The sequence below is a fragment of the Bos javanicus genome, chromosome 18 (assembly GCF_032452875.1).
Source record: "Bos javanicus breed banteng chromosome 18, ARS-OSU_banteng_1.0, whole genome shotgun sequence".
Classification (NCBI taxonomy): Eukaryota; Metazoa; Chordata; class Mammalia; order Artiodactyla; family Bovidae; genus Bos; species Bos javanicus.
This window is the reverse complement of record NC_083885.1, coordinates 57,549,002-57,609,949: the sequence shown is the minus strand read 5'-3', so window position 1 is coordinate 57,609,949 and position 60,948 is coordinate 57,549,002. Positions and strand designations below refer to the sequence as shown.

General features: G+C 45.6%; 2 protein-coding genes, 1 long non-coding RNA gene and 1 pseudogene across 7 annotated transcripts; 2 read left to right on the top strand and 2 right to left on the bottom strand.

The window, feature by feature from the left end:
• Window positions 1–278: 278 nt before the first annotated feature.
• On the bottom strand, window positions 279–18,374 carry LOC133230976 (SIGLEC family-like protein 1). Of its 3 annotated transcripts, XR_009731004.1 has the most exons (10): window positions 17,788–18,374; window positions 17,070–17,152; window positions 11,896–12,013; window positions 8,896–9,309; window positions 7,665–7,970; window positions 7,032–7,316; window positions 6,596–6,698; window positions 3,499–3,638; window positions 809–2,636; window positions 279–603 (listed from the first exon to the last, which is right to left on the bottom strand). XR_009731004.1 is itself a non-coding variant. In XM_061389119.1 (9 exons), the coding sequence occupies exons 5-9, from the start codon at window positions 7,684–7,686 to the stop codon at window positions 2,632–2,634; spliced, it is 555 nt and encodes a 184-aa protein (XP_061245103.1). In that variant the 5' UTR covers window positions 7,687–7,970; window positions 8,896–9,309; window positions 11,896–12,013; window positions 17,070–17,152; window positions 17,788–18,358; the 3' UTR covers window positions 1,563–2,631. The 3 variants fall into 3 exon arrangements, 1 of the variants encoding a protein (XP_061245103.1); XM_061389119.1 differs by lacking the exon at window positions 279–603 and having other exon boundaries at window positions 1,563–2,636; window positions 17,788–18,358; XR_009731003.1 differs by lacking the exons at window positions 279–603; window positions 17,070–17,152 and having other exon boundaries at window positions 1,563–2,636; window positions 18,270–18,362.
• A 39-nt stretch (window positions 18,375–18,413) lies between these two features.
• Window positions 18,414–51,361, top strand: LOC133230977 (uncharacterized). The gene is made up of 5 exons (XR_009731005.1): window positions 18,414–18,886; window positions 20,941–21,112; window positions 44,435–44,561; window positions 45,036–45,130; window positions 50,905–51,361. It is a non-coding gene; the product is annotated as an uncharacterized LOC133230977 (long non-coding RNA).
• LOC133230975 (SIGLEC family-like protein 1) lies at window positions 22,964–39,307 on the bottom strand. 3 transcript variants are annotated; one of them, XM_061389116.1, is made up of 8 exons: window positions 38,396–39,307; window positions 38,032–38,182; window positions 31,091–31,265; window positions 28,816–28,954; window positions 26,720–26,995; window positions 26,500–26,605; window positions 24,393–24,546; window positions 22,964–23,330 (listed from the first exon to the last, which is right to left on the bottom strand). In XM_061389116.1, exons 4-8 carry the CDS (start codon window positions 28,838–28,840, stop codon window positions 23,289–23,291), a joined length of 603 nt encoding a protein of 200 aa, XP_061245100.1. In that variant the 5' UTR covers window positions 28,841–28,954; window positions 31,091–31,265; window positions 38,032–38,182; window positions 38,396–39,307; the 3' UTR covers window positions 22,964–23,288. The 3 variants fall into 3 exon arrangements, with proteins under 3 accessions (XP_061245100.1, XP_061245102.1, XP_061245101.1); XM_061389118.1 differs by lacking the exon at window positions 31,091–31,265 and having other exon boundaries at window positions 28,816–29,075; XM_061389117.1 differs by lacking the exon at window positions 31,091–31,265.
• LOC133230974 (zinc finger protein 728-like) lies at window positions 46,809–49,712 on the top strand (annotated as a pseudogene).
• Window positions 51,362–60,948: the final 9,587 nt, after the last annotated feature.

Here is a 60,948-nt window from a genome sequence, read left to right as displayed (position 1 = left end):
TAGTTGCACCATATGGGATCTAGTTTCCTGACCGGGGACTGAACCTGGTCCCCCTGCATTGGGAGCGTGGAGTCCTAGCCACTGGACCACCAGAGCAGTCCAAGCACTTGATTCTCATCCTGGTTCAGAGAGGCTGTGCCTGGCCCCATGGCACGCAGCATGGGATTGGAGCCCTATCTGTCTGACTCCTTAGCATCCTCTCGTGTCTCTCCCTTGACTCTGGAGGAAGAGGTCCACCTTGTAACCTCTTCTTGGAAGATGATCCACTTTCTAACCTTGTCTTGATTCATGGAACTGCTACGGCCCTCCTCACCATGCCACCCACCCATGGGAACATCCCACTTTTCCTGAACTTATCTCCATGTCTCCACAATGCCCTACTGGTGGGGTATGGGGTCTGTGAAGTCCAACTCAAGGGTGTTGCCACGTGTGTTCTTACGATGAGAAAAACAACTTTTGAAGAAAACAATTTTATTTTCCCCAGCTGCCGCTTGGCCATTTTACAGTATGATAACCCTGCTCACATCCGGAGTCTGAACATTAGATAAGGACTTGAGTGTAGGCTGCTCACTGTAAGTTCACGCTTTGTTTTTCCCTGGACACCTTTTAAAATAACCACATAGAGTCGGGCCAGAACCAGTTAGTAACCTAGTGACCTGGCCCCAATCGCCTTGGGAGTAATAGGCGCTCCTACCTTGCCATCTGGGGCTTGCAGGTGCCCTGGGACAGGGACTGCCCCTCCCAGCTCAACTGCACCGCCTCAAGTTTTGGATCTGTAAGTTACCATAAATCCCGAGTCGCTACTCACTGTGTGCCGGTGATACTGAAACCGCCCCTTCCCCAAAGTGGGAGCTGGATGCTGAGCGAGCCGCCTGCCAGCCCCACGCGCTTCTGTGGCTCCTGCCTCCTCATTCAGCAGGTTAGAAGCTGTATATGCTCAGCGCAATACCCCAGCTCTGGCTTCTGCACCCTGTTGTTCCTGGAGGGTGGGCGGAGTCAGCCAGGCCTCAGCCCCTCTTGATTCTCCCAAGAGTGGGTTGGGGGAAGGTGGAGGTCTGTGTGCAGGGAGCCTCACCCAGGCCCAGGTGGTGGCACTTTGCCTGGCTCATTTCTCCCTGTCAACTGCCCCCTGCCAAGACACATTGCTTGCCTTGCCCTGGCTGGAGTGCACCAGCCCCCAGCGCCTCCCATTTACGATGATCCTATGGCTTCCCATGCCTGGAGAGCCATCACCTCTTTCAGGTCCAGTGGCAGGACCTGGATCTGACCCATCTCTGTGTCCCCACTCCAAGGCCTGGCACATGGGAGGCCTCCGGGGACGTTTGCGGAAGAATGAGTGAATGACCTCCTGGATCTCCACCGGAAGCCCGTCCTCATCCCACCAGCCCTGAGCTTCTTCCTGGCGCCTGGGGCTTCTGTTTGCGCTTGGCAGGCATTGGCATTCTGGGGGCAGGCGGTGGGTTTAGAGAAAGGAGTCCCACCCCTCCACGTCTGTGCTTCTGATCAAATTGACAAATGAGAGTCCCACGTATGGCTTCTCTTGGGCCTGCATTGTTTGTTTGTTTTTTAATCTATTTATTTATATTTAATTTTATTAATGATTATTATTTGGTCGAGTAGCATGTGAGATCTTAGTTCCCTGAGGAGGGATCAAACCAGTGCCCCTGGCAGTGGAAGCCCAGAATCTTAACCATTGAACAGCCAGGGAAGTCCCCACGCTGGTTTTTTGACTACTAACATGTTTGAATCCAGAATCCAGAAATGTCTCTCTGAAACCTGGATCTCTGGATTCCTCTGGGGGGAAAAAATCAGGAGATCTGGCGATAGAGATGTCATTCCTGCTCTGTGTGGGAGGATGGGGGGAGGCATGGGGGAGAGACGTCTGCTGCAAGGCGCCCTTTTTGGCGGAGGGCACCGGCTTGCCTGCCCGCCGCGTGCCCCCTCCTCCCCACCCCCCTGCAGGGCCCCAGGCACTGGTTTTGTTGGTTTTGTCTGGTTCTTGCAGCCTTGAGTTTGCCACCTCTGCACTGGAGCCTCGTTAGCTCAGGAGAAAGTGACCAGGGGCTTGGACAGCTGCTCCGGAGCCCCAGGGCCCTGGGACCCAGGCGTCCTGATCAGGGCACGGTCTTGCTGTGTGGCCTGGGGAGCTGTGAGTCTCAGTTTCCTCGTTTGCCATGTAGGGGGTGGGGAGGATCCCCAGTGTCCCTGCAGACAGAGACCTTTAGGGTCTCACTTCTGCGGGTCTGTGTCTCTGCAGAATGCTGGGGCTGGACTTGGTTGCAGTGGTCACTGTCAGTCCGGTTCATGGGGCGGCATGTGGTCACTGCCACAGTAACGGTCCAGGGCTCCAGTGTTTCACCTGTGCTCCTGGGTGCCCCCTGGGTGACAGAGGCTGGCCCAGACCTCGCTCCTCCAGGGCAATGAGAAGGCTTGTCCCCAGGGCCTGACAGGAGGCCTCGGGTATGTCTGTCCAGTGAACGCGAATACGGAGCGTGACCTCTGCTCACAGGACCTGAGATGCAGCCGCTGTTCCTGCCCTGTGGCTGCTGGGTCTTGGCAGCAGTGACCCATGGTCTTCATCTGCCCTGGAGTTTGTGTATCCTCGGTCTTCTTCTTTCTCTCTCACGAGCCCTAGACTGTGTGAGACCCAGATCCTGGGGTCCTTCTGCTGTGGGCAAGCCCCTTTCCCTCTCAAGGTCTCCCACAAACAGAGGGACCCAACTGGCTCCTTGAAGCCTCCTTCACTGGCTGAACTGTGTCCCTTCTCCCCACCCCGATCGGTATGTTGAAGCACTAACCCTCAGCGCCTCAGAGTTGCTTTTGGAGACAGGGCCTTTAAAGAGATAATTAAGGTAAAATGAGGCCACATGGGTGGGCCCTCGTCCAGTAGGACTGGTGTCCTCATTAAGAGGAGATTAGGACACAGACATACACAGAGAGATGGCCACGTGAGGACGCAGCGGGGAGGATGGCTGTCTGCAAGCCAGAAGAGAGACCTCAGGAGGACTCAGCTCTGCCCACGCCTTGATCTTGGACTCGTAGTTTCACGGATGGTGTAAAAAATATTTCTATTGTTTAAGCTCACCAGGCTGTGGTGCTTTGTTCTGGCCGTGCAAGCAGGCTCACACCCCCCTTCTAGATTTTACTGTCCTTTCCTGGCAGGGCGGTGGCTGCTAGTGGGTGAGCCTGCTTCCTCCACGGGTCTGGGGCTGGGCTGGCACCCTCCAGGGTCATCACCATCTGTGGCACAGGGGGCTCAGCTGCTGGAAGGGGACCTCGGCTTGAAGAAGCAGACAGATGCTCAGACAAGGCTGAGCCCTGGTTCTCCCTGCTGGTGCCCACACGTCAAAATGAGCTGGCCTGTTCTTCCTGAGTGTAGACCCTCTGGGCTCCAGTGCTAGCGATGTGGTTTCCAACTCCAGGGGTCCTGGAAGTCCTCCTTTCTAACCATCGCCCTCCGGGGGCCTCCAAGTGCAGCGGCCCAGCCCAGGGACTTACCTGCTACAGAAGCAGGTGAGGGCTCAGCTGCAGACTCCTGGGGTGTTTTTGGCTCCTCCAGCAGCTCTGGTTTCTCAGGGATCAGGGCCTCGCTGGCCTTAGGAATGTGACTCTCCTCCCACCACTTAAGCATCTTCATTCTAAGGCAGTGAGCCCCACGGTTAATGCTGTGCTGAGTACCCACTGGTTCCCAGAAGGAGGCCTGGGCTGGGGTTAGAGGACCATGTTTCCCTCTGTTTGCTGGTTCTGTGACCGGCACTCTCCTCCCCTCGTCAAATGGGGATACAAGTTCCTATTCGCTTAGCCTGGACCCTCTTACCAGCCTTCTTGATGGGCTCTTTCCCTCCAGCCCCCTTGCCTCCCCTGCCTCTCCCCTCCATCACCCTTCCACAGCACCCTGCCTGCAAAGACCAAAACCTAGATCAATGCCACCATCTGCTTTTTCTTTCCTATGACCACTGCTGGGAGGAAATATCACAGGGCAATGGCGCCTGGTGCCAATAACAGTGAAGAGTCTCCAGTCATCGCTGGGCCTTTGCGGCTGCTTACCAAGTGTCTTCCTTGTCCTTGTACAGACCCCAGTATTCTTCTCAACGGCTCTTCTAACCACACCTAACACCATCACTCCTCTCAATTCTCTACCCCCCCGTTCCTGCTTCCACCCACATCATTTCCAGCAGATGGCTTTGCGGTATTCCTTCTCTCTAACAAGGAGCCAGTGGGTAGAAGGCAATCACAAATGGCTACCCAATCAAAATGTCACCTCAAGATGAACAAGAAAAAGAAGGGCTGCTCTTGGGTCTCAAGAGTAAGGATAACTGGTTGGCTTAGACAGTGTCATTTCAGTGGCGTGGCGCTGGAGAGCAGATTGAAGTGGACTGAAGAATGTAGGAGTGATGTGAATCAGGAAGTGGGCGTAAGCTAGTCTCTCTCTCTCAAAAAAAGAAAAACACTGGATGGTCCATAGAAGGAGTTTGTGGGGCTGAGGTGGGAGGGATTTGGACATGCTTATATAATTCAGAGAAAGAGCCAACGAAGGAAGAGTGATTGAGCGTTTGAGAGACAGAAGGCATGATCAATGGAGTGTGCAGGAGATGGATTCCCAAGGCGGAGGAGGCAGGGCTAACCCTGGACAAGAAGAGAGATGCCTTTCTCTGAAAAAGGCGAGGAGTAAATCATCGGTGCCGATGGTAATAACGCCGCAGGTTTGGGGAGTTGCTTTTTTCCTCTGAAGTTAGGGAAAGCCTTATTGCTAAGAGTGAGAAGGGAGGAGATAGGAAACTTAGGAGGGGGAAGGAAATCCTTTGTAGTACTGACAAAGAAAGGGCTGACTCAGGTAGGCTGAGGGATTTCTGGGCCGTACTGATGCTCCCTCCCGAGGGATAAGGAGATACTGAAGGGGCAGGGTTCCCTTAGTATCTTACTTGTGCATGTTGCTCTAACCTAGCACGTGTTTACTTTACTTACACAATACAGGAGACAGGGTAAGAGGGGGAAAAAAGAGAGAGAGAAAGAGGTTTAACACATATTAAATGAGAACACTGGGACTGCCCTGGTGGTCCAGTGGTTAAGAATCTGCTCTGCAATGCAGGGGATGCAGACTCAATCCCTGATGCAGGAACATAAGATCCTACATGCTGCAGAGAAATTTAGCCCATATCCTGTAACTGCTGAGCCCGAGCCAGTAGCTTCTACGGAGAGTTTGTACGCCTCAATAAAAGACCCTGCATGCTGCAACGAAGACCCGACACCGCCAGATAAATAAATAAATATGTATATATTTAAAACCCCCCAAACAAAATGAGAACCCCAATCTGAAAGGAAATGGCAGAAGCAATCTGTGAAAGAGGTTTGAGAATTTTCCAGAATTGATAAAAGACACCAAAGCAAACTCGTACTGCAAGGAGATCGAACCAGTCAATCCTAAGGGTAATCAAGCCTGACTATTCCTTGGAAGGACTGAAATGCTGAAGCTGAGGCTTCAATAGTTAGGCCACCTGACCCGAAGAGCCAACTCACTGGGAAAGACCCTGGTGCTGGGAAAAATTGAAAGCAAAAGGAGAAAGGGGCAGCAGAGGATGAGATGGTTAGATAGCATCGAAAAGAGCTGGACATGATTTAGCCACTGAACAACAACATGAAAACCCCAGAGTTCCCAAAAATTAACTTTTATATTCAGCATCAGCATTTTATATTTAACATGTTTGGTTGCCTTATGACCATCAGAATTTTTTCATGCCCACCTGTCTTTAGTTTGCTTTCTGATATTTGTGGCTTGCCTCAGCACACACACACACATATAAATATAATTATCATTTAGTCGCTCAGTCGTGTCTGACTCTTTTGTGACCCCATGGACTGTAGCCCACCAGGCTCCTCTGTCCATGGGATTTCCCAGGCAAGAATATTGGAGTGGTTGCCATTTCCTTCTCCAGGGGATCTTCCCGACCCAGGGATCAAACCCACGTCTCCTGCATTGCAGGCAGATTCTTTACCACTGAGCCACCTGGGAAGCCCATACGGATATATACCTGTACAATATATTGTATTTATATAAATGCTGCATTCAACAAGTGTAGAATGCATATTCTATTCAAGTCCACATGGAATATTTACTTATAAACACTAAGCAAAAATTCTGCCACAAAGCAATAAAGAACTAAAAGCATGCATAGCATATTCTTTGAACTTACTGGATTTCAATAGAACTAAAGAAAAGAGGATTTAGAAAATATTGGTGTGTCTTTAAAAAAAAAAACCTCATGGGTGAAAAAAAATCTTAACAGAAATTAGAGGTATTTAACCAAATTATAATAAAAGACTTTATATTAAAATGTGTGAGATGCAACTAAAGTCATGCATAGAGGGAAATTTATAGCCTTTAAATGGAAAACAGGAAAAGAAGATGGCTGATGTAAGAGTCTGTATCAAGAGGGAAGATGAAGCTGAAAGAATCATAAGGAAGGAAATAAAGTAAATGTAGTGCTTTACATGTAGTAAAGTGGTACTACAAGTACTACAAATGTGGCACACTTACATAAGTAAACGTAGCAGACTTTGGGGAGAGCTTGCTGGTGGGTTTTAATTTGATACTCACACAAGGAGGACAAGGAAGAAGAGGAAGAGTGCTGTCGCAATGGATCCATACACAACGCCCTGGGTCAGCCCTTTCAGCAGCGCATTAGAAACTGAATTCTTATCTGGAATCAAAGAGAAGTGAGAGCAATTTTTCTCCTACCGCTAAAAGGTCTGAGCCTTACTCTTTCCGCTGGCTCTGTGAAAAAAGTTCAGTTGTGTCTGACTCTTTGCGACCCCATGGACTGTAGCCCGCCAGGCTCCTCTGTCCATGGGATTCTCCAGGCAAGAATACTGGAGTGGGTTGCCATTTCCTTCTCCAGGGGACCTTCCCGACCCGGGAATCGAACCTGGGCAGATTCTTTACCATCTGAGCCACCAGAGAAGTCCCGTACCCGACCTCGTTCTGGTCCACGTGTTGTCGTTCTAGCCCAGTCACCAGACTCCTGCACACTTACCAGGCGGTATCAGGAAGATGCTTGAGGTATGGATTCCGTGTTGGTTCCGCCCCTCACAGTGGAGGCCCCTGACTATTTCTGGCTCCCCGAGGAGGCTGATGGTGCTGTTGGCCCAAGGGGCAGCTATGTTGGATGTCACCTGGAAGTTCTTATGCATGCTGTTCAGATCCACAGGATCACCTCCCATCAACCACCGCACGGAGGGCATGGGGCTCCCACGGAAGGAACAGCTGCACTGCAGAGTCTTCTCCAAGGAACAAGAAAAGTAGAGCAGCCTGGCCGGTGCTGCGGCGAAGGAGGGCAGGGAGTCGGCGCGCATCGTGACTCCGTCTCCGCCTCCTCCAGGACTCAGCCCTCTCCTTGTCTGTGACTCCCATGGGGCTCCAGAAAGGCTTCCTGGAAGCCCAGGAAGCCCCGAGGGGCTGCGACTCAGAATAGTTCCCCTTTGATCCTCTTTCCTCATCGGCTTCACACCCGAGCTCAGCGCCTACTCTGGCCTTACAGCCCCAGAAGCTAGGAGGAGGTGTGAGTGCTCCCCACACCGCTCCTGTCCCCCAGCCCAGGACTCGCGTCTTTCTCTTGGGTCCGCCTCCCTCCCAGACTCTGAATCGTCCCTCGCCCACCAGCACTCACAGGCCACCTGGAGCCTGACCATGCTACTTCCGGGCAGGTGAGCCGGGGAGAAGTTCAGATGGCGTCTGAGGGTGGTTGGCGGTCCTCAGGTTTCAGGGTGAAGCGCAGCACAAGGGAGGAGGAGGGCGGGGAGGAGGAGTTGCTGGAGCCGTCTGTGGTCTGTGCCGGCGGACACGTTAGGCCCTTTCCAGGAGACGAAGAGGGCTTTGGTTTCTTTGCAGGTGCCTTTGAAGCTACAGACCAAGGTCGCAGATCCCCCAGCTGCCGGAGTCCCTGGGACGTGGAGCTCTGGTTTCTGGGTCAGATCTGGAGGAGAGAGAGACAGGTTGGACCCCAAACTTGGAGACAAGGGGCCCTCCTGGACACCTCAGTGATGTGCAGTGTTCCAGGTGGCCAAGCGCTTTCCTACCCATTAGCCGATGTGGTGAAAAGTGAAAGTTGCTCAGTCGTGTCTGACTCCTTGCCACCTCCATGGACCGTAGCCTGCCAGGCTCCTCTGGGATTTCCCAGGCAAGAATACTGGAGTGGATAGCCATTCCCTTCTCCTGGGGATCTTCCCGAACTAAGGGTCGAACCCAGGTCTCCTGCATTGCGGGCAGATTCTTTACTATCTGGGCCACCAGGGAAGCTGATTTGGTTCTGTTCCCCTAATCTGACAACCCCCTAGAAGCTGGGGTTGTGATTACTGGGTGGCTTTTCATAAGTTTATTTCCCTTCTCTACACGGAAGGGGCACACCTCAGTGTCTAGGTGAGCAAACTGAAGAGAGTTGCTTCAGGTGGCAGAGTTTGAACCAGAACCCTGACTTTTCAAGACTAAGGATGAGCGAATTTTCTGAGAATCGACATTGTCTCTGAGAAGAGCCCGGCGCGCTGTAGTCTATGGGGTTGCAAAGACTCGGACACAACTTAGCAACTGAGCAACAACAACATGATTCTCTACCTGTCTCCCAGCCTAGATTTTTTCAGGTCAGCTCCTACTCTGTCTCTTCCTGGCCAATCCATCTCTCCCCTTAGGCTCTGCACCTTCCATGATGATCTATGATAATTTATGCCTCCAACTCTTACTGGCTAGATGCTATGGGCAAGTCACTAACCCCCGTTTTGCCATTCCTATTTGGGGAGCAGAAGGTCTTATCAGTTGTGTCTGTCACGTTGTATTATGGTTGGAAGAATGAAATACCCACGGTTTTGTAAAGCCCGGCACCAGGTGAAACAAAACCACACACTAACCAGAGCGCAGTCTGGAGTTCCTTCTTTCTAAGCCATCCACTGCATGAGACTGAATTTCACCTGAGACCAAGAGTTCGATACTGTCCCTCAGGAAAGCACTTCTGCATCCTCCTAGATTGGCACAGAGTGAATATGTCCTATTATCTCTTTTGAGTATGCTGTGGATCAGGTGGGTACATTCTGGCTCTTCAAGATTCCAAACAGTGTGAGGTGTGTCCTGGGTGTTATTATCGAGGGCAGCACTGCGTTGATTTGTAGCTACAGAGGAGCTGATACTTTTACTGAGCGGGGCGCCCAGGGTCGTGGAGCTGCTTGGGGATTCTTCAGGAAATTCAAATACGCAAGAGACGGCAGAGCACCAGCTCTCTTCCACCGATATCTTCTCGACTTCCAACGACATGTGAGAAATTAACCCTGTGTGGAGAGATTCAAGTTGAAAAATAGACTCATCTCATCCACTAGTTCTGGGGAAGGAAACGGCAACCCACTCCAGTATTCTTGCCTGGAGAATCCCATGGACATGGGATGGCAAAGAGTTGGACACAGCTGAGCAACTTCACCATCCACTGGTATCCTGTGCATGCTAAGTTGCTTTAGTCGTGTCCAGCTCTTTGCGACCCCATGGACTGTAGCCCACCAGTCTCCTCTGTTCATGGGATTTCCCAGGCAAGGATACTGGAGTGGGTTGCCATGCCCTTCTCCAGGGGATCTCCTCCATCCAGGGATCAAACCCATGCCTCCTGCAATGGCAGGCAGATTTTTTACCACTAGCGCCACCTGGGAAACCCTTCTAGTATCCTACCTGTGCATTAAAGGATCAATCTTATCCTAGGAAGGCTTTGCTCTTGCCCAGCTTCTGCGAGGAAAGCGCTGAGCTCTGGTAATGTTCTGTCTGGTGATGACCAGTGTCTTGGTTTACTTGGGGCCTGGGGCCACACCAGACAGTTATGCTAACAGAGTGATTTACAAGGGAGCCTTGGGCTATGCAGAATCAATTTGACCTCTGGCGGGGCTGGAGATGAAGGTCAGCCAAGGGGATGGTCAGCCATGCTTACATGCTGAGCCCCAGTAAAACCCCTGGACACCAAGTCTCAGTGTTTCCCTGCTTGGAAATAGCCTGCTTGTTGCCACACTTGGAACAACAAGGAGAAGACAACTGGAAGCTGGCTCCTGGTCCGTCCTACATCCTGCCCTCTGCCGATTTTTACATTTTTTTAATTAGGTTTTTTTTTTTTTTTTGGCTGCTTGGCATGTGGGATCCTAGTTCCCTGACCAGGGATCGAACTCTCGCTCCCTGAAAAGGAAGCTCAGACTCTCAGCCACTCTTAGCCAGGGAAGTCCCCACCTCTGATTTTAATCTCTGTCCTTTTGCTATAATAAGCTGTAACCATGAATATAACAGTTATGCTGAATTCTGCAAGACCTTGTGAGTTATTGAGCCTGAGGGTGGTCTTGGGGATCTTGTACCATCCCAATCTAGTCTGCTGTGTTTAAAATTTCTCTTCTTTTTGGTAGCAACTGTATCTTGTATCCTTGGTCACATCGCATCATTTCAATATCTTGGTTTCTTGATTAGAAAAGAGGGTAAAATAATACAAATGCTGCAACATTGTGAGAATTAAAGACATTAGCTACAGAGGCACGTGGCACTCCTCTGTAGTCATAATTGCAGGCTATAATGTAGCCATTGACTCTCTGAACAATTACTTCTTCTCCTTTCTTCTCTGTTTCCTAGGTGACTGCTCTGTCATGTACAAAATGGATGGACTGGTAAACATCACGGTTCTTGAGACCACTTCTAGTAATGACATCTAAAATGATGGTAGTAATGCCAACCTGTGTAAGTTTCTCTGTTTTTTTTTTTTTTTTTGGCTGCTGTTTTTTGTGTGTGTGTGGCTTGTGGGATCTTAGTTCCTGGACCAGGGACGGAACCCATGACCCCTGCAGTGGGAGCCTAAAGTCCTAACCACTGGACCGCCAGGCAAGTCCCTCTGTGTAAGTTTTTATAGATTTCAAAATACCTTCACAGGAGTCAGTTTAAGCCATTCTAGACTTCCCTGGTGGCTCAGATGGTAAAGCATCTGCCTACAATGCAGGAGACCTGGGTTCAGTTCCTGGGCCGGGAAGATCTCCTGGAGAAGGAAATGGCACCCCACTCCAGTATTCTTTCCTGGAAAAACCCATGGATGAAGGAGTCTGGTAGGCTACAGTCCATGGGGTCGCAGAGTCGGACGCGACTGAACAACTTCACTTATATTAGTTTTACTACTCCCCTAGACATATGAGGAAACTGAGGCTCCAGAGAGAGTAAGGGCCCTGCCTGAGGTTATAGAATAGAAGCCTCAGGTCTGGACCCAGGCTTTCTACTTGCAAAGTCCAGTCTCCAGGTCAGGGGATCTTGACCCACTGGGCCGCCATGCTTTCCTCTCCTCTAAGATTAGACTTAATGACACCCACCAAACAGCTGATGATGTTGACAGAACAGATGTGGATACATTTCTCATTTGGGTTCTAGAGTTACTGGGGCACACCATTAAAATGAAAGTAGGCAGGACTTCCGTGGTGGTCCAGTGGTTAAGAGTCTGTGCAGGGGGTGCTGGTTCAATCCCTGGTCAGGGAAATAATATTCCACATGCTGCATGGCAAAAAAACAAAAAAGGAACTAGGAGTCAGTAAATGTGGACGCTCCATTAGTTAAATTTCTAGTGACTTGGGGCCAGTTGCTTAGTCTCTCAAAGCCTGTTTCCTCACCTGTGAATTGGGGATTATAATTCGTCAGGGTAGAGAAAATGGAACACGTGGTGAGTCACAGTGGCAAGCCCAGCATATGCACATGGAAGATGTATGGTATGTATGATTTATTATGCAGTTAATTATTTAGGTCCTCACCTCTTCACCTTACCCCAGTCCAGCCCAGCTTCCACCACCCCCTGCCCACACCCACCCCAGCCCTTCCTGGGCTTTCTCAAACACCCCCACCCTGCCTCTCATTCCACTTACCCAGCCATAACAGTGGTGGTACCATCAACACCAACAGGATGGCATGGAGAGGAGAGGTTCAGGACCTAACATGCTGCCATATTTTGGCCTCAGGCCCACACCTCCCGGAGGGCAGGATCTGGAATGAATGAGGAGAGGGGCAGCAGTATAAATGCACTGTTTACTAGGGTCTCGCAAATCTGCAATCATCCTTGAGGTTTGTCCATTGTGTTAGGGGCCTCAGGGGACCAGAGGCTGGGGCTTCAAGGACAGGGACAGGGAAGGGCCCCCATGACTCTCTGTGGAGTCCCAAGACCACGTCCGCTTTCTTTTCTTTCCTCTAGTCTTCACTCCCTGTCCCTTAGCCCTTTAAAGGGTCTCACAGCCCAGGCTGAAGAGCTTGGGCTTTTTCCCAAGTCTATGGGGAAGTCATGGAAATCACGGAAAAGTTTTGAACCGTGGAGTAGGGGGCAGGTAAGGGAGTTATTACTATAAAGGTCTCTCTGGGGACTTCCCTGGTAGGGAATTCGCCTGCCAGTGCAGGGGACATGGGTTCGATTCCTGGTCTGGGAAGATTTCACATGCCTTGGAGCAAGTAAGCCTGTATTCCCCAACTACTGAGCCTGCATTCTAGGGCCCGTGTTCCCAACGCCTGTACTCCATAACAAGAGAAGTCACTACAGTGAGAAGCCTTCGCACCACAACGAAGAGTAGCCCCCGCTCGCTGCAACTAGAGAAAGTTTGCTCACAGCAGCAAAGACTCAGGGCAGCCAAAAATAAACAAGTAAATAAGGAACTCCTGGGAGCAGGCAAAAAAAAAAAGGTCTCTCTGGTCTTCACTGAGGACAAAGTAATAGCTCAAGAGAATGATGATGTGAGCTAAGCTGGCCCTGTGCCTACAGGGGATGGAGAGGATGGGGTGTATTTAAGAGATATTTCAGCCATAAAAGACATTCCTATGACTGGCAAGATAAATTCCAAACTCCCTTGCCTTGCATTCAGGCTGTCCGTGACTTGAGCTTGCACTTGCCCTTTCTCTGCTGCCCACCTTCCCGTCACACTTTGCCAGCCCAAGAGCTATGTCTATATATACAGCACACCTAGTCCATACAGCCCCACCTCTGGGTGTTTCCTTGGGCCGCTTCCCTTCTCATGGCATCCTCCTGCAACTCTCCTCTCTGCCCATGTAACTTCCTCCTGGGAGCCTTCTTGGATCCCCACAAGCACAAAAAAGTCTCCATTTTCAGACTTCAGCACCTGCATATATTCACCTCTTTTAGGGGAATGTCTCAGGCAGAACCCCACAGTTGCCTGCTCTCTACCCTCCTGGAAAGGCTAGAGATCTCTTCAACAAAATCAGAGATACCAAGGGAACTTTCCATGCAAAGATGAGCACAATAAAGGACAGAAATTACATAGACCTAACAGAAGCAGATGATATTAAGAAGAGGTGGCAAGAATACACAGAAGAAGAACCATACAAAAAAAGATCTTCATGACCCAGATAACCACGATGGTGTGATCACTCACCTAGAGCCAGACATCCTGGACTGTGAAGTCAAGTGGACCTTAGGACGCATCACTAGGAACAAAGCTAGTGGAGGTGATGGAATTCCAGCTGTACTATTTCAAATCCTAAAAGATGATGCTATAAAAGTGCTGCACTCAATATGCCAGCAAATTTGGAAAGGTCAGCAGTGGCCACAGGACTGGAAAAGGTCAGTTTTTATTCCAATCACAAAGGTAATGCCGAAGAATGTTCAAACTACTGCACAATTGCACTCATCTCACACGCTAGCAAAGTAATGCACAAAATTCTCCAAGCCAGGCTTCAACAGCATGTGAACCGAGAACCTCCAGATATTCAAGCTGGATTTAGAGAAGGCAGAAGAACCAGGGATCAAATTGCCAACATCTGCTTGATCATAGAAAAAGCAAGAGAGTTCCAGAAAAATATCTACTTTTGCTTTACTGACTATGCCAAAGCCTTTGAGTGTGTGGATCACAACAAACTGTGGAAAATTCTGAAAGAGATGGAAATACCAGACCGTCTGACCTGCCTCCTGAGAAATCTGTATGTAGGTCAAGAAGCAACAGTTAGAACTGGACATGGACCAACAGACTGGTTCCAAATAGGGAAAGGAGTACGTCAAGGCTGTGTAATGTCACCCTGCTTATTTAACTTATATGCAGAGTACATCAAGCAAAATGCTGGGCTGGATGAAGCACAAGCTGGAATCAAGATGGCTGGGAGAAATATTAACAACCTCAGATATGCAGATGACACCACCCTTCTGGCAGAAAATGAAGAGGAACTAAAGAGCCTCTTGATGAAAGTGAAAGAGGAGAGTGAAAAAGTTGGCTTAAAACTCAACATTAAGAAAACTAAGATCATAGCATCCAGTCCCAACACTTCATGGCAAATAGATGGGGAAACAGTGGCTGACTTTATTTTTTTGGGCGCCAGAATCACTGCAGATGGTGACGGCAGCCATGAAATTAAAAGATGTTTGCTCTGTGGCAGAAAAACTATGACCAACCTAGACAGCATATTAACAAGCAGAGACATTACTTTACCAACAAATGTCCATCTAGTCAAAGCTATGATTTTTCCAGTAGTCACATATGGATGTGAGAGTTGCACTATAAAGAAAGCTGAGTACTGAAGAATTGATGCTTTTGAACTGTGGTGATGGAGAAGACTCTTGAGAGTCCCTTGGACTGCAAGAAGATCCAACCAGCCCATTCTAAAGAAAATCACTCCTGTATATTCATTGGAAGGACTGATGTTGAAGCTGAAACTACAATACTTTGGCCACCTGATGTGAAGAACTGACTCATTGGAAAAGCCCCTGATGCTGGGAAAGATTGAAGGTGGGAGGAGTAGGGGACAACAGAGGATGAGATGGTTGGATGGCATCACCGACTCAATGGGCATGTGTTTGAGTAAACTCTGGGAGTTGGCGATGGACAGGGAGGTCTGGCGTGCTGCAGTCCATGGGGTCACAAAGAGTCGGACATGACTGAGTGAACTAAACTGAACTGACTGACCCTCCTGTATGTTTTTGTTTTATTTTTAATTTTTATTTATTTTTGGCTGTGTTGGATTTTCACTGCTGAGCGTGGGCTTTCTCTAGTTACGGTGTGCAGGCTTCTCATTGCAGAGGCTCTTCTTGTTGCAAAGCACAGGCTCTAGAGTACAGGGGCTCAGGAGTTGCGATGTACAGGCTTAGTTGCCCCGTGGCATGTGGGATCTTCCTGGACCAGGGATCGAATCTGCGTCCCCTACCTTGGCAGGCGGATTCTTAACCAGTGGGTTACTAGGGAAGTCCTATATGTTCTTACTCTTTCAGATTTGTTATGGTGGTGAAGTTAACAGTTCAAAAATAAAAACACTTATTTCCCTTCCTCCTTCTAGGGCTGGTCATGTGATATAGTTCTGGCCAATGAACCAAGTACAAGAAAAACGCTATTGAGTTATTATCACCAAATAGAAGCCTATTCAGCATTTACCCCATTTTTTTTTTTTTTGCCATCACAGTTGAACTCTGAAGTTCTGCTTTTTGCATATAATATTAACTAATGAAATTTGAGAGCCTGGTTTTAAAAAAACACAAGTATTCATGATAAGGGAAACATAGGATAGAATTTAAGATGTCCTAGTCCCCTGCAGCTATAAATCAAAAGATATTGTGTTATAAGAGGGTTCAAGGAGTCTGATTTGATATTGTGCAAAACTGAGGATGTTTATAAGAACATAATTTTTCTCCTCCACAATATACAGTTTCATATGAATATTCATGACTGTTACTGACTTGTTCTAGGCTGTTACAAATCCACCCTTGGAAGAACAATTTAAATAAAGTGGTCTTATGAGACTCCAAAGACATTAGAAATTATTACATGACTTCTGAAAATGATATCCAAATAAAATGTAATTTGGGCCAGTTGTCTTACTTGATAATTTCTTGCTCTGGTAACAGTAGGTTGTAATTGACAACTCTGTTTTTTTAGATTGTGTACCTATCTGTAGGTACCTATCTGTACCTATCTGTACTCTCTTCTTCTCCCAAGTGGACAATGCAAAATAAAAACCATGGACTCTGTTGTTATATTTATTGTTAAGCAAATATTGTGAGAGAGTTGCCTGCTTGAAATACCAAACATCTGAGGCTATCTGCTGGAGACTTTTGGGAAGTTCTGGGTTTTTTATATTAGCGCCACTACTTTCTTCTCATTGCTTTTCTTCTTCTTTTCCCTTGGAATATAGATGAGATGCTGGAGGTGGAGCAGCCCCCTGGTAACCATGAGGAACCGTTATAGGTCAAAACCACAGACTGAGGATATTCTTGATGATAGCATAGGGATCCTGGTTCTCTGACAGCCTTGTGGCGCCACTACACCACCCTGCATAATTTACTACATGTTCTTCATTTGGTTACTGCTCTCAGTGGCAAACTGATGAAACACCCTACCAGGAAATGTATCCAAGAATGAGCTCCTTGAGGTAAGGCCCAACATCAGATACATCTTTGTGTCCTTCCCAGTGCTTAGAAAGGTTCCCTTCTGAAAAATATATTCCTTATTAGCCTTGAAATGTCTTTAGGATCTGTGCTTATAGCCACTCTTTCATTTCTGGTATTTATAATTTGTGTCTTCTCTCGTTTTCTCAATTAGCTTATGTAAGCTCTATCAAGTTTACTGAGTTTTTGTTTTTTTAAAGACCAAGATTTTGGTTTTAACTGATTTTTCTGTATTGCTTCTCTCTTTTTAATTTATTTCTGCTTTCTCTTATTTCCTTCCTTCTGCTTGTTTCAGGTTTAATTTGCCCTCTTTCTCCTCTCCCTCCCCAACTTCCTCCTTCTTCTTTTCTTAAAGTGACAGTCCTTACCATGGATTTGAGGAGTTTTTCTCTAGTCTAAGCACAGCTTTAGTGGCATCTTACAGCTTTTAATATGTTTTAAAAATACATTCAATTCTAAATATTTTCTAATTTCTTTTGTGCCATGGATTGAATTGTGTTCCCAAGAAGATATGCTAAAGACTTATCCCTACATATCTGTGAATGTGACCTAATTTGAAATAAGGTCTTTGCAGGTTACCTGTGTAATCAGGTTAAGGGTGATTACACAACTACTGTCCAACACAACTAGTGTCCCTATAAGAAGAGGGAAATTTCAATGCAGCACACTCACCCAGGACACATGGATAAGGCCATGTGAAGATGAGGGCCAAGGAACTAGAAGGAACTCCAAGGATTGCCAGTCGTCACCATAAACTAAAAGAGAAGCAGGGAACAGATCCTCCCTCAGAAGGAAGCAACCCTGCCAGTACCCTGATCTTGGACGTCTAGCCTCTAGAACTGTGTGAACGTGGGTTTTATTGACCAGCACATAATGATCCTTCAGGCTTGAAATTTCTGATCTTGTCCAAGTCTCATTCCCTTCCTTGGACTTCAGCGCCTCCATGGGTTGTCTCCACCGGCAACCTTTCTCTTCCCTCTAGACAATCATTTCCTTTTCCAAATTTGCTTCCTTGTCAGGGGTGGGGAGAGTTCCAGCCTGGAGCTTCTTCAGCACAACACCATCTGGCTATTTCCTTGAAAACTGAGTATCCTCCTTGACCTTTGCTGAGTACATCAAGTGAAGGACTGACTTACAGAAACGCTGACTGGAGGACCTACTTTCCAGAGGGACGACTTGTTGATTTAACAGCCCACAAGGAGCCAGATGAACTGACAAATGGGATAACCTTGTACACAAAGACTGACTCTCGGGAAAACGACTAAGGTAGAGGAAGTCTTAGCTGTTCTATAACCAGTTCATCAGGCGGCCTGAAAGTTCCCAAGCCTCACCAACGCCCCATCACTGTCGAGGTCCCCCAGGGATTCCCACCCCACCTCCTCGTCCTCACCAAGCTCTGCTCGGCAGGAGTGCCAGGGAGCATGCAGGAGTCCATCCCGAGCCAGTGGGGCCTGATGATGCTTGTGAGAGAGGCTGGGACCCTGAGGAGCCGCGAAGGGGAACCGGGCGAGTCTCCACTGTCTGCGCCAGCCCCAAACAATTGAACAATCGTCCCTACTGGGCCCCTTGGGCTCCAGCGGCCCTTAGGAGAATCCTCTTTCTCAAGCAGGGGTTCTAGACCCCTGCTAGACCTTGAGACTCCAGGTCTAATCAGCTTTAAGGACACTCCTCCTTCAAGCCGGTACATGTGGACAAGGAGGTGATGGGCAGATTGGAACCCACTGATCAAGGATCAAAATGCCTAGTGTGCTTCCCTTAGGGTCAATCAGAAGTCACCTTGGTACCCTCTTGTTTCCTGTCCTGTAATCAAGGCCTCTATCGTGACAAAGCAAGACCCAGATTTCCAGTTTCAGGCCCAAACTCGTCACTGACCTATTCCTGTAATAGGGGCACATCTGGTATGCCAGTCGTTAAATACGACCGTAGCGGTCCTGCTCAGCCATTGGTCCTCATTGCAACAAGCCACGCCCCCAAGTGAGCAACCCGCCTAGCCATTGGTTGGAGCTGCAGTGGGCCCCTCCCCCAAGCCAGCAACTGTCAGCAACCGTTAGTGAGCCGCCAGTTAGGGGTCCCTGTCAGTTTTGGTTGGAATTGGAGTGGCACCCTCCCCTTTCCCTGTACAGAAGGAACCTGGAATTCAGACTGATGGAAGATGTTTTTATCTGCCGCACTATCTGCCATCTTCTTGGTCTGATATCTCCCTGATTAAAGTCCTTAGTCCCTGCCCCAACAACTCCAGACTTGTTGGCCTGCTGTGTGGTGAGCAAAACAAGTTTGGGCTTGGTAATAATTCTGACCAAGCCACCCAAGAGTCTTGCTGCTGTGACCAGCGGCCCTGGTTGGGGAATTTTCAGGTAAGGTAAGGCCCTAGCAGCTGCCAGGAACACTTGCCCTGAGAATTTTCCTTTCAAAATTCCCTGAAGCAGCACCAGCTTGGCGGTTGAAGCAAGGAGTGGACATGTGGGAGTCGTCGGGCTCCATACAGTAGGGTAAGGGGCTTCGGTGTGTACAGCCGGGGATATTCTCCCTTCTCAATCCTGACTTTTCCTTAAGGGAAAAGCCAACTGGTTTTGCATTTGATTGGGGTGCTTTGCTGGAGATGGGAATTGTTGACCTCTCCTTGACTGGTGAACCGGTTGGTTTGCTTTTGTTTGCATTCATTCATGATGGAATCTGCTTGCCCTTTTGGTATTGGAGCATTTGCTGTGCTTTTTGTGTTCTGTTGTTTTCTTAACTTATAAATGTGGGGAAAATATCATCTGTCCCTAAAGAAAGCCCTTTGGGGGCATATATTTTTTTTAAAAATGGGCAAAATATAGCTGTGAGTCTGTGACTAAGAAGGACATGACATTCTATTGTAATAGTGTGTGGCCCCAGTATACACTAGGATCAAGAGAGTGATGACTCTTGAATGGCTCACTTCATTATTATACGATATTGCATTTAGAATTGTTTTGTGAAAGAACAAGTGAAAATGATGAGATTCCATATGCAGAAGCACTTACACTATTGTATCAGAAGGAAAAGAAGTCAGACAGCTGCTGCTTTATGATACAGAGGTTTGAAAGGAAAACCAGGGGAAAATCTGTTTTACAAGAGAAAGAGGAAGAAAGTGAGACTGAGGACACATTATTTCAAAACTTAAACTCCCCTCTGGCCAACTTGGCTCCTCCACTGCCTGAATAGACTGCACTGACAGTTGTTCCAACCACTCCCATGTTGCCAACATATTCATTCCTGTCAATACTTTCTGTTTCTCCTACTTATAGGGATCAGATAGAAGTTTCTATGTTAACCCTTGGGGCACAGGGGCCTGGTACTGTGTCATCATCTAAGACAGGACAGCATACCCCACTTGGGTAGGGAGCCACTTTTGTGTGTGCATGCTAATTCATTCAGTCATGTCTGATTCTTTGTGGCCCGAGGGACTGCTAGCCCACCAGACTCCTCTGTCCATGGGATTTCCTAGGCAAGAATACTGGAGTGGGTAGTCATTCCCTTCTCCAGGGGATCTTCCTGACCCAGGGATCAAACCCATATCTCCTGCATTGCAGGCAGATTCTTTACCTGCTGAGCCATTGAGGAAGCCCATTTGGACCTGGAGCCACTTCTAGAGCAGGGCAATTTCTCTTGCTGTGATATCCTGTAGGAGGTCTCAGTGCAAATGGTCAACCAGCTGAGTTTCTGTTCTCAACTTCAGATTTGTTTAATTGGGAAAACCATAACCCTGCTTATCGAGAGGACCCCCTCTGCATGACTGAACTTTTCACTTCTGTCTTTGCCACTCACCATCCCTCTTGGGCAGAATATGATACTTTTGGGGGAATGAAAGGAAGGTAGTCATTGACAGGGCTAGAGAGGAAGTGCACCGGCTCCATCTGGTGGATCCAGATGGAACTCCAGGAGCAAATCTGGTGGAAGTTCCCACTGCTGAGCCTGACTGGGATCCTAATAATGGAGAAAGGACGCACCTAGAGAAGGCAATGGCACCCGACTCCAGTACTCTTGCCTGGAAAATCCCATGGACAGAGGAGCCTGGTAGGCTGCAGACCATGGGGTCGTGAAGAGTTGGACACGACTGAGCAACTTCACTTTCACTTTTCCCTTTCATGCATTGGAGAAGGAAATGGCAACCCACTCCAGTGTTCTTGCCTAGAGAATCCCAGGGATGGCGGAGCCTGGTGGGCTGCCGTCTATGGGGTCGCACAGAGTTGGACACGACTGAAGCGACTTAGCAGCCGCAGCAGCAGAGCATTATAGAAAGTGTATCTTAGCAGGTCTTTGAAAAGGAGTACCCAGCCAAAAGAGCTTAGATAAAATTTAGGAGATACACCAAAACCCAATGATGATTCATCAGAGTTTCTAGAAAGAGAAACCACACTGATACAGGTCCTGAGGCCCCTGAAAATATGAGAATGGTAAACATGACTTTAATTAGGCCAAGCACCCCAGATATAAGAAGCAAATCGCAAAAGTTAAATGGTGCACTTGGAATGAACCCTTCGTAAGTAGTAGATGTTCCTTTTACAATGTTCAACAACAGGGAACAGTGAGGAAGAAGCAAGAGGATACAAGACTGAAAGCCACTCACCTGGCTGCAGCAGTGGATTCCCAGAGAGAGAGTAGCCGGAAGACAGGAAAACAATAAAAGACAGATAGGAGCCTCTCATGTGGCAGAGAGAGAGAAGACTCTGATGATGCCCCAGGAGCCCCAGGTAACTGTGACAGTGGGGACAAGCTGACTTTCTGATAGATACAGTGCAACATACTCTGGTAAACACCAAGATGGCCCAGAGAACATCTCAGCCCATCTCGGTCACAGGAGTTTCTGGAGAAGTGTAAAGTTGTTCTTTCTTACAACCTCTGGAATGCCAATTAGGGGACCTCAACCTGAAACATAGCTTCTTATATATGCCAGTGTGTCCAATCCCTCTTTTGTAAATTAAATGCTCAAGTAAGTTTTTCACCAGAACAGCTTGACATCAGGCAATTGTCAACATTTTGAGCTAGAATTTTGTGCAGACCGTGAGGTCCAGTGTCTGGCTTCTTTGCCTCATTGTATGGTGCGTGGTAGGTGCCTGTATTTCTGTGGGATGTGTGAACTGCATGCATACACGGGTGGCTTATGTCAAATCTGCCTTGAGCACAAGATGACCATCTCACTGGTGATGACAGATGGGAGAACCCTCAGACTTACAAACAATGCCCCAGCAGAGAGATGAAACTTTTCTTCAGTTCAGTTCAGTCTCTCAGTTGTGTCCAACTCTTTGCAACCCCATGAATCACAGCACGCCAGGCCTCCCTGTCCATCACCAACTCCCGGAGTTCACTCAAACTCACATCCATCGAGTCGGTGATGCCATCCAGCCATCTCATCCTCTGTCGTCCCCTTTTCCTCCTGCCCCCAATCCCTCCTAGCATCAGAGTCTTTTCCAATGAGTCAACTCTTGTCATGAGGTGGCCAAAGTACTGGAGCTTCAGCTTTAGCATCATTCCCTCCAAAGAACACCCAGGGCTGAGCTCCTTTAGAATGGACTAGTTAGATCTCCTTGCGGTCCAAGGGACTCTCAGGAGTCTTCTCCAACACCACAGTTCAAAAGCATCAATTCTTCGTTGCCCTCTGAAAAATTACCAGCATCTGGCTCCAAAAAAGGAAGTTGTCATTCATTCTGAAGGAAACACACAGCTGGGGTCCCCTCTCATGCCAGAATCCAGTTCTCATTCCTCGTATTCCTTTGTGGTCAAGAAATATTGCAGTAACCTCCATTTAACTGGGCTCTTTGCCTCCAGTCTTACCTCTTCTAAATACACCTCAGGGCTTCGCTGGTGGTCTGGTGGTTAAGACTCTGTCTGTCAGTGCAGGGGACACAGGTTCAAGCCCTGGTCTGGGAAGATTGTGTTCCACATGCCTCAGGGCAACCAAGCCCACACACCACAAATACTGAACTGTGCTCTAGAGCCTGTACTCCGCAACAAGAGAAGCCCCACTCACTGCAACTAGAACAAGCCTTCAAGCAGCAATGAAGACCCAGTGCAGCCAAAAATGAATTAATTAAGCTTAAAAAAGTACACCTCAATAACCACTCCTGGGATCGTCTCTCACTGTATATCTAGTCACTCTATTTCTTTGTTTCAAAACTTCTAACAGTTTATTCATTCACTCAGTTATTCAACAAACATGTTTTAAAGCCTATTTCAGGAACCATTCTGGTGCCGGTGATACAAGTAGAAAGCAAGACAGACAAGACCCCTGTTTTCACGGAACTTCCATTTAAGGGAGTTGGGACAAGGTCCCAATGTCTTGTGATGGCATTCAGGGCTTTTATGTCGTTTCTCCTCCTACATCTCTCAATACCACTTTTGACTCACTTTCTACCCAGGTACACCTCAAGTAAGGAGACTCAAGTGCAAAGAGAAGGGGTGGGTTTGGCAAAAGATCGTATCCAAAGACACGACCACTAAGCATTCAAGCAAGGATCCAATCCGTGTGTGTGATGGCTCTTGTGTATGTATTTCAGGTACTAGGTGCATAATAGGGGCTCAAAAACTATTTCTTGGTGGACATATTTCACAGTCTCACGTTTATTTCTCCTTCTTTTGAAGGAGCTCCCAGGATGGAGCATCTGTCTTCTGGCTAATCCAAACAACATATCATATAGTTTGCTTTCAGGGGTTCAAAGACCAGGTCCAAGGTAACCCTATTCAATGGATAACCAGTGAGGGGGCAGGTGGGACTGGAGAGGGCTTCATGGGCTGAGGATACTCTGGGGGGTCCGAGTTTGTTGTAGACTCCAGGGTTCCTGGGGTCTCTAAGGATTCTATGGGCTTTGGTGACTCCAAGGGTGATGGGGACTTCAGGTATGAATGTTGTTTTCACAGGCTTTGTCAGCTTCAGTTTATCCTGCTCTTCTTGGAAGTTTGGGGTGATGGGTCCTGCAGGGCAGAGCAAAGAAAGAAGGATGTTGGAACAGGTCTAGACGTGAGGTACCCAAATCTGAAAAGGACAGAATTCTGTCCCTTTCTTTGAGCACTGAATTAAAGGCAGTGTGGAGCAAGGGATTGGCTTCACCTTTCATCAAAATCCCCATAGTTGGAGCCTGCCACCCTGTCTTCTCCTACTGATCCTTCCTCCCTGTGCATTCTCAGCACCACAAGCCACCCAGCTGTTCCCAGACTCCCCTGGGAAATTTTGTCTGATTTCTCCAGGGAGGTTCAGTCTCTCACCCCTCTGGGCGACCATCACCCCCAGCCCAGCCCTGCTAGTGTGATGCTGCCTTCCCCACCAGCCTGGCTGCTCTGAGGGCGGGGCCTGGGCCCGGTCCACTTCTGAGAGCTCAGCATGGAGAACAGGAGATACTGCAGGAAATACTGGTGGAATTTAACAGATGTCTGGTTGACTCACAGAGGGACACCAGCTCCCAGTGCAGGGTGAAAGGAGAGCAGCAGGGTGCTTCTGGCCCTAGAGAATCATAATGACTTAAGAACAGTGAGACCCGGCTACTCGGTGCTGACCCTTCTAAGCCCTGCTGAGGATAGGGGGTGCAGGACAAATAAAGGGGCCTGGGCATGGCCTGGTCTTCAAGTCTTTCAGGCTGACCTGGGCCTGTGGCACCTACAGGCTGTGCTGACTACAGCCTGCCAAGCGCTCAGAGACCAAACCCTTTGATTTCTCTTCCAATGCTACAACTGCTGTATTGGGTTCTCCTAATCCTCTTCTCAATGGGGACTCTGTGTGTGTGTGTGTGTGTAGGGGGAATGAGTTGCTGATTCTAATAACCCTTCAAGTTACTCCTCTTAATTTTCATCTGTCTTCCCCTCCCTGGGTCTTAGTGTCACCATCTATAAGATGATGTGTAAGCATGCTCTGGCATTCTAGAAGTCCTGTAAGACCGAGGATGGTATTAATGCTGCCTTTACACACTGTATGTGCCTCTCCTCATGGGTCTTGTGATCATTATTCTGATAGGCTAGATTCCAGACACATGGGGTACCTACCAATATCTGCTGCTCAGGAGACGGGGTGACTCTGGATTTTCCTGGTTCCTTGAGCCTTAGAGACGTCTCGAGTCCTTGGCGGGCTCTTTTAGGGCTCTTTTCTGCCTTCATTGCTGCAATTTTCTTTGCCTGCTTCATTCTGATATGTTTCGCTCTAAGGAAAAGATGCTCTTGATCAGTTCTGGCTCTCCACCCACAATACGGGCTCTGATCTCGCTGGGAAATGCTGGTTTAGAGCCTGGGTTGTCTGGAGTGAGCCATGCAGCCTCTCTGGGGATTGCTTTCCTATCGTGGACAACGGAGACGCATGCTTGTCAGGCTGTGGGGCTCAGATGAGGTCAGCTATGAAAGGGCTTTGCAAACTCTGATTCTTGTTGGTCTTCAAGTCCAGCTGGCTATACTTAAAACATAGCTCCCCAGGGATTTCCCTGGTGGTCAAGTGGTTAGCATTCAGCGCTCCAACTGCAGGGGTCACCAGTTCAATCCCTGGTCGGGGAACTAGATTCTACATGCCATGTAGCATAGACAGTGAAGTCGCTCAGTCGTGTCCGACTCTTTGTGACCATGGACACCAGGCTCCTCTGCCCATGGGATTTTCTAGGCAAGAGTACTGGAGTGGGTTGCCATTTCCTTCTCCCGGGAATCTTCCTGACCCAGGGATTGAACCCAGGTCTCCCACATTGTAGACAGACGCTTTACCGTCTGAGCCACCAGGGAAGTCTGCCATGTAGCAGGCCCACCCCCCCCAAAAAAGGTGCATTTAGAGTGCACCTAAGTAACAGCTAAAAATGAAGTTGATAAAGGTTCTTGGGGTTGGTTCATAAAGACTCCTGAGACTTGGCTAAACGTGCTGGCTAGAAGCCTGGAGTGAGAAGGGCAGAGATGCCAGAGGCAGGGCAGAGAGCTGGGCAGGGGAGCCTCTGGCCAGTCCAGACGTCTTGGAGTTAATCCTTAGTTGAGGACCATGGAGGAGTCAGCTGGGAGGGGAGGTGTGAACTTGGGGTGTGCACAGTCTGGAGAGGGAGAGGCAAGAGGCTGGTGTCATGATCTAAGCCAGGCCTGAGCTGGGTAAGTGATGAGGGGCAGAGAGAGTTGGGAGTAACTGTCCATCAGGGTCCATCAGGATGAAGAAGAGGAGTGGGGTGGCAGGGCAAACTGGGTTGTTTTTTTTTGCGGGGGGGCATGTAACGACAACCCAGTGAATCCTCTTCTAAGGATTAACTCCAAGATGTCTGGACTGGCCAGAGGCTCCCCTGCCCAGCTCTCTGCCCTGCCCTGGCATCTCTGCCCTTCTCACTCCAGGCTTCCGGCCAGCACATTTAGCCAAGTCTCAGGAGTCTTTATGAACCAACCCCAAGAACCTTTATCAACTTCGTTTTTAGCTGTTACTTAGGTGCACTCTCAATGCACCTGATGTTGCACAGAGACACCGGAAGTTCCTCAGATGTGTTCCCGGGGTCTCTGTACACGACTTTCCACCACATGAGCAACGCTCAGCCCTGCTGCCACTTGAGACAGCTCCCTGGGGACTCCGCTGGTTTCACTTCCTCCTCCGCTTTCTATTTTATGAAGTTCTTTGAAAGCCTCGGTCCCTTGGGCCTGTTTTGTGGCCTGTATAGTCCCGATGGCCCTGGCTTGTGGGGACCCTGTTTGCTGCGAGACCCTGAGTTCCTCAAGGGTGGGGGGGTCCATCCAGCACCACAGGCCTGGGGGTAGCAGGCTCTGGGAGAGGCTGAATGGTGAATGTTTTTAATTGGAGGACTATTGCTTTACGATGTTGTGATAGTTTCTGCTGTACAACAAAGTGAATCAGCTGCATGTATGCCTATATCCCCTCCCTCTTGAGCCCCCCTCCCTCCCGCCCCCATCCCACCCTTCCAGGTCATCACACAGCATGGAGCTGAGCTTCCCGTGCTATCCAGCAGCTTCCCATTAGCTAAATATTTTACACACGGTAGGGTACGTATGTCAGCGCTACTCTCCCAACTCACCCCACCCTGACCTCATGCCAAACAACAAGGAAGACAGGAACACAAACCCACCCATCAACAGACAGGCTACCTAAAGCTGTACTAAGCTTACGGTGAATCTTAACCTCAGTACTCACATGAGTGGGACAAGGCAGAGGAAGAGCAGTGTGACTCCGATGGCTCCGTAGAACACGCCCCGAATCAGCCCTTTCATGAAAGTCTGGGCAACCAAAGGACTCCTTCCTGGAGGTAGAGAGCTCATGAGAAGGGGTTCTCCCCGGGGACCTCCCAGCTGCCTCCCCAGACCCCAGGGCCCACCCCCTCTTCCCCACCCACATGGGGCCCCTCCACCATCACCTGACTTCAGCAGGATGGTCAGAGCGTGGGTTCCCTCTGGGTTCCTGCCCTCACAGAGAAGGCTCGTGCCCGTTTCAGGCAGCTTGGTCAGATGGATGGTGCTGTTGGCCCAGGGGCCAAGCGTGGTAGAAGTCACCCGAAAGCCTGTGTGGTTCATGGCCACGGGAGTGCCCCCAACCCACCACTGCACGGAGGGCATGGGGGTCCCGCGGAAGGAACAGCTGCACTGCAGAGTCTTCTTCAAGGAGCAAGAGGAATCGAGCAGCCTGGTGGGGGCTGTGAGGGAGGGAGGATCAGGAGTCAGCAAGCATACTGATTCCCTGTCTGCCTCCTCCAGGACCCAGCCTTTTCTTTATTTGTGATAAACCAGGAACTTCAGAGAGACTTTCTGGGTCTTCCCCAGTGGCTCAGTGGTAAAGAATCTGCCTGCCAGTGCAGGAGACACGGGTTCAATTGCTGGTCCTGGAAGATCCCACATGCCATGGAAGAACTAAGCCACAACTTCTGGGCCTGTGCTCTAGAGCCCGGGAACAACAACAACTGAGCCCATGAGCCAGAACTACTGAAGGCCAGGCACCCTAGGTGCTGTGCTCTGCAGCAAGAGGAGCCACCGCAGTGAGAAGCCCACTCACTGCAACTAGAGAAAAGCCCACAGAGTAATGAAGACCCAGGAAAGTCAAAGATAAATAAGTGAACAAAATTATATATTAAAATATATACATATTTTTTGGAAGTCCAGAGGAGTCAGGCCTCACAGACCAGTTGCCCTTCACCCTTTCTCCTCGTCTGGCCTGAACCGAACACTCTCCAGACCGATGGCAGAGGAGTCTCCTGAGGATCTGCATTGCCTGTGATCCCTCATCTATCCACCGCCACCAGGCTAAACTGCCCAACCTCAGTAACTCTCTTCCTTGGGTCCCCAACTCTGGCCCTTCCAGCTCCACCTGTGGTCAGAATTTTCCCTCCATCACTGTCTGGATGCTCCCGGCAAGTCATTTCCCCTTCTACTCTTCCCTAGTCTGGAAAACAGAGAGACTTCCTGAGCCCATCTCACACAATCATTGCTTGGAAAAGGCATACAATGAATGCCTGAGGTTTACTGTGTTCCTGCCCCAATTCAGGACCACTTACCACCCATTCAATGAACATTTTTAGATTTTCCTCTTCCCCATCCCAGTGGACATGGACTGAGCATTCATCTTAAGCAAAGACTGCTATGCTTATTTCTGAGTAAGAACACCATGAAACCACCTCACTCTCCGTAGAACAGGTCGGACATGTGGTCCATCCAGTGAGATTGTGGGTTAATAAGGGATAGTCACGCTCTTCAAGGTCTCCAATAATGAGGAATTGGTCCTTAGCATTTCCATGTACTTAGTCATTGGAGTTGTTTGGGGTTACTAGAGGAAAGGGGTCATTTCCCCCTGAACAGTTGCCCTTGATCTTGGGCTTTCCATTTGGGTCACTTGAGGCGATGAGGAATTTGCAGGCCTCTCCTCCACTTCCCTTGCTGACCTCCACATTATTTTCACCATCTGGGGAAGCAGGCCATGGAGAGTGATCAAAAGAGGCTGAAAAAAACTTACTAACTTTGGAACTTGGAGCATGCTAGCAATATTCAGACAGCTCCTGTGGTCAAATATCTTCAGACCCCACCCTCGCCCTCAACTCTACTGCCTGGCCCAGGCCACCCACCCCCACCTCCACCTCCCCAATCCCCCCCAACTCCTGCCAGAATCTGGCCCACAGATGCTTAACCCACATTGGTTCCTTGGTGCCCTACACCCTCGCGTGCCTGCTTGGTCGTGTCTGACTTTTTGCGACCCTATGGACTGTAGCCCACCAGCCTCCTCTGTCCATGGGATTTCCCAGGCAAGAATACTGGAGTGGGTTGCCGTTTCCTCCTCCAGGGCGTCTTCCTGACCCAGGGAACAACACTGCTGTCTCCTGCATTCCAGGAAAATTCTTTGCCGCTGAGCCATCAGGGAGGCCCATCCTAAACCCTTAAGCCCTCTTGTTTCACGTCACCACCCAGCCCTGGCTCTGGAGGCTCGGCTTCCTCAGACCCCTCCAGCACTGCGTCTGTTCCCACTCACCCAGCCGGAGCCCTGGCGGCGCCATGAGCAGCAGCAGTTGTTCTCGGCACAGGAGAGGCCCGGGGCCTAGACCACAGCAGGCCCGGAAACCGGAGCTGTCTGGTTCAGAAGGGGTGATGTGATGAATACCTGGAAGAGGCTGCGGGGGTGGGGAGAGCAGAAAGAACTCTTAGCCAGCGGGGGCTTCGGCCTCTTCTGTCATCCTGAAGGCGCGTCCCCTCTGAGAAGCAGGAATTCTGTGGGATGTGATGCCTGAGGGCCTGCAGACAGGAGCAGGCCTGCAGACCACCGTGATGCTCTGTGATGCCCCGAAGGCACGTCTCCCTCCGCACCCCACCCGCCCCAGTCTTTCACTCCCCTCCCCAGCCCCCTTAGGAGGGTCTTTAGTCCCAGGTCTGCAGGCTTCCTCTAAAGTTTACCAGTACCTCATAAACTGTGTGCCACAGGGAGACAGGGTCAGGTCTGGGGGTTTGGAATGTCCCCCTGGGGCCCTGGTGAAAAATAGCCTGGAGGGGGAGTGACCGCAGGCCAGGTGGTCAGGGGAGAGAGGTGGTGACTGGGGAAGAATGGCAGGCTGGAGCTGGTGCACAGGCTGTGAGAGATGGAGAGGATGGGACCGATTTAACATTTGGGGGGAATAAAAACGGATGGGGGTTCCTACTGCTGATGGGAAAAGTTCCAAACCTTCTTGCATTGTAAATGAGGGTCCCCACAAGTTTGCATCACCCTTGTCTTATGTCCCTGTGTCTTTCTCAACCTTTTCCCAATGCTCCCCTTTCCAAATTTCACCCTAAACATAGCTCTCCCGTCATCAGGGACTCCTGTGTTTCCCAGCTTTTCCTTCTGTAGCTCTCCTCTGTCCACATTCAAATCCTTCTTCAATTTCATAACTGAGTTCAATGCTGCTTCCTTGATGCAGCCTTTCCTGATTGCCCCACCCAGTCAGAAGTAGGTAATCTCTCCCCTCCCAGAATTACCAAGTGATTAAAAAAAAAAAAAAAGGCTGCATTGTGTCTTAGTTGCAGCACGCTGGCTACAGGGCATGTAGTTGCTCCGCAGCAGGTGGGATCTTAGTTCCCTGACAAGGGATGGAACCTGTGTTGCCTACACTGGGAGGCGGAGTCTTAACCACTGGACCACCAGGGAAGCCCCTATCAAGTAGGGGTTATTTGTTCTTTTCTGGAGAAGTGACTTTTTCTTCATGGCAGAGTGATTTGTTTTTGTCTAGATGCCAGAGAGTAACTTACCCTTCTTTTCATTACTCACAAATTCAACCTGTTTAGGGATGCAATATTGCCCGCTAAAGCAATACTTTGGCCTCCTTTGCTGTTAAGAGGGGACCGTGTGACATTGTTTTAGTGGAAATAAGCTGGGGATTCTCGGGAAAGTTTTTGCTTTCTTGATACTGTCCTTTCCTCTTTCCTGTCACTTCCTTCTTCTTCCTCCTCGAATATGGATGTGATACTGGAGGTTGGGCAGCAATTTGGCAACCATGAGGTAACCATGAGGAAGAAAGCCACTCATGGTTGATGTTCACTTAAGGATGCTTTAACAGAGCAATTCAAGAAGCCTAGTTCCCTGACGGCCTTGGAGAGCTGCTATGCCAATCCTGCGCAGCCTAGCTCTGCACATCTTTTTTTAATTGATGTATAGCTGATTTAATGTTCATTTCTGCTGTACAGCAAAGAGATTCAGTTTTATATCTGGAGAAGGAAATGGCAACCCACTCCAGTATTCTTGCCTGGAGAATCCCCTGGTGGGCTGCAGTCCATGAGGTTGCAAGAGTTGGACACTACTTAGCGATGGACACAATATATATATATATATATATATATATATATATATATATATAGTGGTGGTTTAGTTGCTAAGTTGTATCCAACTCTTATGACAGGCAAGAATACCAGAGTGGGTTGCCATTTCCTTCTCCAGGGGATCACCCTGGCCCAGGAATTGAACCCAGGTCTCCTGCATTGCAGGCAGATTTCTTTACCATCTGAGCTATGAGAGAATCCATATATATATATATATATATATATATATATATATATATATATATATTCTTTTCCATTATGGTTTATCACAAGATATTGAATATAGGACCTTGTTGTTTATCCATTCTGTACTCCAAATCCATCCCTCCCCCACCCAGCTCCCTCTCGACAACCTATATCAACCTTGACAATCCTGTATCAAATAGACCCCTGTGCCCTGTGCAGAGCTTAGAAATGAACTTGTTTGATAGTCACTGATACAATGTTCACATCAGTCTCACCTTCCTTGAAACTATTGCTCCCACACACACTTGTTTTTTTGAAAAGCACCGACTTCAGAGCAGGAGCCCAGGGTTTGAGTGCCGATTATGTCAGCTATGACACTGATTCATTGGGAAACCACAGACAACTGCTTTTCCTCTCTGGGCCATTTCTGCAATAATTCTGCAATAATTCCTGGGAAAGAGGCAGAATGAAGAAATACGTCTGGGCATGACCTTCCTTATTAGCATTTTAATCAAGCATTACCAAAGACATGAGTATTTCAGGTTCCAGGGTTATTTTATGTCCTCAGACATTGGGTTGGTCTCAATTGATTTCTGGTAAAATATTCCAGCAGCCGCCACTGTGGAGCTCGTTGGCTTTTGCCATAAACTCTGGTCTGCATAAGGATTCCGAGACTTCTTTCCAGTAATTTTATAGACAGGGGCTAGCAACAATCCCTGATGCAGAATATGTGTGTGTCCCCCAAAATCCAAACAGGCCAATCAGACACTGGGCTTCTAACTTCTTTTTTCCGCCAGACATCCTGTACTTTTCAAATTAACAACCTGTGTGGGTTTGGGCAGTTTTATTGGTTCCCATTTACTATATCCAATCAATTTTGGTTGAAGGGAGGATTTATATGTCTCCTGTTTAATAATACTAGAAAGGGGAAATGTTCCCCAGTCATACAAGGTATCTATTTATTAATACATTGAGGTAAAGGAGGAGATTCAATGACTTTCCATGAAATCTGTTTAAACATTCCAATCTTCCTCTAAACTCCCACAGTAATCCCATCAATTCTTGAATTTCCATAGCTTCCCCATTCAACTGTAACTCCTATTAGGACTGACTAGCGTCTGGTCCCATCACTTCATGGCAAATAGGAGGAGAAAAAGTGGAAGCAGTGACAGATTTTATTTTCTTGGGCTCCAAAATCTTTGCAGATGGTCACTGCAGTCATGAAATTAAAAGATGCTTGCCTTTTGGAAGGAAAGTTATGACAAATCTAGACAGCATATCAAAAAGGCAGAGACATCACTTTGCTGACAAAAGTCTATATAGTCAAAGCTATGGTTTTTCCAGTAGTCATGTACAGATGGGAGAGTTGGACCATAAAGAAGGCAGAGCACCAAAGAATTGATGCTTTCAAATTGTGGTGCTGGAGAGGACTCTTGAGAGTCCCGTGGACAGCAAAGAGTTCAAACTAGTCAAGGCTAAAGGAAATCAACCCTGAATATTCATTGGAAGGACTGATACTGAAGCTGAAGCTCCAATGCTTTGGCCACATGATGCAAAGAGCTGACTTATTGGAAAAGACCCTGATGCTGGGAAAGACTGAAGGCAAAAGGAGAAAGGGGACGACAGAGCATGAGATGGTTAGATAGAATCATTGACTCAATGGTCATGAATTTGACCAAACTCTGAGAGATAGTGAAAGACAGGGGAGCCTGGCATGCTGCAGTTCATGGGGTTCACAAAGAGTCAGACATGACTGAGTGACTGAACAACAAGTTTTAGAGTCACAGAGCATGACGCTCCCATGTTAAGGAGTCTCAGAAACATGTCTCTGTTTTATTGCTAATGTGCATATGGCTTTGAGTGCCCCACTGGAAGTGGGGCCAAGGAACCCAGGCCCTTTAATGAATCTTTATCTTGATTAGGTTATGGGACCATCACCTCAGGTGATTTGCAGGCAGATTTCTCATTGTCCTATCTGTCTTGTGGCTTTTTAAATTCCCCCAAGCTAAGGTAGATACAGCAGACTTGATTGAGGTCCTTCAATGCTGGGGGACGATCCAGGGTTCCCACGGGTCCACCCAGTCTCCCAGAGTGCTGCACTGAGACCTTTGTTTTGACCCCATCAATGTCCCCTTTATCCCAGTTCTTTTTTAAGATTAATGTATTAATTTTTGACTGGGCTGGGTCTTCTTGCTGCACGTGGGCTTGCTCTATTTGCAGCACGTGGGTTTCTCATTGCAGTGGCTTCTCGGTTGTGGAACACAGGCTCTAGGTGCACGAGCTTCAGTACTTACAGCGCACGGGCTGAGTTGCCCCTCTGACATGTGGAATCTTCTTGGACCAGGGCTGGAACCCGTGTCCTCTGAACTGTCAGGAGGATTCTTAACCATTGGACCACCAGGGAAGTTCCTATTTATCCCATTTCTTAAGGACTGTTTAAAGATCTCCACCCTGTCAGACTTGGACTCTCCCCTTCATCTTTCTTCATTCTCTGGTAAATTGCTTTAATGTTTTGTGCTCCCTGTGGTTTCACCATAACGCTTCCCTTTAGTAGCAGCAGCCCCGAGGCTAACAGCTTTATCTTGGGCTGGACAGAACCCAAACTTGGCTGTCAGGATCCAGCCCAGCCTTTTCCTCTTCTTTCATGTTAGCTATTACAGATAAAAATAACCCAGGATCATGCATTTAGCTTGTTCTTGTTATGTTGCATTTTCTTATGCATCCAGTGAGTCAACTTCTTGGATGTTGTATCCATCATTTAAAAAAGGTAACCCTTAACCTCCTATAACTAATTACAGAACAGTTGTATTTCAGCAACCCTTGAGTAACCCTGGGGCCACCCAGGAATCAGAGTCATCACCTCGTGTTCTCATCCTTCCTTTTCCCAAATGATGTGCTTCAGTGGGTCCTGTTTGTTCTAGTGGATTTCATTTCTATGCCAGCAGCAAAGCTAGGGAACGGTCTGCAAGATGCCTCATTCCTGACAGTGACTGCAGATTGCAGGGGTCCCTAAAAGCCCCTCGTTTTTGACATCTATTGAAAGTTTGGGGGCCCTCAAGACTACCCTCAGATTTGATAATTCACTGGAAGTACTCCCAGAATTCACAGAAGGACTTCCCTGGTGGTCCAGTGGTTAAGACTCAGCACTTCTGATGCAGGGGTCATGAGTTCAATCCCTTGTCAGGGAACCAAGATCCCATATGCTGCAGGGTTCAGCCAAAAATAGGAAACAAAAAGAATCCACTTCCAGAATTCACTGAAAGCTGTTTTAGGTTACTGTTTTTTGCAACTAAGGACACAGATTAGAATCTGCCAAGAGAAGGAGCACAGAGGGCAGAGTCTGGGAAAGTTCCAGCCAGACAGCTTCCTGTTCTCTCCCCGAGGAGTCAGAGACAGAGCAACTTAACTGTTCTGGAGTTAATGCCTGACAACAGGCCCAGAAGACTGACAACCAGAGAAGCTCACCCAAACCCTGTGACCAGAGTTTTTATTGGACCTTCATCATGAGGGCATCTGCCCTTGTGGCAGATTTTACTCTCCTGCTCCTTCTGAAGGTGAACTGATACCACAGGATCCAAAGCCCCCACTGGAAATCACGTTGTTAAACTGTCTTGTGCGGCCAGCTCCTGCCCTTAATCACAGCTGAAGACTCTTCAGTGTGACGCCAGGACCTCAGGCAAACAGAGACTCTCCATCAGGCAGGACTTCCCAGGGTTTAGAGATTATACCTCCTGGAATCCAAGGGCAAAGGCCAGACCTCTCTTTGGGCTCCATTAACTTCCTTACCACATAGAATGATGTGTGCTGAATTCAAGGTAGCAGTGATTGCTAGATTTTAGTGGGAGATATGGTTGGGGAAGGGGTACAAAGGGTGAGTGTTTTAAATTTCAAGCTGGATGGTAGGTGCATGCTCTTTTATATACCATTTTTATACAGTTCTGTAAAGAATCTGCCAGCAATGTGGGAGAACCAGGTTCGATCCCTGGGTCAAGAAGATCCCCTGGAGAAGAATGGCAACCCACTCCAGTATTCTTGCCTGGAGAATTCCATGGACAGAGGAGAAATGAAAAATTGATCATTTCATTTATGTAAAAGTTTTATTTATTTATTTTTGTTTTGGCTGCACCTCGTGGGCCTGTGGAATCTTAGTTCCCTGACCAGGGATCCAACTGGCATCTCCTGCATTGCAGGCTGAGCCACTTGGAAAGCAAAGATGGATTAGTAAGTGGAAAAAAAGAAAGAATCACCTAATTAGGCCATAATGAGATTTTAAAAACTTTTAACTTAAACTAGTATTTATTGTTTACTATGTATCTGTCAATTTCACATACACATAGTCTCATTTACATCCCCGTCAACAACCTGAGAGATTGAATATACAGAAACAATAGCCAGACTACGTATGACTCTCAAGTCTCAGCCGTATGACATATATGACTCTGATCCTCAATTACCATCAACTAGTCCAAGAAACCAAACCACTACTGTACTGACAGTTAGCCTAGAACAGTCAGAGTTTGGCCTGTAAGTATCAGGTTCCTTATTATTTACCCCTGTTTCCAGCTCAGAACCAACCAAAGAAAACCAAATATGCTTTCCAATCCAACCACAGAAGGTGCTAACCCTCCATCTTTCTCATGATTAAAATCATCTCCCAACACTGCTGACACTCCTTCACTTTCTTCCACTCTAAAGGATTCCCACTGCCCTGCCCGCCTTTGTAGTCTTTGCTGAATGCAAATGGTGGTGGCTGGCTCTCTCACTACAGCAAGCTCTGAATCAACAGCCTGTTTGTTCTCATTTGGGTGGTTTTCATTTATTTCCACAAGCCCTATGGAATTAAGTGTTATGATTTCCTCTTCACAGAGGAGAAAATGGAAACTCAGACAAATAAGTGATTTTCCCAGAGTCGCTGAGCAAATACAGTTAGAGATGAACTTAAAACTCGTTTCTCTTTTTCCACACCAACTTTCAAGAGTGTAGAGATTATAAGCTCCCCAAATTCTCTGGCCAACTGGCACTATGGGTACTGTACAAATTACTATTAAATGTTTAAACAGCACTGCCCTATTCTCAGGGCTTCCCAGGTGCTCAGAGGTAAAGAATCCTTCTGCCAATGCAGGAGACGTGGATTTGATCCCTGCATCGGGGAGCTCCACTGGAGAAGGAAATGGCAAGCCACTCCAGTATTCTTGCCCAGAGAATCCCATGGACAGAGGAGCCTGGTGGGCTACAGTACACGGGGTTGAAAAGAGTTGGACAAGACTGAGCACACACGCAGCAACACAGCCCTCATCTCATAAAAAGGAAAAAGTCAATCACCTAAAATTTAGGAAATATGTCTCTAAATCAAATAAAATCATGTTCAGGAAGAAATCAAGAATCAAGACCTCAGAGTCCACTTTGACTACTCTTTTATATGTCAGAAAATCCTGTTGGTATTGTTTTCCAAAATACATTCAAAGTCTGGGCACTTGTAATCAGCTTCACTGCTGCCACCCTGGCCCAAACCACCATCCTCTCACCCAGATGGCTGGGATGATCTTCTCATTGGCTTGGCTGCTTCATCTGTGTCCTGTACATGCTACTCCCTGCATGGCAGCTGGAGGGATTCCATCAACACCTCAGTATCATCCTGCCCCCTTCTCTTCTCAAAACTCTCCAAACGGTTCTCATCTCACTCAAGAGTAAAAGGCAAAGTTCTGCATAACATGGTCCATTCCCTCCATTCCCTTTCCTTGTCTGATCTCATCCCCTACGACTCTACAGAAACTCTACATCAAAGAGCAGTCTTCCCCTTCTCAGGAACCTTTCTCAAGAAGCACACGCCGTTTTTGTTTTTGGCCATGACACACAGCCAGCATGCGGGATCTTAGTTCCCCCAGGAGGGATCAAACCCGGGCCCCCTACATTGGCAGCACAGAGTCCTAACCACTGGACCACCAGAGAAGTCCCAAGGAGCACATGCCTTGGTGATGGCACTCTTCATTCATTCTTTCAGTCAACCAACATGTTTGAGCATCTCCTTTATGCCAGGGACTATTTTAGGGTTTTAGCAGTAAGCAAGAATGACACAATCCCTGTCCTCAAAAATCAAGCTGATGGTGAGCATAACTTGATAACTGTAAATACAATGAAGAAAAAGAACCCAGGACAACACGATAGGAATTATGGGATGGGGGACAATGGGGAAATCGTTTAGATAGGGTGGTCAAAGAAGGCTTCTTGGAGGAAGTGACATTTGAGCAGAAACCTAGAGGAAGGAAAGCCAGGCCACGCTGGGGGAAGGAAAATTGCAGGTTGAGGGAAGAGCAACTGCAAAGCTTGAGGAGTTTAGCATGGTTAAGAGAGAGAAAAAAAAAGTGAGCTGCTGAAGTGCAGTGAGGGGTGGGGGAGACTGGCATGAGACAAGGTCAGATACCAGGTGGGCTCAGCTCCTAAAAGGCATAAGGAGGAATATGAATGCAATTCCACTGGAGTGTATTAAGAGGCGTGACTGTAAACTGATTAATTTGGTTTTGAGTTCCCTCTGGCTGCTGTGTGGAAAATGGACCACATCAGGGGCTAGAGCGAAAGCACAGAGACCAGTGGGAGACCACGCAGCCAGTCAGAAAGTGTGATGATGGCCTAGCCCAGGGGGGCAGCTCTGGAGATCTTTACTGTACTGAGGATAGATTCTGGGCTGAAATGATGGTATTTTCTCTTCTTCACACCCTACAGCCATTCCCTTTTTGCACTGCCATTTTTATTCCCTTTTCCTTTCTCCAATTTAAAACTGCATTTGGGTGTTGTGATGAGCCCTGTCTGGGTCCTGGCCCAGGCTTGGCCAGTAAATCACTAAAGAACCTTGGTCAACTATTTTACCCTCTCTGGTTTTTTTTTTTTTTTTAATCTATATTTATCTATTTGACTCCATGGCATCTTAGTTGTGGCTCATGGAATCTAGTTCCCTGACCAGGGACCGAACGGAGCCTCCCTCCATTGGAAGCACAGAGTCTTAGCCACTGGAACACAAGGGAAGTCCCTCCTTTTATTTCTTCATCTATAATATGAGTGAGCTTGACTGTTTGAGATGTAATGATCAGCCAAGCTCTAAAATTCTGATTTCCTCTTGCTCCTCTCTGCCAGCCTTTAGAGGTGAGTTGAGTGACTCCTCATGCACCCTCTTTTCCCCCTCTCCTTCTATTTCCCTTCATCCATCACCTCTCAATTTTACCTTTGTTTCTGGTTCCAAGGGCCCCAGACGGTTCTTTGACCTCAGCACACCTCTGTCTGTATATTTCCGAAGCAGAGTGCAAGAGATGCAGCGACCTTTCCAGACTTAGTAAGGACGGGAATGACTTTTGGATGACTGACCTACTTAGGAGCTGGAAAACGAATTTCAAGAGAAATCAAGGACTAACAGTGAAACCGATTAGCTGGCTTACACGCAGGATAACTGTGTGACTAATGACTGAGTGCCTGGTAGGGGGATTAGCTTATTAGGAGGCTGATTTACAGAGAGCCTAATTGGACTGATTAACAGGGCAGGCCGTGAAGGGGGTGGATTATCCGATTAAATGATTTATGAGGGGACTCACTGCAGACTCATCAGGGCACTAGCCTGATCCTCCGTTGACATAGAGACTGACGGTCTTATTGGCAGATTGGTGATCCTCTGGCTGCTCTTCAGGCTGACCGGGTGACCCACTTGGTGGCAGGCTGACGAATACAGAGACAGGCTGCGGTGAACTGACTGACTAGCTGGTGAGCTGGCTCTCAGGGAGCCTTCCAACCTGATCCAGAATTGGCCCCGGGGGCCTCTCAGGCCGGAGAGTCACCTTGGGAGGCCTCACCCACCTCCGGCCGCCTAACTGTCCAAGGGTCACAGTGACTGACAGAGATGCCCGACTCTCATGGAAGCCCAGTTCGGCCAGTGCCAGCGCAGGTTCTCCACTCAACAACTGACAGGAGAGCCAACAGCCGGAGTGCAGCCCCGTGAGGCCTCGTGAGGCCCCACGACGACCCATGTATCTACAGAAAGAAGGCTGTGTGGAAACCACCCTAGATCCTGGCTGCGTGCCTCCTGAGCGTGTGACGTAAGCGTATACCCGGCAACCAATCAGCGACTGCACGGGCCCGCCTCCCAGCCAGTCAGTGACTGAGTAGTTTAGTCTGGTTCCTGAGAGGTAGGGTTGATGCTCAGAAAGTGAGAATTATTAGCGATGTACCCTTGTTATGGAGAAGGCAATGGCACCCCACTCCAGTACTCTTGCCTGGAAAATCCCATGGGTGGAGGAGCCTGGTGGGCTGCAATCCGTGGGGTTGCGAAGAGTCGGACACGAATGAGTGACTTCACTTTCACTTTTCACTTTTCATGCATTAGAGAAGGAAATGGCAACCCACTCCAGTGTTCTTGCCTGGAGAATCCCAGGGACGGCGGAGCCTGGTGGGCTGCCGTCTATGGGGTCGCACAAAGTCGGATACTACTGAAGCGACTTAGCAGCAGCAGCAGCAGCCTTGTTTATAATGACATAATGTGAAATTATTTGAAAACCAAAATGAATGTCATTCAACTCTCAAATAATCCATACTATGCTTCGTTTCTAGTGTGTATGCAAATGTAGGTTTTTGATGGTTTGTGCTTCAGAGAAGAGAAGCCCTTCTATATTGTGTTGCAACCATTTATATCTATTCTTCATTAGGAGATGGATACCGTAATGTAAAATGTACAATGAACATCTAATTGGAGGTGTTTGTTATTCTTGTCAAATATCCTTGGACCTCACCATGATGTAAGTAATCATGGAATCTTTTCATGTATTAAAGTAAGACAGATTGGTTCTAAATTTTCAATAGTTATGTCACTTGATTTGTGAGGAGAACACAATGATAGCTCACTAAAATATTGATGTTATGTTTATAATATCACCAGAAGTCATGAACATTAGTTGACAACATTGAAATAAAGACAGCTTCTGTGATAACCTAGAAATGTATGGGAAACCCTTCCTGAAAAAGTCATATAATTAGTGTATGTCTGTTTACTAGCTTCTGTTTTATCAACCACAGAAATCACAGTTCTCGGATTGTTATATCAGGAAAATAAATAGCTTTCTCTACACTTGTAATTTGTATTTTAATCAATGATCACACAGTGAATTGTAAAATGTTTTATTTCAACTATGTGTGAAATTAAGACATGCTAATTAATAAAAACTGAATGGTTTTTATTTTTTATTTTAATGAAGTGTTAACCCACCACCACCATTAACCTCTCCCACCTTATTAAAGGTTTCAGGGAAGAGATAACAACAATAAACTACTTGGTAGCACAGAGAGATAGCATCTGTAGAAATTAGTTTCCTTACTGGCTTTAAATCTCTAATAACGTCATATATTTTCCACCATTTCTACACTGTATCTTTTTCCCTCTCTGTAACTGAAGGGACATTGTGGTGGTTCTAATAAGAAGGATCATACAGAGTACTGTTGAGAGTCTACCTGAACTGCTCCATGCTGTTGCTGCCTCAGCATCTATCTGGGGAGCAGGCAGCCTGTAGGTCCTTGAACTCACACCAGCCAGTCCTGTGAGCACCTGCACTAGGTGACCCCCTTCCTTGAGATCAGCAGTCTTGCTGAACCCCAGGGTCTACTTCACAGGCCCCCCTTCAATGACACCCTCACAGCGCTCACTAGAATCCTGGTCTTTTTGGTTTGAATGGACCCATCCACGCTTGGCCTGGGGAGCCCACAGCACTTCACTCAGGGTCACTTAGAAAGGCCTGAATCCCAATTACTGCCTCTTTCTGTGCCTGGTTCTCACCTTGACCTTCCTAAGAAATCCCTTCCCTAAACCCTACCCCACAGAGAAGTCTCAGGTGTGCTGAGTGTAAGGGCTCGACCTCAGGGCTCCTTAATGTGGGTCGTGAGGGAGAAACATCAGAACAAACAGGGAATTTGCTAAAGACTCATTTCATGGCCCCACTTCAGACCTGCAGATTCATAACTTCTTAGAGTGGGGACCTGACCTCAAGGGATTGTATACACTGAACTGGTTCAGAAAGAATCTTTATCCAAGTGGTTTCCACCTGGTTTCCTATCAGGATCACGTGACCAGTGTTGAGCGATAACCTCCCCGGTGCCCTCCCTACAGATTTCTTTGTTGGTCCTGTGGGAGCATCAGTGTGGTTTGTAGGAAGTGCTCCAGGGGCTTCTAAGGGGAGGCCTGGGTTAAGGACATGGCTCCTGGTCCATTTGTGAGAGCTGAGGCCCAGCTTCAATCAGGAGAGGCAGCAGGGTTGGCCTAGCTGGATTTGGACTGGGGAAGTCAGTCAGCTCACATGGTCTGTGTGAGCTCAGGGTGAGGAGCTCTCTCTAAGGAGAGAACAATCAAGAAATAAGTTCACAGGCTGGTCTCTAGGTAGGAAGTGATTGTTGCTGAATCTCTCCTGAGACAGGACAGGAGAGGTGGGTCTTTTCAGCTTTTCAAGGTCCTTCTGTCTGTAGTTGTGGTGGTTGCAGGTTATAGAGCTGTGCGGATGCCTTTGAAGGTATTTTCTCAAGATGCAGAGGTGTGTTTGCTACATAACATCCCCAGAGAAGACAGAGCAGGAGGAAGAAGAGGAGGAAATGGCAGCTTCTCAGGTACACGTCCTGTCCTGGGTCTGGGGCTGTGTCTGCTTTTCCTGCTGAAATGCCTGGACTGAGAGAACCTACAAACCTTTAATTCTCTACTCATATTTTTTTTGGCCTGGGATGTTGGTTTTCAACTATTTACTTTTTCCTACAATAGTGAAGACCAGCTCTTCTCCCTGATGTCCCAGAGCCTTTTCTTCATTGTCTGTATCCCAGCTTTCTATAGAAAATGAATTCTCAGAGTGAATTAGTGATGAATTCTCAAAGTGAATTAGTGATGAATTCTCAAAATGAATTAGTGACTTTCAACTCGTGAATATATTCCCTTTGTGAGAGATCAACACTGAGAGGTACTGGTATCCCAGATTCCCATGGGGATGTGGTTTGGTGTTGTGCTCTTAGGAAAGTAGAGGAAATGCAGTGATGAGTTTACATCTGGATGCAACTTCAGCTCTTTAGAACAGAAAGAAAATGCAGTTATAAATAGAATGAACTCAGTGATCCAGAATTTTTCAGATAATTTTGAAACAAAAAATAATAGTGTAGTGTCTATATTATTAAAATGACTCGCTGTTAAAATATACTCATAGGATACAGAACTGGGGAGGTATATATGAAGTGAAATTTTTAGAAACTGACATTTTTCAGGGTCAATTCAGATCACTGCTACCATTTATCCCATTACACTGCATGTAACCTTGATCAGGTACTTCTGTGAGATTCCAGCATTACGATGTTCGCATTTTTTTTCTCTTAACCTTTAATAAAGATTTAGGATGATTTAGGGAGGGACCTGCACCAGCCACCAGTTACGGTGGAAATCCGCACCTTCTTAGTCTACCTTTGCTTTGAATAATGAACACACCTGTGTTTAGTGGGGATATTGGATTTGGGGAGTGGAGGTTTCCTCACTCAAGCCCAGGTCCGGTAGTTTCCGTTACACTCCACCCTCATATCTCAGACATGATCTTATCACCTCTTTTTATTTTCCAAAGCACTTACCATAATCATATTCCTAATGTTAAATTTCTAAAATATAGCTCAACACAAGTGATACAGATTTTGAAAGAAATAAAGGACTCTAATTTAGAGTCCTAATTTATTTCATATTGGTATGTGTGTTTGCACGTTAGTGTGTTTTAAAAATACAGATTATCATCCACAAAAAATGATGAGATTTAACCAGTGAAAAATAATCTTGATCTTATTGAATTGAATATTTTTTATCACTTTTAAAATGTATATAGTTCCCATTTTAGTGTAGGTGTGTGCATGGAAATGTTAACCTATTTGATCCATTTTTGGACTATGTTCTTCCCAATTACCTACACTTGTCTACACATTTATTAGAGTTGTCTCTGTATATTTCTCTGTTCTTTTTATTTTTTCTTTTTTTATACCATGAAAGTATGATAACACGTTTACAGGAGACATGTACAACACAGAAGAAAGTTACATATAGTTCCACTATATAATACATTTGTCTTTTTAAGTAGATAAATTAAGATTTTTAGTTGGAGTTTCAATATCAAGCTCTCCAAAGTTAATGGAATATTCATTCTAAAATGAATGGATTATGATTTATTAAAGTTTATTTAATTTAATTTCTAAAAGTAGAAGGTTATAGTTAGACCTGAAAAGCACCATGAACCAATTCAACATAATTAAGATTTATATAATTTGTATACAACAGTAGGATACAAATTCTATTTGACTTCCAATAGCCTGTAAACTAGGAGACACTGGAACATATGTGCTAAGTCACTTCAGTTGTATCTGACTCTTTGTGACCCCATGGACTGTAGCCTCCCAGGCTCTTGTATTCTCCAGGCAAGAATACTGGAGTCGGTTGCCATTTTCTTCTCCAACTGGAATATATCTCAGTACATAAAACAAGGTACAAAAATTTCATGGTCTAAAGGTTTTGAAATCATAGAGTCTGTTCTCTTATCAATGTGGAATTGTCTTACCCTAGAACAAATATCAAAAGATGTTTTCAAGTGCAGTCTGACATTTACCAAGAGAGATCCTTGACTTAGCCATTGAAAACCTCAATAAAGTTAGAAGACAGAAAAAAATGTGTTTTTTAAAAATAAATTCTAGTCCATATCAACTAAAGAAAACCCAAGCTCTACCATTTACTGAATACCTGACAAAATATTCTAAAATAACTGTTACAGCAATATTATTGATCTAAATTATTTATGTGGCTCATTCAAGACTATGTAAAAACTTTTAGAAAGATATATGGTATATACTAAATATCAACAAGACTGTTTTTTTCTATGCTTACTATTCTATTAAACCTGTAAAATCTGTAAAATATGTACAGTTCAATATTAACTATGACTTCTTACCTGGCTGTTGAAGTCTTTGCAATCCCATGGACTATACAGTCCATGGAATTCTCCAGGCCAGAATACTGAAGAGGGTAGCTGTTCCCTTCTCCAGGGGATCTTCTCAACCCAGGGATCGAACCTAGGCCTCCCACATTGCAGGCAGATTCTTTACCAGCTGAGCCACCAGAGAAGCCCTACCTGGCTGTTCTACCTCTGTGGTACTCACAATGCCATTCATGAACCTGAGATTCAGTTAGAAGTGAGCTTGTTAAAGAACAACTCTGGCCCCACTCCAGAATTCCTGAATTAGAATCTCCTTTTAAAAAATATTCCCAGTTTGGAGAAAACTATTCCCAGTTTGGTTGATAGACAATTTATCCTGTATAACACAAGAACAACACTCTAAGTAAACCTGCCTCTATAGATCACATCATACCATAGTTTTTGTCCCAGACAAAAAGGATCTCTACAGTAGTTTTGTGAATCGTATACCATCTTCTTTTTTTCTGGGGTTAGAAATATGGTAGAGAATATTAGTGTGGAAAATCTTATTCTTGTGTAATACCAGACATTCTCCTGAATCAAAATCATTTCTCTTGCTGGTTTCATCTTGGGTCACATAAGGAAGTGACAGCCATATGGCATATGTACTTTGTATTTCAGGGATGGCTGACATTCCAGGATATAGCCATAGACTTCACTCAAGAGGAGTGGGAGTGCCTGGACCTCGGTCAGTGGGAATTGTACAGGGACATGATGCTAGAGAACTACGGGAACCTGGCCTCCTTGGGTAAGGATAACTGCCTTCAGAATCCCTTATCCACCCACCGGGTTATGGTTCCTGCATTTCTAGAATGTCTCCTGGAATCTTCTGCTTCTTATAATAGAGTTTCAGATCCCTGCTTTCTAGGAAAAGAATGGGAGTTTGTGAGGTTAGAAAGACGTCATGATGATTCTTTATTATTCCAACCTTCCTCTTTCTTGAGATAATCTGCCTCCTTCTCTCTAGATTACTAGGAATTTTATAAGTTCAGTGGTATAAAATAGTTGTTCCTCGTCTCTACTACTAACTTTTCCCTAGTAGTACTAGACCAGAATCTCAGGTTCTGTTCTTTATGTTTTTGTTAGTGTTTATAGGTGCTCTCAATAAAGCATTTGGGGAAATCAGTTTTCTAGGCTGTGTCAGTATTCTACCACACCTTGTCTTCTCACCTGAATACGTATTGGAATGGAAACTGATGAATCTCCTTTCTCTGATGAACAGGACTTGTGTCTCTAAGCCAGACCTGGTCACCTTTCTGGAGCGAATGAAGGATTCCAGGAATATAAGCAGCATGGAGACAACACCCATACACCCAGGTATGTCTGAATGGATGGAGCCTATGACAGGTGAGAGGTCCAAGGATCAGTGAGGAAGTCGTCCTTTGTCATGTGGTTTGGGAAGATCTGCTTCAGTGGAAATGATTTTGGAGAAGTCTGGGCTTATTTCTGTTGCTGTCATAGATGGATATCACCTTCCTCATTCTGTCTCTTTAATCATTCATGAATTCATCTCCAGTGATTACTTTTCTCATTCCCAGCGAGAACTGAAATTCTCCCCTTGGCCTGTGACAACCTGCATGAGTTGGCTGCTCTTTCATTTCTTGGGGATCCTAGGAAAACTGTGTTCATTTCTGAGTAACTCTATGACACTCCTTTTAAAGTTCATTTCTACCTCTAGACAGAAGTGTTTGGGTGGAGTTGTAGACAAACTGCCAAAGTTCTAGAAATACTGGGGACAGACATTTGTTTTCTGCTTTATAATTTCTAATCCACTGGGAACTATAAATATGGCCTTATAAATTTCATACTCAAATAATTTCTTCACTGCATAAAGCCAAATCTCTCTAAAATGAGAAAATGCAAATCCCAGGTGTATTTCAAAGTTTCTTTTTTCTTTATATAAACTCATGTTAAATATCTTAAGTGTATTTGCCCCAATTCGTCAATGTTAAAATACTTTAATATATTCATTTAACTCAAAGAATGTTAAAATAAATTGGCATGAGAGCTTAGAACATTTTCTACCATATTTTTTCTGGTTGTTTCTCACTATTAAGCTTTTTAGATTATGTGAAGAAATCTTTAAAAAATTTTATTCGAGTGTAGCTGTTTTACAGTGTGCTGCTGTATAGCAAAGAGAATCAAAGAGTATATATATATACTTTTTTAGATTTCCTCCCCACTTAGGTCTCCACAGAGCGCTGAGTAGAGCTCCTTGTGTTCTTACCTCATTTTTAAAGTCTCACTTCTTATTTGATTTCATAAGAACTACTACTTTATTGAGTTTATCTTGTTTGTTATGAAGCATCCCAGGACTTTATCCTATACATCTTCACTTTCTGATTAGCTCTATGCCAATATCACTTATGATTTTTAGATTCAAACATCTAATAGAATATGCTCAAGTAAAAACACATGTGGTAAAAAGTGGGTTAAAGAATTAATAGGCACCTAGTAATTGTGAAAATGTTTGGTATCTCAATTTAAGATTACTTAAAGCAAATGATTACTTAAAGTCATCATTAGATTGTAATCATTAGTAATCACTAGATTAACTATCTATTCTTAATTTAGTTGTAGGTTTTTATCTTGGTCCTTTCTCTACAACATATTTCTTTTTCATTCTTCATCTCATTTTGTGAAATTTTCTGTGCTTGTGGTCTCAGACTCTGGCCTGGTCCACCTGCCTCAAGTACAAGCTCACAAAGTCTCCAGCTGCTAAAGCTACACCTATCAGGACTGTGGGAGTCCTTATTGTCTAATCAGGCTTTCTGTAGGTGCTGAGTTGACAGAGCCAGTTGTGGGGGTATAAAATCGTGGTCGGTGCAGCTGTGAGATTTCACTTTTCTTCCTTAGATGCATGACCCTGGGGCTCAGCTGTGTTTTCCGCCCCCCCAGTGCGCGTGGGCCACCCACAGGCACCTGCTCCTCGGGCTGCCCTGGAGCACAGGAGTCCACCCTGGTGGCGAGGGTCATAGGGGAGGAGGCAGCAGCTGGGGTCGTGAGATCACCCAACCCTGTGGGAGTCCTTGCTAGTGCCTGGCCAGGAGGGGCTGGCATAGGAGGAGAGGGGCTGCAATGGTGGTTCTTCCCTTTGGGCATCACTCAACAACGCTGCTCTGCTTCTCTGGTGGTTCAGGCTTCCTCCACAAGCATCCCGTTTGCAGAGCTCCTCCCTCCCTCCTGTCCCCTCAGGATGTCTCCTCACAGCCAACCGCAGTCCTCTGCCTGGATCTGCTCTCCAAACCCCACATTTCAGGACCCAGCCCTCGTGTGCAGTGGTGGACTCCCCGCTCAGGCTTGGGGAGCAGGGCTGTGGTTAGTACCGTCTGTAGCAGCCTCACTCTGTCCTGCCTGCCTCTAACAGGTGCTGCCTCCTCTTCCCATAAGAGAATGAGGCTCCCTTCTGTCCCAGTGAGCTCCCCCAAGGGTTGCAGGTCCCATCCCACTTCCTCTCCTCTTCCCTTTCCTTCATTTGCTTTGGTCCCACCTGGCTAAACAGAATCTTTCTTGTCCTTTTAGGTGTCCACGGTCCTCTGCTAGTGTTCAGGAGGAGCTGGGTGAGACTTAATCCATTTCTAGATGTATTGATGCATTTGTGTAGGAAGACGAATTCCATGTCTTTCTAATCCTCTGTCATTTTGACTCCTTCCTTCTCTGTTTCATTCTTAATCTAGCTAAGGGTGTATCAGTTTTATGTAAATTGTAAACTATATTCACTGAGAATAGTAAGTAGAATAACTTGTTATTTGCCCTTTCAGCTGCGTCTTCTCTACACACCCAGTGTGTGATGCCAAGAAATCCAGGCTTTGAAGATTTATGTCCAATAGAAAACCTATAAATATATGAAATATTTCACCTTGTAAATTTACATTTAATGAAAGACTGGGAACATACACGGGCATGTGAAGGACAGAGAGGATGTTATGATGGACATAACCCAACTGGGACAGTTTCTCATAATGTAAACATTACTGCCAAGAGAAATCAAGGTTGTGAATCAAACTGGGAAAAAGACCAATTTAAGTCACTAACATCTGCAGAGAAATGTATGTTTGTCAGCAAAGACCCACATCGTTTTTTGACATATACATGTTCTCTGAAAGGAACTGTGGAAAATCTGGAAAGTCATCTAGTCTCTACTGCAGATAATCATTCAAACCACTCTAAATGCAATATTCAATTAAACATACATTCAAATATGTCTGAAGACCAGAAATTAAAAATGAGGGAAAAGATTCCCAGTGTAATCAACTTGAGAGCCTTTAGCAAGGGTTCAGTATTCTTCAAACAACAGATATTTTTTCCCTTTTTCAAAATCTGCAATGTTGATAATAATGGAAGAGACATTATTCAAACATCAATGGTCAATGCATATGGGGGTGTAGTTAATGCAGGACAACTTTTCATGTATCATAAAATGAGTAAGGCTTTAAGCAAGAGCTCTACCCCCAACAATTACAAGAGTCTTTATGATGGGGTATGATGGGGTGAGAAAGTATTTATTCAATGAAACTGGACATAACATTGACCAAGGCTCAAGTCTCATGAAACACCAGGGAAATCCATTTTTAGACAATGATTCTGGAAGTAATAAATGTAGGAATATCTTTTATCAAAGAGCAGATGTTTCTGTGTATAAAAGTGTGGATATTGGAAAGAAGGCTTATAATTGTAGTGAATATAGTAAAGTTTGTAATCAGTCTTGTAAACTTAGACAACAGCAGAGTATTCAGAATGTGGAGAAACATTACAAGAGTAACACATGTGGGAAAATAGTCACTAAATCATTAAATCTAAGTAGCCATAGGAAAATCCATACAGAAAGGAAGCCTTTCAAATGTACAGAGTGTGGCAAAGCCTTTATCTGTTCCTCGTGTCTTACTCAACATCAACAAACCCATACTGGGGAGAGACCTTATAAATGTAAGGAATGTGGCAAAGTCTATACCTGTTGCTCAAATCTTACTCAACATCAGGTAATTCATACTGGAGAAAAGTCTTACAGATGTAGAGAATGTGGCAAAGCCTTTAATAGGTGTTCATATCTCACTATGCATCAGCGAATTCATACTGGGGATACTCTATACAAATGTAGAGAATGTGCCAAAGCCTTTATCTGTGGCTCACATCTTATTCAACATCAGCAAATTCATACTGAAAAGAAGCCTTATAAATGCACAGAATGTGACAAGTCTTTTAAGCGGCGTGGAAGCCTAACTCAATATCAGATAATTCATACTGGGGAGAAGCAGTATAAATGTACAGAGTGTGGCAAAGCCTTTAGGCACAGCTCAAGTCTCACTCAACATTAGTGAATCCATTACTGGAGAGAGACCTTATAAATGTAAATATTGTGGCAAAGCCTTTAATTGTAAATCACATCTTACTCAACATAAGCAAATTCATCCTACAAGCAAGGCTTATAAATGTACTGAATGTGGTAAACCCTTTAATCAGAAGTCAAGTCTTTCTAGACATCAGATAATTCATACTTGGAGAGAAACCTTATAAATGTAAGGATTGTAGCAAAGCCTTTAATTGTAAATCACATTTTACTCAACATGAGCAAATTCATCCTACAAGGAAGCCTTATAAATGTACAGAATGTGGTGAAGCCTTTAATCAGAGGTCAAGTCTTTCTAGACATCAGATAATTCATACTTGGAGAGAAACCTTATAAATGTAAGGATTGTGGCAAAATCTAACCAAATTTCAAGCCTTACCAACATCAGCAAATTCACATTGGGCAGAAATCATCCAGATGTAAAGAAACGTGGCAAAGCCTTTACCCAAAGCTCAAGTCTTGGTCAGCATCAGAGAATTCATCCTTCAGAGAAACTGAAAAGCCTAAACATAAGGAAAGTGGCAAAGGCTGTCATCACTCTCACCTCACTCATCATCAGAGAACACGTATTGGAGAGAAACCCTGGTAATATAATAAGTGATGAAAGAGGTTTGTCCTAAATACACACTTTAGAAAACATGAGCCTGTGTTTATACAAGAAAGGTATGTGAGTGATGTAAAAACAGATGTAGGAAAGTATTTAATCAATCATCAAATCTAAATAGGTATCAGAGAATGTGTACTAGAAAGCATTTCATCACTGCTCTTCTCTGAATTCACTCTAAAGGAGAATTACTGTATATGAACTTATGTTTTTGATGGTTGATGCCCCAAAGATAAGAGAAGCCCTTGTGTATTAGGTGGGCATGATTTATATTTATTCTTCATTAGAAGATTAAGGACACAGTAATGTAAAATGTACAGTGAACATCTAAATGGAGGCGTTCTGTCATTGAAGTTAAACATCCCTGGAGGTCACCATGATGTCGGTGATCAGGGAATGATTCTGTGTATTAAAGTAAGGCAGGTTTGTTCTAAGTTTTCACTAGTTATGTCACTTGTTTTTTAAGGATGAAACAATGACAGTTCACTGAAATCTTGGTATATCTTTATAATATCACCGAAATCTTGATGTATCTTGATAATATCAATAGTTCACTGAAATCTTGATGTATCTTGATAATATCAACAGAAATAGATCAATAATAACAGTTCACTGAAATCTTGATATATCTTTGTAATATCTTTATAATATCAACAGAATATTAGTTGACATGGCTGAAATAATGACATCTTCTCTGATACCCTAGAAAAGAACTGGACACCCTTCCTGGAAAAGTCATGTGATTAACATAGGTTCCTGTTTATGAAACAATTAGCCTCCATTCTGTACACCATAGAAATACTTTTCTCAGATCATTATATCAAAGGCATGAATATCTTTCTCTGTGTTTGTAATTGGTTATTTTGATCAAGGATCCCACAGGGAACTGTAAAAGGTTTTATGTCAACTGTATGTGCTATTAATATACGTTAATTAATAAAACTGAGTGGTCTTTAGTGTTACAGTTGATGTGGAATGAAGTGTTAACCCACCACCAACTTTAACCTCTCCCACCTTCTTTAAGGTTGCAGGGAAGAAATCAAGCATCAACTATTTGCTGCTCTTAATCCTCAAATAATGTCACATATTTTCCATAATTTCTACAATGTACCTTCCCCCGCCCCCTCTCTGTAACTGCAGGGACGCTGTGACAGTTCTAATAAGAAGGACCATACAGAGTACTGTTGAGAGCCTCCCTGACTGCTCCGTGCTGTTGCTGCCTCAGCGTCTGTCTGGGGAGCAGGCAGCCTGCGGTTCGTTGAACTCACACCAGCCAGTCCTGTGAGCACCTTCACTAGATGACCCCCTTCCTAGAGACCAGCAGTCTTGCTGAACCCCAGGGTCTACTTTACAGGCCCTCCTTCAATGACACTCTCACAGCGCTCACCAGAATCCTGCTCCTCTTGGTTTGAATAGACCCATCCACGCTCAGCCTGAGGAGCCCACAGCACTTCACCCAGGGTCCCTTAGAAAGGCCTGAACCCCAAGTACTGGAGCTTTCTCAGCCTGGTTCTAGCCTTGACCTCCCTCAGGGGGCCCTCAAGGCTTGCTGTTAATTCACTCAAGACCTTGAGTAATAAACTCATCTGCATCAATTTCCATTGTGCTTTTTTGTTGACCTGAGACTCTCCATTCCTGCTGGAGGTTCCTTTTAACAAATGTAGATTTAAGAAAGTCACAAAAATATAATTAAAGCCATATTTATCAAAATCTGGAATCATATTTATACAATTTTATGCTATCTATTTCTTTGCACATGTTCTTTGTCTCAACTTATGGAACACAGTATTTCATGGCTTTGACCTACACTGAATGCAAAATGTAAATATACGAAGGTATATTTTAAGAGTATGAAACCTAAGAAGAAGAGCAGTGTGGGTATATGTGTTTATACACATGTCTTTTGCAGAGTTTAGAAATGTTAAATCAAAACTGGTCATTCCAAAACTTTTGATGAGTTACTAACTAAAAACCTTAGATTCAGAAAGTAAATCTAATTTGTTTACTTTTCATTGAATTCATTTCTCCCATATTTCATGAATCTTTATTTTGAGATTCTTTCCATGCAGATCCCGTTTTGCTTACTGGCCTGTTAATTATGAAAAACCTATTTTGTGGGTTTTTTTTTTAGTTCAAAATTTATGAACTTTACTTATCTGCTCAAGGATTTTAAGAACAGCTTTTATTAAATTTCAAGGAGGTCAGAAATTAGTTTCAAGATGAGATTAATTTCCCTATGAGCATATTAATTTGATCTTGTTTAATATGTTCCATTACTTCCTTCTTAATTTGAGAGGAACACTAAGAGAATCTTTTTTTTCTGATTGTTTCTTTCATTTCTTATAATTGACTTCATCAGGGTTAAACAGTTTATTGTGACAATTGATCAGGAGAAAATCCGGAAATTTCATAAGTGATCGTGTTGCTTAGGCAATTATAAGAAGTGAACAAATACACTGAAGCTGATGGGTGCATGATAGAGTATCTGTAATTAAAAGCAAAATACTTCAGGGGCTTCCCTGGTGGCTCAGTGGTAAAGAATCTGCCTACTAAGGCAAAGAGTCAGACATGACTGAGCAACTGAACAACAAAAACAAGGCAGAAGACACAGGTTCGATCCCTGATCTGGGAAGATCCCTCATCAGTTCAGTTCAGTCCCTCAGTCGTATCCGACTCTTTGCGACCCCATGAACCGCAGCACGCCAGGCCTCCCTGTCCATCACCAACTCCCGGAGTTCACTCAAACTCATGTCCATTGAGTCGGTGATGCCATCCAACCATCTCATCCTCTGCCATCCCCTTCTCCTCCTGCTCCCAATCCCTCCCAGCATCAGTCTTTTCAAATGAGTCAGCTCTTCACATCAGGTGGCCAAAGTATTGGAATTTCAGCTTCAACATCAGTCCTTCCAATGAACACCCAAGACTGATCTCCTTTAGGATGGACTGGTTGGATCTCCTTGCAGTCCAAGGGCCTCTCAAGAGTCTTCTCCAACACCACAGTTCAAAAGCATCAATTCTTCTGTGCTCAGCTTTCTTTATAGTCCAACTCTCACATCCATACATGACCACTGGAAAAACCATAGCCCTGACTAGACAGACCTTTGTTGACAAAGTAATGTCTCTGCTTTTTAATATGCTATCTAGGTTGGTCATAACTTTCCTTCCAAGGAGTAAGCGTCTTTTAATTTCATGGCTGCAATCACCATCTGCAGTGATTTTGGAGCCCCAGAAAAATAAAGTCAGCCACTGTTTCCACTGTTTCCCCATCTATTTGGCATGAAGTGACGGGACTGGATGCCATGATCTTAGTTTTCTGAATGTTGAGCTTTAAGCCAACTTTTCACTCTCCTCTTTCACTTTCACCAGGAGGCTCTTTAGTTCTTCATTTTCTGCCATAAGGGTGGTGTCATCTGTATATCTGAGGTTATTGATATTTCTCCTGGCAATCTTGATTCCAGCTTGTGCTTCATCCAGCCCAGTGTTTCTCATGATGTACTCTGCATAGAAGTTAAATAAGCAGGGTGACAATATACAGCCTTGACGTACTCCTTTTCCTATTTGGAACCAGTGTTTTTCCATGTCCAGTTCTAACTGTTGCTTCTTGACCTGCATATAGATTTCTCAGGAGGCAGGTAAGGTGGTCTATTCCCATCTCTTTCAGAATTTTACCACAGTTTGTTGTGATCCACACAATTAAAACAAACATAGCGCATTAAAAAGTGGAGGCATCACTTTTTAATAGAGAAGACTCTTGAGAGTCTCTTGGACTGCAAGGAGATCAATTGGTCCTAAAGGAAATCAACCCTGAATAGTCATTGGAAGAACTGATGTTGAAGCTGAAGCTCCAATACTTTGGCTACTTGATGCAAAGAGCTGACTCATTGGAAAAGACCCTGATGCTGGGAAAGATTGAAGTCAGGAGGAGAAGGGGATGACAGAGGATGAGATGGTTGGATGGCATCACTGATTCAATGGGCATGAGTTTGAGCAAACTCTGAGAGATAGTGAAAGACAAGGAAGGCTGGTGTGCTGCAGTCCATGGGGTTGCAAAGAGTCGGACATGACTGAGAGACTAAACAAGAAAGCACCTGTTAAAACTTACTATTGGGGGTACTTTTAGGGGAAGAAATTTATAAATTTCCATCTTTCTGTGGACATTTTTCTATTTAGGCTTTCTGTAACTACCTGGGAATGGGTCCATATTGGTAAAACATATTTTAGTGGAAAACATCTTTATCACCATCTAGACTTCCAAATTAGCTGGCACTGAGTTGGACAAATATATACAATGATTTTTAATATAAAAATTGCTATCATCATGGTCTTCCTTTTAATTATAGGGCTTAGAAATCCTCAGGCAGTTTGGTTCTATTTCTCTGATCATACTTAAGCGATGCTGAAGCTCAGGGGTCAGGAAAGAACTCATTGTTGGGTAGAAAAATTTCTCAGAGGAACAGAGAAGTCAGCACAATACAAGAGTTTCATTGCCAGGCTCTCAGCTGTCAACTCAGCATTTCCTGCTCATTCCATATGAGAATCTATCTGCCTCCCCAGATTGTATAACAGAAAAAGCCTCTCAGAGCACTGCAGTGGTCTCTTTGGGAATGACAAGTTGATTGTAGTTTTTTGAGGGGAGGGTAATTAACAGTTTTTAGAAAGTTAATTAAAAGTTTTACACAAGTATCCCCTTGTTCCATGAGCCTACCTTCTCATTGCAGCTAAAAGTGAAAAGATAATCGCAATTCTGAAGGAAGAGGAGGTCATGGAATCACAAATCCATATCTAGGGGTGTGACAGCCTCCATCTAACACAGGTGCTGATTTTCAAACAGCACACCTCCTCCCACAGTGTCCTGGCAACAGAAAGGAGTCAGATACCCATTTTCTATTTCAATCTGAGAAGAAGAGTCTGCAGACAAGGAGTATCAGGAACTGGGATAAGTGGTTATTTCAGATTAAAAAGAAATTCTTCAGGGTTCAAATCTAGTCCAGTGCCAAAGCCACACAGAAAGGATTCTGACTCTTGAGCTGGACCAGTAAAGAGAGGCCAGGACTAGAGATCCAACAGCAATCCACGACCACTCTGAATTTATAGTGTATAATTTAGTGTAATCCACAATGACCTTGATTCCTGGCATTGAGTGTGAGTGACAATGCAGCTTGACTTTTAATTTTCTTAAGAACCGTAGGGTTTTTTTCTTTTGTTTATTTTTGGCTGCACTGAGTCTCCACTGGTGCATGGGCTTTCTCTAGTCGGGGTGAGCAGGGCCACTCCTTGTGGTGCCCAGGCTTCTCACTGCAGTGGCTCCTCCTGCTGCAGAGCACAGATTCTAGGCGCTCAGTCTTCAGTATTGAAGCATGTGGGCTCAGGAGTTGCAGTGTGCCGCTCTAGAGAGCAGGCTCAAAAGTGCCGGCGCACAGGCTTAGTTGCTCGAGGACATGTGGAATCTTCCCGGACGGATCAAGGATTGAACCTGTGTCCCCTGCACTGGGAGGTGGATTCTTATCCACTGTGCCACCAGGGGAGTCCGTAAGAACTGTAGTTTTGAACTCAGTCTGAAGTTCAGCCTCGTTTACTGAAATCAGACATTAAATTTTCGGGGTTATTGCAGGTGTGCGTGACTATGACCTTCTGCATCTACTAACGAGTAAGATGAATCTACAGGTCACTTAGTCCTGTGCAGAAACGGTGAACCCAAATGACAGTTCCTGGTATGAAACTGTTTGCTTTATCTCTGAGTATATGAAGTGCTTAATGGAGACAGTAATTGTTACCTCCTGAAAATGTCTTAGGTCTGTTAAATTGATGAGACTGTTTTCCCTATTGAAGAAAAACAATCAGCACATAAGAAAAGTGTACATTTATAGTAATGAGTTTCAGATAGCCCCAGTCAGGCTCAAATACACCATGATACTTTCACTCATCTAAAAATATTCTACTATCAATTGTTGCTGTTGTTTAGTTGTAAGTTGTGTCTGACTCTTTGTGACCCCATGGACTATAGCCCACCAGCTTCCTCTGTCATTGGGATTTCCCAGGCAAGAGTACTGGAGTGGGTTGCCGTTTCTTTCTCCAGGGGATCTTCCTGACCTAGGGATTGAACCCATATCTCCTGCATTGGCAGGCAGTTTCTTTACCACTGAGCCACCAGGGAAGCCCAAAATATAATGACACATTACCAAAAGAGCTCAATATCTATTTAAACTTGGGAGAACAGAGCTACCTGGATTTGTCAGATATCACAGTGATTAAATGTGCTAGATTTGTTACGAGCCAAGTCAGGTTTCAGTCCTTTCTTGCCCATGCTGGTTTAGTTGCTAAGTCATGCCAGGCTTCCCTGTCCTTTACCATCTCCCTGAGTTTGCTCAGACTCATGTTCATTGAGTCAGTGATGCCATCCAACCATCTCATCCTCTGTCACCTCCTTCTCCTCCTGCCCTCAATCTTTCCCAACATCAGGTTCTTTTCCAGTTAGTTAGCTCATCACCTCAGGTGGCCAAAGTATTGGAGCTTCAGCTTCAGCATCAGTCCTTCCGATGAATATTCAGGGTTGATTTCCTTTAGGATTGACTGATTTGATCTCCTTGCTGCCCAAGGGACTCTTATGAGTCTTCTCCAGCACCACAGTTTGAAGGCATCGATTCTTTGACACTCAGCCTTTTTTATGGTCCAACTCTCACATCCATACATGATTACTGGAAAAAACCATAGCTTTGACTATACAGACCTTTGTCAGTGCTATCTAGACCTTCATAGCAGTGATTCACTCATTTATAAGAGCTCTTTTTTCCAGATTTTTTCTGCTTTTATTTCACTATAGGGTGACTACCAGGATGGGCATTTTTGCCTAATTTGGGGTTAGGAAGTCTGCTGGTGATGATGGCAAGAGGTGGGGCCAGAGCTTTTGGCAGTGGTTACAAAGGGGTTTTTCCAATAGTCACATATGGATGTGAGGGTTAGACCGTAAAGAAGGCCGAGTGCCAAAGAATTGATGCCTTCGACCTGTGGTGATAGACAAGACTCTCAAGAGTCCCTTTACAGCAAAGAAATCAAATCAGTCAAGCCTAAAGGAAGTCAACCCTGAATATTCATTGGAAAGACTGATGCTGAAGCTGAAGCTCCAATACTTTGGCCACCTGATGTGAATAGCCAATTCACTGGAAAAGACCCTGATGCTGGAAAAGATTGAGGGCAGGAGCAGAAGGGGGCGACAGTGAATGAGATGGTTGGATGGTATCACCAACTCACTGGATATGAGTTGAGCAAAGTCTGGGAGATACTGAAGGACAGGGAAACCTGGCGTGCTGCAGTCCATGGAGTTGCAAAGAGCCAGACACACCTGAGTGACTGAACAACAACAAGGGGGCTCAGACAGTTCCGAAGATGACCTTGTTTCTGGGCTCCATGACTGTGGCCTTGGGGCAAGACTTCACAGAGCATGGTTGATTTATAATGTTGCAGTAGTTTCTGCAGTACAGCAGAGTGAATAAGTATACATATACATATGTTTAGTCTCTTTTAGATTCTTTTGCAGCATAGATCTTACAGAGTACTGAGTAGAGTCTCCTGTGCTGTGCAGGAGGTCCGTATCACTTGTCTATTTTACATATAGTAGTGTGTATATGGGGCTTTCCTGGTGGCTCAGACAGTAAAGAATGGGTCGGGAAGATTCCCTGGAAAAGGAAATGTCTACTCACTCCAGTATTCTTGCCTGGAGAATTCCACGGACAGAGGAGCCTGGCGGGCTACAGTCCATGGGGTCACAAAGAGTCAGACACAACTGACAAGTAATACTTTCACTACTTCAGCGTGTGTATATCTATCCCAATTTTCCAATTTGTCCCTTCCCCACTTCCCCTCAGTAACTATGTTTGTTTTCCGCATCTGTGATTCAATTTTTATTTCATATATAGGTTCATTTGTGCAATTTTGTTTGGATTCCACATATAAGTGATATCATATGATATATATCAGATCAGATCAGATCAGTCGCTCAGTCATGTCCGACTCTTTGCGACCCCATGAATCACAGCACTCCAGGCCTCCCTGTCCATCACCAACTCCCGGAGTTCACCCAGACTCATGTCCATCGAGTCAGTCATGCCATCCAGCCGTCTCATCCTCTGTCGTCCCCTTCTCCTCTTGCCCCCAATCCCTCCCAGCATCAGAGTCTTTTCCAATGAGTCAACTCTTCGCATGAGGTGGCCAAAGTCCTGGAGTTTCAGCTTTAGCATCATTCCTTCCAAAGAAATCCCAGGGCTCATCTCCTTCAGAATGGACTGGTTGGATCTCCTTGCAGTCAAGAGTCTTCTCCAACACCACAGTTCAAAAGCATCAATTCTTCAGCCCTCAGCCTTCTTCACAGTCCAACTCTCACATCCATACATGACCACAGGAAAAACCATAGCCTTGACTAGATGAACCTTTGTTGGTAAAGTAATGTCTCTGCTTTTGAATATGCTATCTAGGTTGGTCATAACTTTCCTTCCAAGGAGTAAGCGTCTTTTAATTTCATGGCTGCCGTCACCATCTGCAGTGATTTTGGAGCCCAGAAAAATAAAGTCTGACACTGTTTCCACTGTTTCCCCATCATGGAAACCTCTTAGTAAAATAAAAACAAGAAGGTAATATATCTCTGTGGAAATGAATAATAAGTGGACAAGATTAAATTTCACTTGGTGTAACACATGTGGCCCATGCCTCATTTTTTTGTGCAGGAAACTCTAGCTCAGAAGGCAAATATCCTTCATAGAGAACTGGAAGGATGGCCACCAGAGATTTTGTAATAGAATTGATCTTCCTATCCCAGAATATATTTGGAATCCTGGGAAATTTCTCTCTTCTTTACCATTATCTCTTTCTTCACTTCACCGGATGCAGGCTAAGATCCACAGATCTGTTCATTGAGTATCTGCTTCTGGCCAACTCCTTGGTCATGCTCTCTACAGGAACCCCAAGGACAATGGAAGTGTTTGGGTGGAAATCTTTTCTCAATGAAAGCAAAATTGTTTACTATATCCAAAGAGTGGCCAGGGGAGTGTCCATTGGTAGCATCTGCCTCTTGAGGGTCTGCCAGGCCATCACCATCAGTCCCAGGAACTCCAGGTGGGGACAGCTTAAAATGAAAGCTCCCAAGTACATTGGATCCACTATTTTCCTCTGCTGGGTTGTGCGCATGCTGATAAATATTCGATTTACTAGGTATGTGAAAGATCAATGGAGTAACAGAAACATCACAAAGAAGAAAGATTTAGGATTGTGTTATGGTTTGATTCATAATAGAATCAAAGTCTTACTGAATGTAGGATGGTTTTTACTTCCTGCTGTTCCATGTCTGGTGTTCATGATCTGGTCCAGTGTCTCCATGGTTTTCATCTTGGACAGCCACAAGCGAAGTGTGCAATACATTCATAGGATCGGCATCTCTTCAAGATTCTCCCTCGAACCTAGAGCCACCCAGAGCATCCTTGTCCTGGTGAGCACCTTTGTGTCTTTGTACAGTGTCTCCTCCATCTTTCACATTTGTTTGGCTCTTTTTAACAATCCCAGCTGGTGGCTGGTGACTCTGCTGCACCCATTACTGCATGCTTCCCAACTGTAAGCCCCTACATTCTCATGAGTCATGGTTGCAGAGTACCCAGGCTCTCCTTTTCTTGGATAAAGATGAAATAATCACCTAATCTTATGTTGTTCGGCCACTAAGTTGTGTCCGACTCTTTGTGATCCCATGGACTGCAGCACACCAGGCTCCCCTGTCCTTTACTATCCCCAGGAGTTTGCTCAAATTCATGTCTATTGAATTGGTGATGATATCTAACCATGTCATCCTCTGCCACCCCTTCTCCTTTTGCATTCAGTCAATTTGCATATCAAGTGGCCAAAGTATTGGAGCTTCAGCATCAGTCCTTCCAAAGAATATTCAGGGTTGATTTCCTTTAGGATTGACTGGTTTGATCTCCCTGCAGTCCAAGGGACTGTTAAGAGTCCTCTCTAGCACCACGATTTGAAATCATCAGTTCTTCAGCGCTCAGCCTTCCTTATGGTCCAACTCTCACATCCATACCTGACTACTGGAAAAGCCATAGCTTTGACTAGATGGACCTTTGTTGGCAAAGTAGTGTCTCTGCTTTTTAATATGCTGTCTAGGTTGGCCATAGCTTTTCTTCGACAGAGCAAGAGTCTTTTAATTTTGTGGCTGCAGTTGCCATCCACAGTGGTTTTGGAGCCCAGGAAAGTAAAGTCTGTGTCTTGTTAGGGTTCACAAGGGGCTCATAGTGTATAGTTTAAAAATGGCCCGTTGTGGTGACCTGACAAACAGGGGATGAAGTCACAGTGACCAAATTGCCCTGGTGGCATCCTGTTTTTTTCCTTAAGGTGATATCCTGTTTCCCCCTGCTGGTGCCAGTTTCTCAAGACTATGTGACCCCCCAACCATGAGACCCCTTCAACTCCCTGATAACAAGACCCCAGCTGTGGGCTAAAGATACACTAAGGACCCCTCCCTTTGGGGTGCAATTTCCCATCAATAAGATATAAGAAGGGTTGGCTGTAAAGAGAGAGCACTGGCTTCTCTCTAAAGTCAGCCACTTTCTCTCTTCCTATAATAAATCTTTCTCTGCCTGACTGCCCAGCTCGCTCTCTTTGTCTCTACGCTTGTCTTACATCACTGTTTCCTCTTTTTCCCCATCTATTTGCTGTGAAGTGATAGGAGTGTGTGTCATGATCTTAGTTTTTTGAATGTTGAGCTTTAAGTAAAAAAAAAAAAGAAACATATCATATAACAACACATACATATGGAATCTAGAAAAAAGGTATAGATGATCCTATTTTCAAACTAGAAGCAGAGACAAAGACATAGAGAAGAAATGTATGGACACCAAGGGGGGAAAGGGCGTGAGGGAGATGAATCGGGAGATTGGGATTGACACGCATCCACTATTGATGCTATGTATAAAAGAGATAACTGATGAGAATGTACTCTACAGCACAAGGAAGTCTACTCAATGCTCTGTGGTGACCTGGGTCAGAAAGAAGCCCCAAAGGGAGCGGGTATATGTATATGTGTGACTGGTTCGTTTTGCTGTGCAGTAGAAACGAACCCAACTTTGTAAAGCAAGTGTACTCTAGTAGGAATTAATTTTAAAAATTTCAGTGTTATCCAAGGATTGGCAGAGGTGGGGCTAT

Coding starts and splice junctions, on each gene's coding strand:
- LOC133230976 (XM_061389119.1), bottom strand. CDS start 7,686: ATGGTCAGGCTCCAGGTGGCCT. Junction 7,317..7,664: donor GGTCAGGCTCCAGGTGGCCT/GTGAGTGCTGGT, acceptor CCTTCGCCGCAG/CACCGGCCAGGCTGCTCTAC. Junction 3,639..6,595: donor TTCTTCCTTGTCCTCCTTGT/GTGAGTATCAAA, acceptor TCACTGCCTTAG/AATGAAGATGCTTAAGTGGT.
- LOC133230975 (XM_061389116.1), bottom strand. CDS start 28,840: ATGGCGCCGCCAGGGCTCCGGCTGG. Junction 26,996..28,815: donor GCCGCCAGGGCTCCGGCTGG/GTGAGTGGGAAC, acceptor CCTCCCTCACAG/CCCCCACCAGGCTGCTCGAT. Junction 24,547..26,499: donor CTCTGCCTTGTCCCACTCAT/GTGAGTACTGAG, acceptor TCTTTTCCTTAG/AGCGAAACATATCAGAATGA.